General features: G+C 51.5%; 4 protein-coding genes across 9 annotated transcripts in view; 2 read left to right on the forward strand and 2 right to left on the reverse strand.

The window, feature by feature from the left end:
- Nucleotides 1-19,468: 19,468 nt before the first annotated feature.
- On the forward strand, nt 19,469-25,634 carry CLDND1 (claudin domain containing 1). The gene is made up of 5 exons (XM_075842281.1): nt 19,469-19,546; nt 20,069-20,372; nt 21,688-21,795; nt 22,410-22,547; nt 22,648-25,634. Exons 2-5 carry the CDS (start codon nt 20,093-20,095, stop codon nt 22,866-22,868), a joined length of 747 nt encoding a protein of 248 aa, XP_075698396.1. The 5' UTR covers nt 19,469-19,546; nt 20,069-20,092; the 3' UTR covers nt 22,869-25,634.
- Nucleotides 25,635-26,940: 1,306 nt separating this feature from the next.
- On the reverse strand, nt 26,941-44,138 carry ERCC1 (ERCC excision repair 1, endonuclease non-catalytic subunit). Of its 3 annotated transcripts, none has more exons than XM_075842283.1 (11): nt 44,077-44,138; nt 41,220-41,342; nt 39,987-40,096; nt 37,005-37,265; nt 33,272-33,375; nt 32,896-32,995; nt 32,742-32,818; nt 29,023-29,122; nt 28,712-28,783; nt 27,595-27,663; nt 26,941-27,132 (listed from the first exon to the last, which is right to left on the reverse strand). In XM_075842283.1, exons 3-11 carry the CDS (start codon nt 40,062-40,064, stop codon nt 27,079-27,081), a joined length of 915 nt encoding a protein of 304 aa, XP_075698398.1. In that variant the 5' UTR covers nt 40,065-40,096; nt 41,220-41,342; nt 44,077-44,138; the 3' UTR covers nt 26,941-27,078. The 3 variants fall into 3 exon arrangements, with proteins under 3 accessions (XP_075698398.1, XP_075698397.1, XP_075698399.1); XM_075842282.1 differs by having other exon boundaries at nt 37,005-37,349; XM_075842284.1 differs by lacking the exon at nt 44,077-44,138 and adding an exon at nt 43,932-43,982 and having other exon boundaries at nt 37,005-37,349.
- On the forward strand, nt 41,943-45,396 carry LOC142663106 (uncharacterized). Its single transcript, XM_075841406.1, has 2 exons — nt 41,943-42,942; nt 45,125-45,396. The coding sequence occupies exons 1-2, from the start codon at nt 41,943-41,945 to the stop codon at nt 45,394-45,396; spliced, it is 1,272 nt and encodes a 423-aa protein (XP_075697521.1).
- A 15,586-nt stretch (nt 45,397-60,982) lies between these two features.
- ALDOB (aldolase, fructose-bisphosphate B) overlaps nt 60,983-71,249 on the reverse strand; it is a 146,273-nt gene continuing 136,006 nt past the window's right edge. For 3 of the 4 annotated variants that reach the window (XM_075842293.1, XM_075842291.1, XM_075842292.1), the window contains exons 2-9: nt 68,878-68,999; nt 68,142-68,353; nt 68,008-68,062; nt 67,755-67,915; nt 65,443-65,526; nt 63,034-63,208; nt 61,987-62,186; nt 60,983-61,444 (exon numbers count right to left, since the gene is read on the reverse strand). In XM_075842293.1, the coding sequence (XP_075698408.1) occupies nt 61,349-61,444; nt 61,987-62,186; nt 63,034-63,208; nt 65,443-65,526; nt 67,755-67,915; nt 68,008-68,062; nt 68,142-68,353; nt 68,878-68,989 (1,095 nt within the window). In that variant the 5' untranslated portion in view covers nt 68,990-68,999 and the 3' untranslated portion in view covers nt 60,983-61,348. Of the gene's footprint in view, nt 61,445-61,986; nt 62,187-63,033; nt 63,209-65,442; nt 65,527-67,754; nt 67,916-68,007; nt 68,063-68,141; nt 68,354-68,877; nt 69,000-70,048; nt 70,157-71,249 lie in introns of those variants that run through there. The other variant, XM_075842290.1, reaches the window with a different exon arrangement.

Here is a 71,249-nt window from a genome sequence, read left to right on the forward strand (position 1 = left end):
CGCCATATCTGGAGAAACTGACAATATACCGGAGTCTACAGCGAGAATATAAACTGGTGCCATATCTGGAGAAACTGACAATATACCGGAGTCTACAGCGGGAATATAAACTGCCGCCATATCTGGAGAAACTGACAATATACCGGAGTCTACAGCGGGAATATAAACTGCCGCCATATCTGGAGAGACTGACAATATACCGGAGTCTACAGAGACAATATAAACTGGCGCCATATCTGGAGAGACTGACAATATACCGGAGTCTACAGAGAGAATATAAACTGCCGCCATATCTGGAGAAACTGACAATATACCGGAGTCTACAGAGACAATATAAACTGGCGCCATATCTGGAGAGACTGACAATATACCGGAGTCTACAGAGAGAATATAAACTGCCGCCATATCTGGAGAGACTGACAATATACCGGAGTCTACAGAGAGAATATAAACTGGCACCATATCTGGAGAAACTGACAATATACCGGAGTCTACAGAGAGAATGTAAACTGCCGCCATATCTGGAGAAACTGCCAAACCCCAGAGACAGACAGATCCTGAGCCGCTACAGACTGAGCGCCCACAACCTGCTCATCGAATCCGGGCGCCACAGACAGAACTACAAGCCCAGGGAGAGCCGACTGTGCCAACAGTGCGACCAGGAGGCCGTGGAGGATGAGGCCCACTTCCTGCTACACTGCTCCAAATACTCAGCAGTGAGGGACACTCACTTCAGGAGACTCTCCGATCTCTTACCGGACTTCAGCTCCATGGAAGAGGAAGAGAAACTCTACATCCTGCTGGGTGAAGAGGAAACCACAGTGGGCACAGCGGCACAATATGTCACTGCATGCCATAGACTGAGAGAGACATGATATGCCATGGACTTGTATAACCCCGACCCTAGATGTGTCCCTATCCCCAAGCCCTCAGTCCCTATCCCTCATTCCCTTACTTCTTACTTGCTTTGGCAATGCTAATATGTATTTGGTCCTGCCAATAAAGCTTCTTTGAATTTGAATTTGAATTTGATATGAGATAGATAGATAGATAGATAGATAGATATGAGATAGATAGATATGAGATAGATAGATATGAGATAGATAGATATGAGATAGATAGATGTGAGATAGATAGATAGATAGATAGATAGATAGATAGATAGATGGATAGATAGATGAAGTGGGGACGAAGTGGGCTCAAGTGGGGTGAAGTTTGCCCCCTCTATATAATCAAGCAGCAATCAAGTGGCAAAGAGGAGGCAGTGCCCAGAAGGGAAGAGTCAGTAAGCCCAACGTAATGTAGGCGCAGCCGTAATGAAGGGAGCGCATGACTAGGTGTTTGGGGTTTTAGGCTACCACGTTTGAGGCTATTTGTGTAGGGATTAGAGGGTAAAGTGAAAGGGGCATGGGGCAAATGTATCTATATGTGGTGGGTGGAGTGTAATGTATATAAGTCCATGCGGGGAAGAGGCAGCCCTCTTTCCCGCTGGAGAACAGGAGAAAATAATTGTCCTGTTACTAGAACTGTTTAAAAAAAACAAAAAAAACAAAAAACAGTTTTAAACTTACCTGTAATGGATGCGGCGATGGAGCTCACGATGGCCAGGATCCGGGATGCGGCGATGCAGCACGGTGCTGGCTGGCTTGATCAGCTGTTTGCCGGGGCTCTTCCTCCGGTTCCAACGGCTGGAGTGGAGAGCGTGGAGGGATGCAGCAGCGGGCGTTCCAGGCCTCCGGAGAGGCCTTCCCCAGAGGTAACGCCTCAGTCTCGTCGGCGCCGAGGGAGCCCCTCCAGGAACCCTCCTCCTCCTGCTGGTCCGGAGCTGCACCCTGGCGACGGTCTGCGGAGGTCTGGGAGGAATCCCATTAGGTGGGCGAGACTGGAGGTGACAGGAGGGGGGGGGGGCCGCGGCGGCCATCTTTCCCCCCTCCTGTCTTCAACGACAAGACCGGAAGTGGAGGCGGGACCGGATGCGCGCGCAGGACCGGATGCGCGCGCAGGACCGGATGTGCGGGCTGGACCGGATACGCGCGCAGGACCGGAAGTGACGGCTTTCTCCGGCGCCGATGTTCCAGGTGCCGGAGGAGCTCTGCATAAGGACGTACGGACACCAGGCCCGACCCGCAGGAAGAGGCGGGCGGGCTCCAGATGGGGAGCGAGATCGCCTCCTGCTGGAACAGGGAGGTGTGCGGCGGCAGCGACCGGAAGTACCCGGGCAGCTTCTGGGAGTAACGCCGGGCCCCATCCGGACGGGGGGGGGGGGGTGCAGCGGTCAGCTGTCCATTCTGCACCAGGAAGGAGGTTCATTTTTTTACAGCCCTGCCGTCCCAGTCCTTCTGCAGGGCTGTCAAAAAATTAACCTCCTTCCTGGTGCTGAATTTACAGCTGACCGCTGCACCCCCCCCCCCCGTCCGGATGGGGCCCGGCGTTACTCCCAGAAGCTGCCCGGGTACTTCCGGTCGCTGCTGGAATCATTCTGATTATGCCACGCCAGCAGCGGGTGGCAGGACCGTGGACGGGCCGCGTTCCGCTGGGCCTAGGACGGGGAGCTACGGGGAGCGTGGGGTGCAGGAGCACCACTCCCCAGGACCGTCAAGATCGATGCCGTGCTCATCCGGAGTGGTGGACGCGTCCGCTGGGAGGTCACCTCAGGGACGGCCGGGTGAGTCTACCATGGATGTGGTGCCGGGGATGTGTGGGGGGGATGCTGTCTATGTCACAAATGCATTTGTTGTTTAGAGGGATGCAGGAATATTTTACGAGAGTTTTACCAGGTGTAGAGCAGTCGCCAGCGAGGGTATGGGGCGCTGCTAGCGAGGCGAGTGCTAGTGCGGCAGGGAGTGCGGTTGCTAGTGAGGCGAGTTCTAGTGCGGCTGCGGCAGGGATTGCGGGTGTTAGTGAAGTGGTGCCGGTGGTGGGTGCCGTAGTGGCGGTGGAAAAAGCGGTTGATGCGGCGGCTAGTACGGCTAAGAAAGTGGTGGAGGACGTGCGTTTGGCTGACGCGGCTAAAGGCGAGGTTTATGTGTGTTTTGAGGGCCCGCTGGGGGCGCACTTGAAGGCTGAGATTAGGGAAAAGATCTGGAAAGATGAATATGTGGAGATTTTTTCTTTGCTGCCTTTAGAGAAGTTTCATTTGGACCGGTGGAAACCGGATGAAAGTAAGAAGGAGGAGGAGGAGCGGCGGCGGTATCGCTTGATTCCTCGGACTTTTGCGAATTGGCTGTAGGCCTTCGCTATTTTGGCTTGCGTGGTGGGTGAGAAGGCGCCGGAGAATTGTTCGGCGCTATTCTGTTATATGGATTCAGTAGCGGAGGCGTATCGTGTATACGGTGGTACTGCGTGGTTGCGGTATGACGAACAGTTTCATCAGCGGAAGTCGGTGCGCCCGTCGTTGCGATGGGATCACAAGGATATCAGTTTGTGGATGCGTCTGATGTCTGCTCCAAAACAGGGGCAGCAGCCCTTTCGGGAGGCGGCCGGCGGTCAGGGGTCAGCAGCGGGTCGGTCAGGTTCCTCGGGAAAGGGGTGTTGCTGGCAGTACAATGAGGGGCATTGTAAGTTTGGCCCAGACTGCAGGTATAAGCACGAGTGCTCCGGTTGCGGAGGCGCCCATGGTTTGTCCAGATGCTTCAAGAAGCATAAGGGCAGGCAGGGAGATGCTGAGGAGAAGAGGGGCGACGCCGGTGAGGGTGGAAAGGATGCTCCCGTTTTTAAGGGAGTATCCAAATAAGAAAGTGGCAGAGTTGCTGTTTTTAGGTTTTTCAGATGGTTTTCGGATTCCTTGTACGTCGGTTGGACGTGATGGGGTAGTCCGTAATTTGTCGTCTGCTTTGGCGCGGCCTGATCTGGTTACGGATAAGCTGCTGAAGGAGATGGCGTTGGGCCGCATGGCGGGTCCGTTTTCCTCCCCGCCTGTTCCTGGTTTGCGGGTTTCCCCGTTGGGTTTGGTTCCTAAAAAGGAGGTGAATAAATTCTGCCTTATTCATCACTTGTCTTATCCGGAAGGCGAGTCGGTGAATGACGGCATTGATCCGGCATTGTGCGCGGTCAGTTACACTTCCTTTGATGCGGCGGTTGTTTGGGTTCGGAAATACGGGAAGGGCTCTCTGTTAGCGAAAACGGACATTGAGGCCGCTTTTCGTTTATTGCCGGTGCATCCGGATAGTTTTTGTTTGCTGGGATGTTATTGGCAGGAGGAATATTTTGTGGATTGTTGCCTCCCGATGGGCTGCTCCATTTCATGCGCTTATTTTGAGATGTTTAGCACGTTTTTGGAGTGGGTGGTCCGTCGGGAGGCGCAGGTGCAATCAGCGCTGCATTATCTGGATGATTTCCTGTTTATCGGTCCGCCGGGTACCTATGTGTGTGCAGGATTGCTACATACTATGGAGCGAGTGGCAAAGGATTTTGGGGTACCTCTGGCGCCTGACAAAACTGAGGGACCCACGACGGTCATCAAGTTTTTGGGGATCATGTTTGATTCAGATAACATGGAGTGTCGCTTGCCTGATGATAAGTTGCTGGAGTTGAGAGAGTTGGTAGCGAGTGCGCTGCGCAGGAAGAAGATCCAGTTGCGGGACTTGCAGTCGTTGTTGGGTCATTTGCATTTTGCTTGTAGGATTATGCCCATGGGGCGGGTGTTCTGTCGGCGGTTGGCTGGTGCTACCGCAGGGGTGCATTCCCCTCATCATTTTATTAGGTTGTCGGCGGAGTTGAAAGCTGATTTGTTGGTGTGGGGGGAGTTTTTGCAGAGCTACAATGGGCGGTCGGTGCTCATGTATCAGCCGGTGTCTAGTGTGGACTTGGAGCTGTATACTGATGCGTCAGGTGCATGTGGATTTGGGGCTTATTTCCAGGGGCAGTGGTGTGTGGGTTGGTGTGCGGGTTGGTGTGCGGGTTGGTGCGCGGGTTGATGCGCGGGTTGGTGCGCGGGTTGGTGCGCGGGTTGGTGCGCGGGTTGGTGTGCAGGGGTTTGGCCACGTGCATGGCATGAATGTGGTTTCGTCAGAAACTTGGCTCTGCTGGAACTGTTCCCGATTGTGGTGGCTGCGGAGTTGTGGGGGGATTGTCTGCGGGACCGGAGAGTGCGTTTCGTATGTGACAATCTGGGTGTGGTTCAGGCAGTTAATGCACAGACGGCTAATTCTCCGCCAGTCGTGCGACTATTGCGACATTTAGTTTTGAGAGGTTTGATGTTGAATGCGCATTATGTGGCAGTGCATATTCCGGGGGTGCTTAATGCTGTGGCTGATTCCCTTTCTCGTCAACAGTGGGACAGGTTTCGTCTGCTGGCACCGGGGGCGGAGTCTCATGGCCTGGCTTGTCCAGAGCATCTGTGGAAGGTGGTGTGACAATGGCGATGTCGCTCGTGGAAAGGTCTGTTAGTGCGGTTACGTGGCAGAGGTACAGTGCGGTGTGGCAGGTATGGGAGGCTTTGTTGGATAATGCGCAGGCAGGTATTGCAGATCGGCCGGCGTGTTTGTTGTATTATATAGGAAATGCGTACAGTGAAGGGGCGTCTGCAGCAACGGTCGCTCGGAGTTAGTCGGCCTTGGCGTTTTGGTTCAAGAAAAAAGGTGAAGAGGACGTGACTAAGTCCTTTCTGGTCCGGCAGGCAATGAAGGGTTTCCGGAGGGGTTCCGCAGTTAGGGACCACAGGAAGCCGGTGTCATTTGAGATTTTGGTAGCAATTTGTGATTTATTGGGGGATGTTTGTGTTTCGGCGTTTGAAGCGCGGTTATTTACACTGGCCTTTTCTTTGGCGTTCTTTGGGGCGTTCTGGATATCGGGGTTGGTGTCGGGCAGTAAGAGTGTGGCAGGGGGTTTATTGTACGCGGATGTGGATTTGGATGGCTCCTGCTTATCTTGTTTGCTTCATAGATCTAAGACAGATCAGGAGGGGAGAGGTTTTGTGGTGCGCTTGTATGAGTTACCAGGGTCGAGGGTGTGCCCGATTCACTGTTTTCGGGAGTTTGTTGCAGTGAGGCCGGAGGGGCCGGAGTCCTTGTTGGTTCATTCAGATGGTTTGTCTCTGTCAAAATTCCAGTTTTCACAGGTGTTCAAAAAATGTATCCTGTTGTCTGGCAGAGGTGGAGCAGGTTTGGCTCTCACTCTTTTAGAATTGGCGCAGCTACGGAAGCAGCTCGGTGGGGTTTATCCCCGGCAATGGTTAAGAAGATCGGTAGGTGGGAGTCAGACCGATATAGGTTGTATGTGCGGCCTCACTTGCTTTGAGGCGGTGGTGATAAGATGTGCTGGAGGTGGATATGGAGTTGTTACATTGCTGTCTTGTGTTGTTTTAGTTGCAGGTCCCTGCTTGGTCTTTATCATTGGGCACTCCTACGTGTACTGGGGAGGTGTGCGTGCTGATGTTCGTCCGGCTGGACGGCAGTTGGGCCTGGATCATTCAGAAGTTCAGGTCAGATGGTTGGGTCTGCGGGGCATGCTGTGGTGCAGGTTGTTGTCAGAGCTCCAGTTTTACGCAGGTTTGGACAGGCCGCCTGATATTCTGGTAGTGCACCTTGGTGGCAACGACTTAGGTATACGGTCGTCCAGGGATTTGGTGCGGGATGTGAAGATAGATCTGTTGCGGTTGTGGTCGTCTTTTCCTGGATTGCTGATCGTCTGGTCGGATATTGTGGCTCGCAAGGTGTGGCGGCAGGCCCGTTCAGTCCACAGTTTAAATAAAGCAAGAGCGAAGGTGAACAAGGTGCTTGGCAGATTTGTGGCACGCAATGGTGGTGTTGTGGTGCGGCATAAGGAGTTGGAGGGCAGAGAGGTTGGTTTCCTGAGAGCGGATGGCGTCCATTTGAACGAGGTGGGTCTGGATATGTGGACTCTGGACATCAAGGAAGGCATGGAGAAAGCCCTGCAGTTGTGGAGGGACAATCATGTGTAAGGGGTCACACATGATTGTCGTGGCGGCAGGAGGAGGGGTCACACATGATTGTCGTGGCGGCAGGAGGAGGGGTCACACATGATTGTCGTGGCGGTAGGAGGAGGGGTCTTTGAAGGCACGTAATGGCAAGAAGGAGAAGCAACAATGGAGATTGTTGAATGAGAACTCGGGGCGTTTAACCCTGGATAGTATTGGAGGGGCTGGGGAGGGGTTACCCAGCTGATATGGCATATATTCCTGATGGGCAGGGTCCCCAGGAAGGGAGAGAGAGGTCTTGGAGATGGTTGGTGCACTCGGGTCAGGTGGAGCACGGCTGTAGGGCAAGAAGTCCAGACCTAACAAGGAAAGGATGGAGTTTGTTATTTAATGACTGAAGTGCCTTCAAGGATCCTTTATCTGGAGAATGTGGGAAATAGAGCAGGATGTTATTATGGGGTGTTTATAATGTTATTATGGAGTGTTTATGATGTGTTTTATGGTTATGCTATTTTATCGCATAAAAAGGTGTGTGTTTAATAAATGGGGTGGAAGGTCATAGATAGCGAAAGTCATCAAACATACCTTAAGTCATAAACACAGAAATAGTGATAAGCTCCTTACACTGATTAGTAAGAATGGGCCATCAGTCAGGATTTGGCCCAGGAGCTGATATCCAGCATGCCATGGCGAACTACAGAAGTCAAGAAGAAGAAGAAGGGTCAACACTGGAAATATTGGGTCTTTACATAAATTTGATGTATTTGTCGATAAAAGTTTAAAAACTTCTGAAATGTTTATATTTGGACTTCAGTTACCATAGAAACATCCGACTAAAATATCGAAAAACACTGAAGCGTCAAACTGAAAACTAAAATGTGTGTCCGTCTGAAAACTGTGCTGAGATGTGACCCTAACCCTAACCCGGCTCCCACCAGCGCTCCAGAAAGTTGGTTTCGATGTGATCCAGTAATGAACGACTCGTCTTCTCTAGATGTCACTGACACCGTTCTCCTGTATAATATTTCTACAATATCTTCAGTAAGAGGAGGAAATATAAACCACGGTACAGTGCGGAGAAGAACGATTAATAACTGAAGGTGATGGGGGAGGGGAACTATATGCACTTTATATGAGATTTACCGCTCCGAGTTGTGCCTAAAATGATCATCGCGCCTCCTGTTGTTTCGCTTTCTTTCCATGTAATATAATAAAAATGTTCTTGTTTTATAATCACTGCCTCAAAATCGTCTTCAAAAAGGAAAATAAATATCACATCTTTGTCATTTGATTGTCTCATTTATTTCTCTACTTGATTTATATTGAGAATCCTCCACCCTATAAAGAAGCGCTCCTGCGGAGACATGATTCTCCCCCTTGAGATACTTTAAGAAAAAATATATATTTTAAATAAAGCCCGTCAGTCCAGCGAATATGTTTCCCAGCTGCCGGGATAAAGCGCTTTACTAATAAGGCGTGAGTGGCGTTTACTGTTGAGTGTCGGAACACACAAGCTGCGAGACGACGGCTCCACCAGATCACGTTTTCACCTCATAAAAAAAGCACGGTAGTCAGAATTTCAAAAGAAGTCCCTTTAGATCACATCAGGGCATGAGAGTGCGGTGACTGGGGGGCTCGGGGCTTAAGTACTGGGTTCAGGGACACTTTGTAGTCAGTCCACGTTCCTGGGTTCGAGTCTTGCTGCATGCCACTTGTGTGGTAGATAACATTCTCCTCACTTATACAACCTTGCTGCCTGTGCTTATGGCCCCGTTTACAAAAAACGGCCGAAAACGCCTTGCGTTGATTTCAAAGGGAGGTGGAGGTGTTTTTTTCCCACGAGCGAAAAAAAACACTCTCGGGAAAATGCGTCATGACCTTTCTTCAGGCATTTCCGTCTCTGACACTCATTGACATCAATGGAAGGCATAGAAAGTGGTTTTCGCTCCGTTTTTTGCCCGCAGCACTCAATGGCCGTGGCTGAAAAACACCTTGTGAACAGGGCCTAAAGGTGACAATGGTTTTTCAACAATTTTGTCGATCAGCTGATGCTCAATATTGCAATGCATTTGTCTTTTAAAAGAATCCCTCGCCTTGTGAACCTGCACTGGCAAAAGCCTGGAGACATGAGGAGAAAACAGAAGGAGGAGACCCTGGGGATAGAACCCAAATGTTCCTGACTCTAATTTATCAGCAGAGAACATTACCAGTGTGCTACCTCTGCTGTCAAGAGCTAGCCACCAATTCTTCCAAAGATGACCTGTTCTTATTCCTGCTGGAAGTGACATTTATGGGGACATTAAGAAAGCTGAGATATTATCCAGAGCTGGTGGTCTGGTGCTTAAGCAGTGTGTAATTCTGTGTAGGCCTTGGTTCAAAACCTGATGTGTTGCCCTCTCCAAAATGAAATGTGGCTGGTAGGGGCACTACTCCAAAGGTGTGCCTTACTGGGTTGCCCTTATAGTGGTGTGGAGGCAGTGCAATAAGTATGTTGCTGCATAGGAAAGATGCTTATATGAAGAAAGATACTTATGCAGTGGTCTCATTTTCAAGACAGCTGCATTTATATAGTAGATTATGGTACTATTCTCATCACTCAAACAGGTATCATAATCCATTGTTCCATAGGTGGCACTTTGGGAAAGGACCTGAAGTTCACCAGGAGGACAACATGGGGATTAGAACCCACATTGTTCAGAAGAAATTCCTGTGCTCAACTCAGATCATGTTAAACACCACACATTTTTCACCGCTTTTAAAAAAAAAAGGGCTAATCGGACCTTCAACAAGAGAAACTTTAGGTCACATTGGGGGCATGATTGCGCTGTGACTGCAGTGGTTTGGGGCTTAAGTGCTGAGTTCAAGAACACTAGAGTGTTTGTGGCATGTCACTTGTTTGGTAAATGTCATTCTTTTTACTTATACAATCTTGCAGCCTGTGCCAAAATTCAAAAAATATGTTGTCAAGTGCTTGACACTCAACAGGGCAATGGATTTATCCTTTATAATAATCCCTCGCCTTGTGAAACTGCACTGGAGTAAGGCTGGAGACACAAGAAGGAGATCCTGGGAATCAAACCTGTGTGTTCCCAACTCCTCCAATTTATCAGCAGTGAACATACCCAGTGTGCTACCTCTGCTGTCAAGAGCCAGGTGCAAGTTCTTCCATAGATGACATGTTCTTATTCCTGCCGGAAGTGACATTTACATTTGGTCTTATGGGGACAATAAGAAAGACTAGAGATCAACCTGAGCTGGTGGTCTGAAACTTAAGCAGTGTGGAAACATTGAACGCCTGCAGTGCAGACCCTGGTTCAAATCCTGATGTGTGGCCTTATCTAAAATGTACATTAATGGGAGGTGTATATAGTGGTGTGGAGGCAGAGAAATAAGTACATTGTGGTGTGGAGGCAGAACAAGAAGTACATTGCTGCATAAGAACATTACTTATACAGCTGTCTCTTTTTCGAGAAAGCTTTACTTAGCCAAAAATTCATCAACATTCTCATCACTCAACCAGGTATCATAACCCATTACTCCATAGGTGGCACCTTGGGAAAGGGGGAAGCACCCCAAGGACAACATGGTGATTAGAACCCACATTGTATAGCAGTGATTCCTGCACCCAACTCAGATCACACAAGCAGTGAGCCAGCTGGACAGCAGATACACAACAACACATTTATCACCTCTTTAATATAATAAAAAGGGGTTTTCTAATTTTCAACAAGAGAAACTTTAGATCACATTGAGGTGTGACAGCGCCGTGGCTTGGGGCTTAAGTGCTCAGATCAGGTTTGCTATGGAGTTATCCCACGTTCCTGGGTTAAAGTCTTGCCTCATGCCACTTGTGAGATAGATGGCATGCTCACTTATGCGATCTTGCTGCCTGTGATTAAAGGTGATAACGTTTTTCCAATAATTTTGTCAAGCAGCTGACGCTCAACAGGGCAATGCATTTCTCTTGTAAAAGAATCCCTCACCTTGTGAACCTGCACTGATGAAAGGCTGGAGACACGCAGAGGAGACCCTGGGGATAGAACCCATATGTTCATGACTCTGATTTATCAGCAGTGAACTTTACCAGTGCGCTACCTCTGCTATCAAGAGCTGGCCAAAAACTCTTCCAAGGATGACCTGTTCTTATTTCTGCTGTAAGTGACATTGACATTTGGTCTCATGGGGATGGTAAGAAATCTCAGAGATCAACCTGAGCTGCTGGTCTGGGGCTTAAGTAGTGTCTAAACAGTGAGAGTCTTCTGTGTAGACCCTGGTTCAAATCCTGATGTGTGACCTTCTCCCAAAGGGTATGTGGCTGTGTTGTTGCAGGTGGATCACTACTCCAAAAGTGGTCCTTACAGTGGTGTGGAGGCAGTGCAATAAGAACATAGCTGCATAAGAGAGTTACTTATATGAAGAATGTTAGTTGTACAGCTGTATTTTTTTGGGGAAAGCTGTACTTAGCCGAAAAATTCATTAATTTTCTCATCACTCAACCAGGTATCATAACCATTACTCCATAGGTGGCACCTTGGGAAAGGGGGAAGCACCCCAAGGTCACCAGGAGGACAACATGGGGATTAGAACCCACATTGTATAGCAGTGATCCCTGCACCCAACTCAGATCACACAAGCTGTGAGCCAGCTGGACAGCAGATACACAACAACACATTTATCACCTCTTTAAAATTAAAACAAAACATAATAAAAAGGGTAATCGGACTTTCATTAAGAAAAACTTTAGATCACTTTAAGGTCTGACAGCGCCGTGGCTTGGTGATTAAATGCTTAGCCATGGTTTGTTTTAGAGTTATCCCACGTACCTGGGTTCAAAGCTTCCTGCGTGCCGCTTGTGTGATAGATGGCAATCTCCTCACTTATACAATCTTGCTGCCTGTGATAAAGGCGACAATGTTTTTACAACAATTTTGTCAAGGGAAACGAATTTCTCTTTTAAAATAATTCCTCGCCATGTGAACCTACATTGGTGAAAGGCTTTCATGGAAGAGATCCTGGGATACAACTAAGGGACTATTTGCAAGACAAATGTAGAGAAGACACAACATCGTTCAGGCAAGGTGGAAGTGGGCAGGGTCCTTTTTGAAGTCCCGGGTGTGTAGGGATTGGACAGGGACTAAGTTGTAGGAGTAACAGTGAAGAGCGGAGAACAGTGTGTGCCGAAGTCTCTGGCGGAGGAGACGCCGGCAAATCCTGAGACGCCTGCAGTCGCCGGTAAGTGGGGAATGCTGGCAGTAAGCGACCACGGACATTACAGTACCCCCCCCCCCCCTCTTCTTAGGTCCAGAGCATAGGAGAAACTTCCTGATGAGAGCTGGGGCATCCACATTTTCTTCAGTCTCCCAAGACCTCTCCTCAGGACCAAACCCTTTCCGGTTCCACCAGGTAAAATATTTTCCCTCCTACCTTCTTCTAGTTCAGGATCTCTTTTACCTCAAAGACATCAGAAAAACCGCAGAGAGCAACTGCAGAGTGTCAAGATTCTAGGGTTTGTGGACCCACTAGGCAGCTCCTCCATAGCCGAGTGGCAGCTGGCCAAACAACAGTCAATTAAAGGTCTTAGCATAAGAGTACCTGTGTGAGAGTCTAGACAGACATGAGATGTAGCAGACGCTTTGGCACTGATGATTCGTGGCACAAATGATGATTGGCGTTGCAGGTGACGCTTGGCGTGCCAGATGACCCTGGACGTGGCAAATGACACTGGACATGGTAGATGACACTGGACGTGGCATATGGCACTTAGCATGGCAGATGGAACAAACACGACTCCAGCACTAGACTTCAGCTCAGGAACAAACACAGTTACAGGATACAGGAAGCAGGATACGGGTACAGTGGGAACGGGATACAACTAAGGGACGATTTGCTAAACTAACATGGGAAGACAAATAACGTTCAGGCAAGGAGAGGAAGGGCAGAGCCCTTTTTATAGTCCAGGGTGAAAAGGGATTGGTTAGGGAACATTTGACATGTGCGCAGGCTGGCCAATTTCACATGCGTGCCCCTTAGTGGAGACAGAAAAGCGTTGCAGCCGCTTGTGCTGGTGTCTCCAAGGAGGGAAACACCGGCAAGCTCTCAGGGTCCCGTGATCACGTCTGCTGGTCTGTATAACATGCCGGCGGTCCCCGACAGTGGGCACAACACAGAGCCAAAGGAGTTGCTGTATCGGTTCAGGACCACAGGCTTTAGGAGGGACACATGGAACGAGTTGGGAATTCTGAGGGTAGAAGGTAGCTTAAAAGACACAGGGTTAATCTGTTGCAAAATCTCAAAAGGACTTAGGAATCTGGGAGCGAATTTGTAGGATGGGATTTTCAGACAAATATTTTTTGAGAACAACCAGACATTGAATCTTGGAGGAAACTGAGGAGAAAAAGATCGATTACTTACCGGTAATCTGTTTTCCAAGAACCTATGACAGCACCCCTGGAGAGACGTCCCATCCGCTGGACCGAAAACCTGAGGATATAAAATGGACACTCCTCTACACACACCCAGTCTTTAGGAAGAACTCAGGATGAGAAGTAGTTTAGTTTATATGTGTGTTTTTTTGGGGGTTTTTTTGGTGAAAGTTTCTCACACCTTAATATGTACAATATTTACAGGGACGCTCAAATTAAGGGTAGCGATCCAGTTTATGAGGGTCATGTACTACAGACATGGGAGGGTAACAGCGGGGTGCTGTCATAGGTTCTTGAAAAACAGATTACCGGTAAGTAATCGATCTTTTACCTATTCACCTATGACAGCACCCCTGGAGATGTAAAATATAAGTTATTTCTAGGGTGGGACCACAGCTTGTAGTACCTTCCTACCGAAGGCCAAGTCAGAGGCTGTATGTAGTTGTAATCTGTAGTGTTTAAAGAAGGTGTGAGGAGAACTCCATGTGGCCGCCTTACATATTTGGTCTAAGGATGCATCTGCTCTTTCTGCCCATGAAGTGGATACGGCCCTAGTGGAGTGTGCCCCGAAGAATTCTGGGGGTTTGAGTTTTTGGTTTATGTAGGCTAGCCGTATGGCCTGCTTGATCCACCTTGCTATGGTAGCTCTGCTGGCTGCTGAGCCCTTATTGTGACCCTGAAATTGGATAAACAAATTTTGTGATGATCTCAGATCTTGGGTAAACTTTAGGTACTGGACTAGACATCTTCTTACGTCTAGGCAGTTAAACTGTTGTTCCCTCTGATTCTTTGGGGAGTCACAAAAGGAGGGAAGGACAATGCCTTGGTTTAGGTGAAAGGGTGAAACCACTTTAGGAAGGAATTCTGGCAGGGTTTTTAAGATGACTCTATCGTCTAGCAGTAGGGTATGTGGAGGAAAGGCAGAGAGGGCCTGGATCTCGCTCACTCTACGGGCTGATGTAATGGCTAATAGAAAGGTCATTTTGAGTGTTAGCATCTTCCAGGAAAGAGTGTCTATGGGTTCAAAGGGTGGTTTTATAAAAGCCTGGAGAACGAGGTTTAAGTCCCAGGGGGGAACAGGGGACCTTATCTGGGGTTTAAGTCTGCAGGCGGCCGCTAGGAATCTTTTGATCCAGGGGTGTTCTGCTAATTTAAAATTGAAAAAGGAACTTAAAGCTGAAATCTGAACCTTTAATGTAGTAGGCCTAAGGTTCTTTTTTAGTCCCGCCTGGAGAAAATCCAATATTAGGGGAATATCTGGATTGGTTAAACCTCCCTGCCTGCGAAGTTTAAGAATGCGTTCCATGACCTCAGGTATATCTTTGAGGTAATCGGTTTCCTACTAGCTAGTAGGGTGGAGATGACGGATTCTGAAAATCCTCTCTGCCTAAGGATTATCCTTTCAGTTTCCATGCTGTCAAGTGGAGCTTCTGAATATCTGGGTGTAATACTGGGCCCTGATATAGAAGATCTGGCCTGTCTGGAAGAACCCATGGTTGGTGTGACGACATTTTTCTTAGCCACGTGAACCATGGTCTCTTTGGCCAGAAGGGGGCTATCAGTATCACGCTGGCCCTGTCTTCTCTGATCTTTTTTAAGACTCTTGGGACTAGGTTCAGGGGGGGGGGGGGAAGGCGTAGCCTCTCTCTAGACTCCAGCACTGGGAGAGTGCGTCTATTGCTGTTGGGTGATCTGAGGGATTTAGAGAGAAGAACCTCTGGGCTTTTCTGTTTCTTTTGGATGCGAACAGATCTATGGATGGGGTTCCCCATCTGAGAATGATCTCCTGAAATGCTGTGGTGTTCAGGCACCATTCTGATTGGTGAAGCCTTTCCCGACTTAGGAAATCTGCCACCAGGTTGTCCTTCCCTCTGAGATGAACAGCTGATAGAGTCAACAGGTGGTGTTCTGCTAGAGAAAATATCTGTGTGGCTAGGCCCATCAGTGAGGCCGATCTCGTACCCCCTTGTCGGTTTATATAGGATACTGTAGTTGTGTTGTCCGAATAGATCTTTAGGTGCTGACCTGAGATTGCCTGTATGGATCCCTTCAGGGCCTGAAGAACTGCTGCTAGTTCCCTGAAGTTGGAGGATCTGAGAGCGGTCTGCTGGTCCCACTGACCCTGAAGAAAAGATGAGTCGTAATGGGCTCCCCACCCCCAGGGACTCGCATCTGTGGTCATATTGAGAGTAGGGGTTAACCTCCATAGAATACCCCTTGTGAGATTTGCCCTGTTTAACTGTCAGGGATCATTACTATGTATATTGTTTGAAAAATATTATCCTCACACATATGTATATACATTTCAGTTCTTTGTGTAATATACTGATATATATAATAAGTTCTTTGTTCATGTCGGACACACCTATGGAAGACACCGCCCCCTGGAATGCAAGAAGAGTGAGTCTGAGAAACTGGTGGGGGCTTGGGCACTCCCACATCTCTGGGGAGGAGGCATGTGTCTCTTTCTGTGTTTCTTTGTTCTGAATAAAAGTTTCAGTCTTCCTCCTGGCTGACTGAGGGAAGCAGTGTACCAAACATCTTTGGCTGGTTTACTTCTTTCCAGGCATGCCTTCAGCTTTCAATTTACAGAGGTGGTTATTCGGTGTGAAATACGGACCTGACATAACCACCATCTGAGGGACAGTCTTGCTGTGGAAGAGATGTGAAAGGGTTGGTCCAGGGAGAAACTGCTCCTGTCCCATTGGTCTAGGATGTCCCACTGCAGTGGTCTGGACCTGAAGTGAGCCCATAGTACGGCTGGGATGCATGATGTCATGAGGCCCAAGACTGACATAGCTTCCCTGAAAGATGTCGTATGGTTCAGGTAGATCTCTGATATCCTGTTCATCAGGGGCCCGATTTTTTCTTCTGGGAGGAAGGTCATCTGTTTGGAGGAATCCAGCAGGGTTCCTAAGAATATACATCTTTTCGATGGATTTAAACCCGGCAGCCTGGTACCCGCTGACCCTGACAGCCATGACCTGCCAATAACAACTCGGCACCCGCTGACCCTGACAGCCATGACCTGCCAATAACAACCCGGCAGCCCGGTACCCGCTGACCCTGACAGCCATAACCTGCCAATAACAACCCGGCAGCCCAGTAACCGCTGACCCTGACAGCCATAACCTGCCAATAACAACCCGGCAGCCCGGGACCAGCTGACCCTGACAGCCATGACCTGCTAATAACAACCCGACAGCCCGGTACCCGCTGACCCTGACAGCCATGACCTGCTATTAACAACCTGGCAGCCCGGTTCCCGCTGACCCTGACAGCCATGATCTGCTAATAACAACCCGGCAGCCCGGGACCAGCTGACCCTGACAGCCATGACCTGCTAATAACAACCCGGCAGCCCGGTACCCGCTGGCCCTGACAGCCATGACCTGCTAATAACAACCCGGCAGCCCGGTACCCGCTGACCCTGACAGCCATGACCTGCTAATAACAACCCGGCACCCACTGACCCTGACAGCCATGACCTGCTAATAATAACCCGGCAGCCGCTGACCCTGACAGCCATGACCTGCCAATAACAACCCGGCAGCCCGGTACCCGCTGACCCTGACAGCCATGACCTGCTAATAACAACCCGGCAGCCGCTGACCCTGACAGCCATGACCTGCTAATAACAACCCGGCAGCCCGGTACCCGCTGACCATGACAGCCATGACCTGCCAATAACAACCCGGCAGCCCGGTACCCGCTGACCCTGACAGCCATGACCTGCTAATAACAACCCGGCAGCCCGGTACCCGCTGACCCTGACAGCCACGACCTGCCAATAACAACCTGGCAGCCCGGCAGCCGCTGACCCTGACAGCCATGATCTGCCAATAACAACCCGGCAGCCGCTGACCCTGACAGCCATGACCTGCTAATAACAACCCGGCAGCATGGTAACCGATGACCCTGACAGCCATAACCTGCCAATAACAACCTGGCAGCCCGGTACGCGCTGACCCTGACAGCCATGATCTGCTAATAACAACCCGGCAGCCCGGTAACCGATGACCCTGACAGCCATGACCTGCCAATAACAACCTGGCAGCCCGGTACTCGCTGACCCTGACAGCCATGACCAGCTAATAACAACCCGGCAGCATGGTAACCGATGACCCTGACAGCCATGATCTGCCAATAACAACCCGGCAGCCGCTGACCCTGACAGCCATGACCTGCTAATAACAACCCAGCAGCCCGGTACCCGCTGACCCTGACAGCCATGATCTGCCAATAACAACCCGGCAGCATGGTAACCGATGACCCTGACAGCCATGACCAGCTAATAACAACCTGGCAGCCCGGTACCCGCTGACCCTGACAGCCATGACCTGCTAATAACAACCCGGCAGCCCGGTACCCGCTGACCCTGACAGCCATGATCTGCCAATAACAACCCGGCAGCATGGTAACCGATGACCCTGACAGCCATGACCTGCCAATAACAACCTGGCAGCCAGGTACCCGCTGACCCTGACAGCCATGACCTGCTAATAACAACCCGGCAGCCGCTGACCCTGACAGCCATGACCTGCTAATAACAACCCGGCAGCATGGTAACCGATGACCCTGACAGCCATGACCTGCCAATAACAACCTGGCAGTCCGGTACCCGCTGACCCTGACAGCCATGATCTGCCAATAACAACCCGGCAGCCCGGCAGCCGCTGACCCTGACAGCCATGACCTGCCAATAACAACCTGGCAGCCCGGTACCCGCTGACCCTGACAGCCATGACCTGCTAATAACAACCCGGCAGCCTGGTACCCGCTGACCCTGACAGCCATGATCTGCTAATAACAACCCGGCAGCCCGGGACCAGCTGACCCTGACAGCCATGACCTGATAATAACAACCCGGCAGCCCGGTACCCGCTGACCCTGACAGCCATGACCTGCTAACAACAACCCGGCAGCCCGGTACCCGCTGACCCTGACAGCCATGACCTGCTAATAACAACCCGGCAGCATGGTAACCGATGACCCTGACAGCCATGACCTGCCAATAACAACCCGGCAGCCAGGTACCCGCTGACCCTGACAGCCATGACCTGCTAATAACAACCCGGCAGCCCGGTACCCGCTGACCCTGACAGCCATGATCTGCCAATAACAACCCGGCAGCATGGTAACCGATGACCCTGACAGCCATAACCTGCCAATAACAACCTGGCAGCCCGGTACCCGCTGACCCTGACAGCCATGACCTGCTAATAACAACCCGGCAGCCGCTGACCCTGACAGCCATGACCTGCTAATAACAACCTGGCAGCCCGGTACCCGCTGATCCTGACAGCCATGATCTGCCAATAACAACCCGGCAGCCGCTGACCCTGACAGCCATGACCTGCCAATAACAACCTGGCAGCCCGGTACCCGCTGACCCTGACAGCCATGATCTGCCAATAACAACCCGGCAGCCGCTGACCCTGACAGCCATGACCTGCCAATAACAACCTGGCAGCCCGGTACCCGCTGACCCTGACAGCCATGACCTGCTAATAACAACCCGGCAGCCTGGTACCCGCTGACCCTGACAGCCATGATCTGCTAATAACAACCCGGCAGCCCGGGACCAGCTGACCCTGACAGCCATGACCTGCTAATAACAACCCGGCAGCCCGGTACCCGCTGACCCTGACAGCCATGACCTGCTAATAACAACCCGGCACCCACTGACCCTGACAGCCATGATCTGCTAATAACAACCCGGCAGCCCGGGACCAGCTGACCCTGACAGCCATGACCTGCTAATAACAACCCGGCAGCCCGGTACCCGCTGGCCCTGACAGCCATGACCTGCTAATAACAACCCGGCACCCACTGACCCTGACAGCCATGACCTGCTAATAATAACCCGGCAGCCGCTGACCCTGACAGCCATGACCTGCCAATAACAACCCGGCAGCCCGGTACCCGCAGACCCTGACAGCCATGACCTGCTAATAACAACCCGGCAGCCGCTGACCCTGACAGCCATGACCTGCTAATAACAACCCGGCAGCCCGGTACCCGCTGACCCTGACAGCCATGACAGCCATGACCTGCTAATAATTGTAACCAGCCGTCATAACCCGGGATTTTCCGTCTCCCACCAGTAGGTGGCGCTGAATACGCAACTTGTGGCTATTCCTGTATGTAGTGCGCATGCGGCTGCTGAGTAGTGCGAGAACTACCATTCCCAAAATGCATTGGGCAAGACGACCCGGAAACAGCGTACCGACAAGCGGATTGCGAGGTGAGGCTGTTGTGGGGAAGTATCTGTAGAATTGTATTTATCCGTCGTGGTCTGTCAGCGATCATGTCGTGCTGACGTCATGTATACATCAGTACGAGTTATCCGAGCAGCTAGGGGCTCTGCAGACTTTTGGGAGACTACAAATCCCAGCATGACTGCAGCTGATTTGTGCCGACAGATTCATACCGAGTTATAAGTGCACGTGACCTGGTTCCGCATAGTAACCAATCACAGCTCAGCTTTCATGTCTTAAACTTCTCTGGGAAATCGAAAGCTGCGTTTTGATTGGTTGCTATGGGTTTCCATAAACGAGGCCCATGATGTGCACCTTAAAGGGGTTTTGTGTTCTTAACTCTTTACCACTTTCAAGACCACTGCTTGCAATCAGTGAATGAAAACATTCTAGATTACATGCAAGTGCGCCCTGATCGCTGTTTCCGTTCACTGACTGCAAGCATAGATCTGGAAAATGGTGAAGAATTGACGCTGCCAGTAACATGTCCCCCTCTTGTTCTCTGACAGATGTTCTCTCCGTCCCGTTGAGCCATGGATAACCGCTTTGCCACGGCGCTGGTGATCGGCAGCGTCTTATCTCTGCTGTCGGTGATTTACCTGTGTGCCGCAGTGGGGACCGTCTCCTGGTACCAGTATTTCACCTCCCCCGTCCTCGCCAACGTCAGCGAGACCGCTGCAAATGAATTCTTAAATGAACTAGAAAAGGCGAATGAGAAGGCGTACACGGACGCGCTGTACCACTGTAACGGAAGCCAGGGGCTGTGGCAGCAATGTATCACCGTCTCCCTGCAGCAGCACCACGACACGGACGGTGGGTATCTGTGGGGGGCCAGAAGAGCGTTCTAGACGACACCCCCCCCCCGCGCTGCTAGAAAACGTATACCGCGCGATACAGCCTCCATTAACATGGGAGTCCCCAGGAAGGGCACCAGGGGGCGCTCAGCCCGGGGTTTCCATATATGGACAGTGATGTCAGGGGCGCCTCCAGTCCCGGGGACTACATTACTGTCCATATATAGGCAGGGGCTTCACGTAGCGCCGGGGAATGTGGCGCCGTATGACACTGCCTATCTGCCGCCCCTCCAGACAAGTCTGCACGTGGCCTTCCACCCTCAGGCCGGGCTCACGAGGTGGTGAGATCGCTTGTTCTTATCTGTGCTCGGCTATTGAACCTGACGAGGCTTTATAGGAGATGACAGAAGGGAGACCTGGGGGCGCAGATGCTGCGGTCACTGAGGGGTTAACCAGCTGGAGTCCCGGTCCTCGCAGGCGGGTGTCGGGTATGAACCGGCCGGCGCCCACCAGGTATAGCGCTGGCTCCCGATCCTGGACCGTATCGTGATAGCGCAAAAAGCTGCAGCGTCTCTGACCCAGAAACCACAGCGCAAATGACAAGCTGCCGTTTTATAATCCGCGCTGCCGGTTCGTTTACGCACGTGTTCTTCCCGCAAATCCCGATGACAATTGGGCTGTGGTTTTGGTGCAGTGTGATAACGCAGCCACAGGGTAAATCTAGAGGTTGAGGTGAGAACCGCCTGCGTTTTTACCTGATTTTTAGTTCTGCCCCGACTGTCTGACACTAGGGTGGGGATGTATTCACACAGTGCAGTTTTGGTGCAGTTTTTTTGAAATCACAACAAAGAGGGGATTGAAAAGAAGAGGAGTAGAATCTTACCTTTATACTTTCCTGGTCACGGTCTCAAAAACTGCACTGTGTGAATAAGGCCTAAGGGTGGACTCCGACGTCGAGGCGCAGTCCTGCTGACCATGGATATTCCACCCAAGATTAAGGGGACTCCCTCCTGAACGGGACTCACTGACGGTCCTACTAAACAGCCCCTTAAAGGGATTGTCCGGGACCGGAAAACAATGGCCACTTTCTTCCAGAAACAGCGCCACACCTGTCCACGGGTTGTGTCTGGTATTGCAGTTTAGCTTAAGTGAATAGAATAGGGCTGAGCTGCAGTACCAGACACTACCTGTGGACTTGTGTGGCGCTGTTTTTAGAACGCGGCCATGTTTTTGTACTCCCCTGTTAGTTACTCTACTAGATCTTTGAGGGCTGTGTCCTGGACGCTCCGCAGACCTTCCTGTGACCATGTCGTGTACTCTCCGTTCTTTAACAGATCTCTCGTCCGACTCGCGATGCGTCTCGCTGTCTTTTTCGGATCAGTTCTTAGAAAAATACACGCAGCCCGGAAATCACAACACGGAGATTGACCTGATCCGGACATGTAAGTAACCCCCGCGGGCCACGCTCACCCCTCCCTCCGGCAGACCCGCCTCTCAGGTAACATCTACATGGGGTCTGTATGGTTCTCTAGCGTCCTGCAGGATCGGGCGACGCTCCCCAGATATCAGCCATGTTACACCACCATTAAAGGGGTATTCCCAGAATGGACAGTTATCCCACCGATCACGACAACGGGGGTCCCTGAATGTAGCGGCGGTCGAGCACTGCTGTTCCATTCAAAGTCTATGGGAATGACGGAAACAGCCGAGCGCTCTACTCTGCTGTTTCTATCAGTCCCATAGACATTGAGTGGAGCAGCGGGAGAATTGTTGACCGCTGCTCCTCTGGACCCCCATTTTTGCGATCAGCGGGGCCTCCAACAATCGGACACTTATTGACTATCCCTCCGGGAGGGCCGAAAACAAAAAAAAAAAGCCTCAGAGAAATAAATAAGTTACGGCTCTTGGAATGCGGGGAGGAAATATTAAAAATGGCTGACGGGAAGGGGTTAAATTTGTTATCGAGAAAAAAAAAATGAAATGCTATACCGGGTGGGGGTCCCATCAGCGGGGTCTCCTGGACTCTGCCCGCCCTTCATACATCTTCTCCTTTCAGATCTGTGGCGCTGTCAGTTCCTGCTCCCGTTGGTGGCGCTCGGACTTATATTTTTTGGCGCCATTGTCGGTCTGGCGGGCTGCGTGTGCCGCAATCTGTATCCAGCTCTGGGGACCGGGGCCCTGCATCTCCTGGCAGGTATGTCACGTGGCTCCTCTGTCTACGGTCTCTGTGCGCTCTCTTACTGATCACCGGGTGCCTCACTGTCTCTTTCCTTCCACCTCCCGATCCCTTACAGGTGTGTGCACGTTGGGAGCGGTTCTGTGTTTCTCCAGTGGGGTGTATATGCTGCAGAAGAGCCTGCCCCCTCCAGCGGGGGTCCGGGGGGAATATGGTTGGTCCTTCTGCTTGGCCTGTGTCTCCTCACCCCTGCAGATCATGGCCGGAGCGCTGTTTCTATGGGCGTCTCGCGCCAGTCGTAAGGAGTATTCCCTGATGAAGGCCTATCGTGTGGCATGAAGGACCGTGAACAGGACTACGCACACTGGCACAGGTCGTGGTGCCAGGATTCAATGCAGGTCATAAGAGTCCATCTCAAATCTGTCCTGACGGTCAGCATTTTTTTTACATTTTTACCTAAACCCCAGATCAGATCCGTAGCACCAGGATTAAAGTTAGAGCTCCACAAAACCACTCACCATTATCCAGCGAGTTCAACCAATCTTGTCCCCCGTATGGAGATGTCGTCCAGTGTGAAGCCTCCTTGTTGTATGCCACGGCAATCAATCCAAAGACTCTCACTAGGGACCCTTGTAGGCTTAGACGTAGGGACCTTTGTAGGCTTAGACGTAGGGACCCTTGTAGGCTTAGACGTAGGGACCCTTGTAGGCTTAGACGTAGGGACCCTTGTAGGCTTAGACGTAGGGACCCTTGTAGGCTTAGACGTAGGGACCCTTGGAATTCCCAGGAAGAGCATCAGGTAACGCTCGGCCCCGGGATTCCAGCCCTGGGGAAGCCCCTGACATCACTGTCCATATATGGACAGTGATGTCAGGGGCTTTTTACTACGGAGTCCCCGCCCAGAGCATCTGTAGCTCTCTGGCCGAGGACTTCATGACTTGGCGTTGTTGTCCATATAAGGACAGTGACATCAAAGGCTTCTCCGGGCTCAAAGCTTAAAGTATCGCTGTGGTGTGAACATAGCCTTAGTCTGATTGATCCCTTATTAAAGGAACAGTAAAATGTCTTACCCCTACTGCGGGGCTTGGAGTGGCGGTGCGCTGTCTTTGATGTTACTGGGGTGTCTGTGTCATGCTCCACCCACTCAGGCCTTGCACTAGGTAGAACACCAGTGTCATCATTCTTTCTGGAGTGTTCCTCTAAGTCTTTCTTGTCCGACACATGGTCATCTTGACCAGGACAAGTAAATCTCAGACTCCAGGGAGATGTTGAGGAGGTGTCTATACCAGATTTAGAGGGACTGTCTGGTGCTCTGCCGCCCGGTTATTATCCTGCCCTATAGGTCACTCCTCACATAATAGTATTGGATATTTAGCGTTTCTATTACGGGGATAAAGCTGGACACACTCGGTCATTAGTAGATCGAAAGATGAGCATTTTCTTAGGCGGGTAGCATATCCAAAACACCAGCTTAAAGGGGTTGTCCAGTTTAGAAAACCCATTCTCATACACCCGATTAGGGAATTTTGGGTTTCTATAGGGGGAGGGGGGTCCTGGGTTCAGGATCCTCATCTCTCGATCAGGAGTGTCTCTGGAGGACATGTCCTGTATTACATTGATATGAATGGGCACCGTTTTTCCTGTGGTGGCGCTGCAGGAAAACGGAACACTTACTGCCAGTTGTTCCCACAGATTAGAGATGATCGCTGGGGGCCACTTTGTGATTTTGTCAGGGGACCTTTCTAACAATCGGTCTAAAGTGGAGGCCCCTTTTAAAGTCGGTTTACTCCAAGATAGGAGTCAGTGTAGGTCCTCGAGTCATTCTGGGTGACAACCCTCGCAATACGCCGCCCAGCTTTACTAGACTTTATAACCAGGCGGATGTGCAACACTAGATGGTCAGTGCCACGGCAGCCATGCTGGACACTCAGGGACACTTCTCGGGCAGGGACTTGTATTTTAGTACTGATTCTGGCTATTATACCACGTGCTGGGTTGTAGCGATGGAGGAGAGATCTTCGGTATGACACTCCCCCCTCATCAACGACTCTTATTATCACCTTTTTTATTGGCTATTTTAACTTGTATTGTTTGTATGTGCGATTTTCTGTTGTTATTATTGTATATCCTTGTGGTTAGCGTGGACAGTCAGTGAACTGCAGCTAAGAATTATTGTGCCATGTCTGCTCGATAGCTCACAGGGGGCGTCACCCATTTCCATACACCTTATTAGGGAATTCTGGGTAAATAGAGGGGGTCTGCTGTTCAGGGTCCTCTTCTCTTGGTCAGAGTGGACTCTATGGAGGACTGGTCCTGTATTACACAGACAACACATTGATATGAATGGACACTGTGTAATACTTTATTTCTCCTGTGGTGGCGCTGCTGGGAAACTGAACACTTACTGCCAGATTTCCCCACACTGATCGCTGGGGGTCCTAAAAACAGCACCACTCTTAAATGGGGCAGGGCTGAGCTGCAATACCACACACAGCCCATATGCCAGAGTGGCGCTGTTTCTGTTTAGCCCTTTCAATTTTAGTACCCGGCTGCGACCGTTAACAATTGCGCACCACGTTTAGATGTTCACCATAGAGAAATGACCCCACCCCATATCACTAAGCTGAACCGCTGGTGAACGGGAATAGAGCAGAAGACGTAGCGTAAGAGCAAAGCGTGTGAAAATGGAACGAACGCAAGACGGCGCCAACAGCAGAAATACATCGTAACCCGTAGCAACCAATGGCACCCGCGTTGTACACAGTAGTGTCTGCTGATAATTTGTGCGTGGTAGTCACTGCCCCTCCCCCAACAGTTTGCGTTACATTGGACCGCGCTCTATGCCAGAAGATAATGATAACCCTGTATACGGAAGTCACGAGGAGCTACTAGCTGTGTATATAGGAACATCAAGATAAAGGGACCGGGGCTACGTTATAAAGAACCATGGATCTATAAAGACGCTGCAGCGGATGACGGCTAACGAGACCACTCCGGTATGTGTCTCTGGGGTGACAACAACTTTACAATACATCGACCACCAGGGGCACTGTTTCAATGTGGTATTAATAATGTTGTACAATTACATCTAGTTCTTACTTATAACGTATCATCTGTTATATATGTGAAATGGCTTTTGGTGTGACACTAAAATAACGTCATGAAGGTGACTCGCTTTAAGAGAAACGTACAAATGAAAGTCTTTCATTTTGTGTCTACAGTTCCTATACAGACCTATGTGTCTCCATGGTAACAGACTACAACAAACCCTGTGTAGTCTGATCCTGCAGTCCTACTCCACAGAATGTATTCTAGTAAGACATGGGGGCAAAGTGGACTGCAGGATCAGACTACACAGGGTTTGTTGTAGTCTGTTACCATGGAGACACATAGGTCTGTATAGGAACTGTAGACACAAAACGGTAGGAGATTTCTAATGAAGACTGTTCTCATGGTGGTTTCACTTTTATATATAGACAATACATACAAGGAAGGCTTGTAAACGATGCGCAGTACCAGCCCGTGCCTTCTCTATGTATTGTCTTACCACGCTGCTCGGCTTTCACTGCGGATGAACGGGAACGGGGCTGCCAGACAAAGCGGAAACTTGTGCAGGTTCCTTCAAACACTTCCACTCTCCATTGTATTTTATTTGGGTGGAGTTCCCCTTTAATGGAGAAGTGGGGTTTAGTGCTGTCATGTCATATAAGCCATGTGTATATATGTTCAGGTTTACAGCGGTTGCAGTAAAGCCGCCCCATTACCACCCTATGCAAACACCCTCTCCCGCCTCCCTCGTCCTGTGACGGGTCATCCAGCTCTGTGTCCAGTAATGTCCTCATCACGTAAACCAAGCAATACCTGGGACCGGCGGTGAGGCTCGGGGTGAGGAGCGGGGCTCGGGGGTGATGAGCGGGGCGAGGAGCGGAGCTCGGGGGTGAGGAGCGGGGCTCTGGGTGAGGAGCGGGGCTCGGGGGTGAGGAGCGAGGAGCGGAGCTCGGGGGTGAGGAGCGGGGTGAGGAGCGGGGTGAGGAGCGGAGCTCGGGGTGAGGAGCGGAGCTCGGGGTGAGGCTCGGGCTCGGGGGTGAGGAGCGGGGCTCGGGGGTGAGGAGCGGGGCTCGGGGGTGAGGAGCGGGGCTCGGGGGTGAGGAGCGGGGCTCGGGGGTGAGGAGCGGAGCTCGGGGGTGAGGAGCGGGGCTCGGGGGTGAGGAGCGGAGCTCGGGGGTGAGGAGCGGGTTCGGGGGTGAGGAGTGGGGCTCGGGGGTGAGGAGCGGGGCTCGGGGGTGAGGAGCGGGGCCTCGCACGTCTACCCTGTGCTGTAAAGTATATGTGTATGTATATATTAGTGTATGTTCATTGCTGCACCGGCAGCGTTCTCCGTTTCCTGTCTACACACTCCGAACTACTGTGATTAAACCTCCTGCAGTAATAGAACATTTATTATACAATCCATATCCCATTTATATTTACTACACAATAAAAAATATCTGAGAAAGTGTCCAGTCCATATTGTCTGTCTGACCAGCCGGGCCGTCCTTCTCCGGACTGGTCACTTTTTGGCTTTTAAGAACGGTTCATGGAGGGCGTCAAACAGTCTCTTAGCCTAAAGGATACAAAGAAAGCTTCATGAAGAACATCAGCAGCATGGAAACCCTGTCACTCTTCCTAATCTGTATTCATGGCGTCCTGGAGAGTTCATCTCATCAGCGATAATAAGAGAGCAGCAGCGATCACGTGATCGCCGCAGGTTCCACAACTCCAGCAAACTGCCGATTTGGCCGGGACTTGCTGTTGATTTCCTCTGCAGTGGCCACTACAGGGGAACTGTTGTATTACATTCGACTATTCAATGGCCATCCGAGTACTACCTGGTGGGATCCGGTGTGGCTCGGGGTGGTGTGGCTGAAAACACCGGTGGAGTTTATTACTAGACCTGGAGGAGGCGCTGGTTTCTTTTACGTTTCCCAAACCTTTTCTCTGCTGTCCCATATTGAAGATGCAGGGATCTCGGGGGAGGGGAAGGGACATACTACAGTGATTTAGCCGTATACAAAACTGGACTTACTTTTTGGGGTCCAAGTCCTGGACAAAGAGACAGATCTTCTCGAGATGCATGTGCAAGGTCCGCCAGCGTCTGCAGGGACAAGGTACATAGCGTCAGGGGTGAGGACATCAGCTTGTAGAGTCCTGGGCTTTAAACAGGTTTGTTTTGTGGGGTCCGACCCCCGCTGATCATCGGAATCATCAGAAACCCTTCAATGTTTATTATTGGTTATTAGCGGGCGTCGGGATCAAAGCAAAGCCAAAAACACTCCTGGGCGACATACCACGTAACGTAAAGACAGCCGCCAAGGGGGAGTATGGAGCGGGCGCAGCGACTGAGACACATACAGCAAACACATCACGGCCAGGATCAGAGGTTACTCATTAACCACTTAGATGCTGTGGTCAATACCGACCACGACATCTAGGCCGTAAAAAAAAATAAAAATAGGGGGGCGGCCGACCTGCGATTGCAGGGTGCCAATGGTGGTCGTGGCAGCCTGGGGGCGTAATGTGAGCCCAGCCAGAGGCAGTAAATGGCACAATACGCTGCAAAACACAAGTATTGCCGTACGTCGTACAAGCGATCCAATCATCTCTTTATCAAGTCCCTAGGGGGTCTAGTAAAACAACACAACGTAATTAGTATCGCTGCGTCCGTAAAAGTCCAGACTGTTCTAATATAACGTTATTTGACCCGCACGGTGAACGCTGGAAAAAATCCAATGAAAAAATACAGAATTGCTGTTCTTTTGGTCACTTTATCTCCCAAATATGGAAAAAGTGATCACAAAAAGTCACATGTACCCAAAACGGTATAAACTTCAGCTCAGCGCGCAAAAAAGAAGCCCTCCCACCGAGGAATCCACGGAAAAATAATAACGTTCTGGCTCCGAATACGACACAACTTTTTTTTAACAAATTGTTTTCTCTTTGCAAAACTGGTAAAATATATAAAAAAACGTCTATAAATTTGGTGTTTTCGGAACGGTATCGACCCGCAGAATTAAGTAACACGACGTTTTTACTGCACGGTGGATGTTGTAAAGACGAAAACCCAGAAACGGATGAGATCTCCTTATGATAAAGGTCGATGATCCGGATGTACAAACAAAGAGACGGAAAAGTCACAAACTGACCCCAAATGTGGTGAATAAGGTGACGCTGTCGGTCTTGTTGACGGACTTCACGGTGGTGACGCAGTCTGTGATCTGTAATAAACCAGAGAGAAAGTGAGTGACCGGAGCGCAGCGATCCAGCGCTGCCCCTCCCTGCCGGCTCCTCCCTCACTGCCGGCCCCTCCCTGCCGGCTCCTCCCGCGCTGCCCCTCACTGCCGGCTCCTCCCACGCTACCCCTCCCTGCCGGCTCTTCACTGCCAGCACCTCCCGCGCTGCCCCTCACTGCCGGCTCCTCCCTGCCGGCCCCTCACTGCCGACTCCCCCGTCTCACCCTGGATATCAGGTCACTTTCCAGCCTTTCCTTGAGGGCGTCCGCCGGCTTCTGTTCGTAGCATTTATACGTCTCCAGGTATCGTGCGGCCTCCTCTGGACTAGAAGAAACCAATATACAAAGGTCAGACCACGAGATCTCTGAAGGTTCCTGTCCCGTCTGGCACAAGACGTCGTTAGCAGCAGATCCTAATCACCGATCCTCGTGATAAGGGTCTGATCGCTGGGGGCCCCACTCCTCATTACTGTGGTTGTGAACGCAGCGGCAGTCCATCTTTCAATGTCTAGGATGGAGTCCGCCAAGCACTCCCGTTCCTTCTCACTGGGGGGTGCAGTTAGGAGAAAGGGGGGTTGGGACCACTGTTCTAGTGATGATTGGGGTTCCTGTGAGGTGTGGACTCCAGAGATCGGATTGGTTTTTCCAGCACCTCCCACAGATGATCGATCAGATTGAGATCTGGGAATTTTGAGACAAGTCATCACCTTGAACACTTTGCCACGTTGAACAATGTCTGCAGCGTGACGGGGGCTCTATCCTGCAGCGTGGCGGGGGCACTATCCTGCAGCGTGACGGGGGCACTATCGTGCAGCGTGGCGGGGGCACTATCCTGCAGCGTGGCGGGGGCACTATCCTGCAGCGTGGCGGGGGCACTATCCTGCAGCGTGGCGGGGGCACTATCCTGCAGCGTGGCGGGGGCACTATCCTGCAGCGTGGCGGGGGCACTATCCTGCAGCGTGACGGGGGCACTATCCTGCAGCGTGACGGGGGCACTATCCTGCAGTGTGGCGGGGGCACTATCCTGCAGCGTGGCGGGGGCACTATCCTGCAGCGTGGCGGGGGCATTATGATGCTGACAGAGGGCACTGCCATTAGGGAATAGCGCTGCCATGAAGGGGGGGGTCTGCAGCAATGTTTAGGTCGGGGGTACGTCTCACAGCCACATGAACGTCAGGACACAAGGTTTCCCGCAGAACATTGTCCAGATCAGCCTCCTGCCCCCGCTGGCTTGTCTTCCCATAATGCATCCTGCTGCCACCCCTTCCCAGATAAGTGACGCACACGTTGATTGATCAGACCCAGCGTCTTCCATTGCTCTCTCTGTTTACTTCTCCGCCATATTGGGTGCTCACCCGGACGACACCAGAGAAAACCCTGACACAGTTTACATTAAAATACTGAATCAAATCCTATAAACTGACGTGCCCCCCCCCCCCGTATTCTCCGCTGCCCCGGGGTAACATGTGACCGGACAGACTAGTGGCGCTCCCTCCTACCTCCAGCTCCGCCCCCCCCTCCCCCCGTATCCTCCGCTGCCCCGGGGTAACAGGAGACCGGACAGACTAGTGGCGCCCTCTCCTACCTCCAGCTCAGGATCAGCGCCCCCCCCGGATCCTCCGCTGCCCCGGGGTAACATGTGACCTGACAGGCTAGTGGCGCTCTCTCCTACCTCCAGCTCCGTGTCGTCCCCCCCGTATCCTCCGCTGCCCCAGGGTAACATGAGACCGGACAGACTAGTGGCGCTCTCTCCTACCTCCAGCTCCGTGTCGTCGTCCCCGTATCCTCCGCTGCCCCGGGGTAACATGTGACCGGACAGGCTAGTGGCGCTCTCTCCTACCTCCAGCTCCGTGTCGTCGTCCCCCGTATCCTCCGCTGCCCCGGGGTAACATGTGACCTGACAGGCTAGTGGCGCTCCCTCCTACCTCCAGCTCCGTCCCCCCCGTATCCTCCGCTGCCCCGGGGTAACATGTGACCGGACAGGCTAGTGGCACTCTCTCCTACCTCCAGCTCCGTGTCGTCGTCCCCCCCGTATCCTCCGCTGCCCCGGGGTAACATGTGACCTGACAGGCTAGTGGCACTCTCTCCTACCTCCAGCTCAGTGTCGTCGTCCCCCCCGTATCCTCCGCTGCCCCGGGGTAACATGTGACCTGACAGGCTAGTGGCGCTCTCTCCTACCTCCAGCTCCGTGTCATCGTCCCCCGTATCCTCCGCTGCCCCGGGGTAACATGTGACCTGACAGGCTAGTGGCGCTCCCTCCTACCTCCAGCTCCGTCCCCCCCGTATCCTCCGCTGCCCCGGGGTAACATGTGACCGGACAGGCTAGTGTCGCTCTCTCCTACCTCCAGCTCCGTGTCGTCGCCCCCCCCGTATCCTCCGCTGCCCCGGGGTAACATGTGACCTGACAGGCTAGTGGCGCTCTCTCCTACCTCCAGCTCAGTGTCGTCGTCCCCCCCGTATCCTCCGCTGCCCCGGGGTAACATGTGACCTGACAGGCTAGTGGCGCTCTCTCCTATCTCCAGCTCAGTGTCGTCGTCGTCCCCGTATCCTCCGCTGCCCCGGGGTAACATGTGACCTGACAGGCTAGTGGCGCTCTCTCCTACCTCCAGCTCAGTGTCCCCGACCCCGTATCCTCCGCTGCCCCGGGGTAACATGTGACCTGACAGGCTAGTGGCGCTCTCTCCTACCTCCAGCTCAGTGTCGTCGTCCCCCGTATCCTCCGCTGCCCCGGGGTAACATGAGACCGGACAGACTAGTGGCGCTCCCTCCTACCTCCAGCTCAGTGTCCGTTCCCCCCTGTATCCTCCGCTGCCCCGGGGTAATATGTGACCGGACAGGCTAGTGGTGCTCCCTCCTACCTCCAGCTCCGTCCCCCCCGTATCCTCCGCTGCCCCGGGGTAACATGTGACCGGACAGACTAGTGGCGCTCTCTCCTACCTCCAGCTCCGTCCCCCCCGTATCCTCCGCTGCCCCGGGGTAACATGAGACGGGACAGGCTAGTGGCGCTCTCTCCTGCTCCGCCCCCCCCCGTATCCTCCGCTGCCCCGGGGTAACATGTGACCGGACAGGCTAGTGGCACTCTCTCCTACATCCAGCGCCCCCCTCCCCCGTATCCTCCGCTGCTCCGGGGTAACATGTGACCGGACAGGCTAGTGGCGCTCTCTCCCACCTCCAGCTCCGTCCCCCCCGTATCCTCCGCTGCCCCGGGGTAACATGAGACCGGACAGGCTAGTGGCGCTCCCTCCTACCTCCAGCTCCGCCCCCCCGTATCCTCCGCTGCCCCGGGGTAACATGTGACCGGACAGGCTAGTGGCGCTCCCTCCTACCTCCAGCTCCGTCCCCCCCGTATCCTCCGCTGCCCCGGGGTAACATGAGACCGGACAGACTAGTGGCACTCTCTCCTGCTCCGCCCCCCCGTATCCTCCGCTGCCCCAGGGTAACATGAGACCGGACAGACTAGTGGCACTCTCTCCTGCTCCACCCCCCCCATATCCTCCGCTGCCCCGGGGTAACATGTGACCAGACAGGCTAGTGGCGCTCTCTCCTACATCCAGCGCCCCCTCCCCCGTATCCTCCGCTGCTCCGGGGTAACATGTGACCGGACAGGCTAGTGGCGCTCTCTCCCACCTCCAGCTCCGTCCCCCCCGTATCCTCCGCTGCCCCGGGGTAACATGTGACCGGACAGGCTAGTGGCGCTCTCTCCCACCTCCAGCTCCGTCCCCCCCCGTATCCTCCGCTGCCCCAGGGTAACATGAGACCAGACAGACTAGTGGCGCTCCCTCCTACCTCCAGCTCCGTCCCCCCCGTATCCTCCGCTGCCCTGGGGTAACATGAGACCGGACAGACTAGTGGCGCTTCCTCCTACCTACAGCTCCGTCCCCCCCGTATCCTCCGCTGCCCGGGGGTAACATGTGACCAGACAGACTAGTGGCGCTCCCTCCTACCTCCAGCTCAGGATCAGCGTGACGTCTGACAGGATACAGATCTTGGCCAACTCTTTCAGTGTAAAATGTGGGTCCTTCTGCAAAAATAAAGAGGGAACAAAATAATGTAAATGTGCCCCCTGCCCCCGAGTAACGGCGCGAACGTGTGTCTTACCACATCCACCAGCACCAGAAGAACGCGGAGAGCGTAGGACTGACCCAAAGATCGCAGCCGCGTGTGCACGTACTCCGGATTCAGGTTGTGATATCGCAAACTAGAAAAAGAAGAGAACATCGGACAACGGAACGGACGGTCAATAAATCCACAGACCGTAAATGACAACAACTCACACTGATCCGAGTATAAGAAGGGAACATCTATAGGCGGCAGCTCCGTTCTATACACTATATACAGGCTGTGGGAAACAATCATCTGCTGCCTGCAGTGGTGAAGAGCGGTATTGCAATTGACAGGCAGCGCTATGAGAACCTCATTTTACAAAGTGACTCAAACTTGGCAAAAAAAAGATTATACTTTATATGTTACTCACCTAAGAAAGAGGGCGCAACACGTCTCCCCCAGTAAATAATCCGGCACAATCTCTCCAAACTCCCAAGGTATATTCCGAACATGCTTAAGAAGTGGGTTCCCCCTCTGCAATAAAACGGGGCAGCGAGGTCAGAACAGAGAAGACGGACCTTTCATGGACTCAGCAACTTATTAATAGTGGAACAACTTCATCATTTACTGCCACTAGGTGTCGCCCTTCCTGTAATCTGCCATCCACCCCCGGCTGTCAAACAAAAGCTGACCCGATTATTACTGAAATCACTATGTGGGATCCTCAAAGATACAAGTGTCACAGAGCGGGAACTCCTCATAAACCAGGACCTGTACACTACCATTATAATATTATAATACTGCGGGTGTCACCACGTGATCGATGATCGGGTCACTCCCATTATAATACTGCAGGTGTCACCACGTGATCGATGATTGGGTCACTCCCATTATAATACTGCAGGTGTCGCCACGTGATCTATGATCGGGTCACTCACATTATAATACTGCAGGTGTCACCACGTGATCGATGATCGGGTCACTCCCATTATAATACTGCAGGTGTCGCCACGTGATCGATGATCGGGTCACTCACATTATAATACTGCAGGTGTCACCACGTGATCGATGATCGGGTCACTCCCATTATAATACTGCATGTGTCACCACGTGATCGATGATCGGGTCACTCCCATTATAATACTGCAGGTGTCACCACGTGATCGATGATCGGGTCACTCCCATTATAGTACTGCAGGTGTCACCACGTGATCGATGATCGGGTCACTCCCATTATAATACTGCAGGTTTCACCACGTGATCGATGATCGGGTCACTCCCATTATAATACTGCAGGTGTCGCCACGTGATCGATGATCGGGTCACTCACATTATAATACTGCAGGTGTCACCACGTGATCGATGATCGGGTCACTCCCATTATAATACTGCAGGTGTCGCCACGTGATCGATGATCGGGTCACTCACATTATAATACTGCAGGTGTCACCACGTGATCGATGATCGGGTCACTCCCATTATAATACTGCAGGTGTCACCACGTGATCGATGATAGGGTCACTCCCATTATAATACTGCAGGTGTCACCACGTGATCGATGATCGGGTCACTCCCATTATAATACTGCAGGTGTCACCACGTGATCGATGATCGGGTCACTCCCATTATAATACTGCAGGTGTCGCCACGTGATCGATGATCGGGTCACTCACATTATAATACTGCAGGTGTCACCACGTGATCGATGATCGGGTCACTCCCATTATAATACTGCAGGTGTCACCACGTGATCGATGATAGGGTCACTCCCATTATAATACTGCAGGTGTCACCACGTGATCGATGATCGGGTCACTCCCATTATAATACTGCAGGTGTCACCACGTGATCGATGATAGGGTCACTCCCATTATAATACTGCAGGTGTCACCACGTGATCGATGATCGGGTCACTCACATTATAATACTGCAGGTGTCACCACGTGATCGATGATCGGGTCACTCACATTATAATACTGCAGGTGTCACCACGTGATCGATGATCGGGTCACTCACATTATAATACTGCAGGTCAAACACCCCTCATTTGTGTCATCATGTGATTGATGATCGGGCTACCTGTAGTTGTGTCATCACGTAACCACGCCCCCCAGTGTTCCTAGTGATCGTGTCATCACGTAACCAAGCCCCCCCAGTGTTCCTAGTGATCATGTGTCATTACATAACCACGCCCCCCAGTGTTCCTAGTGATCATGTGTCATCACGTAACCACGCCCTCAAGCGTTCCTAGTGATCGTGTCATTACATAACCACGCCCCCCAGTGTTCCTAGTGATCATGTGTCATTACATAACCACGCCCCCAGTGTTCCAAGTGATCATGTGTCATCACGTAACCACGCACTCAAGCGTTCCTAGTGATCGTGTCATTACATAACCACGCCCCCCAGTGATAATGTGTCATCACGTAACCACGCCCCCAAGCATTCCTAGTGATCATGTCATCACGTAACCACGCCCCCAAGCGTTCCTAGTGCTCATGTGTCATGTAACCACGCCCCCCCCAGTGTTCCTAGTGATCATGTGTCATTAGATAACCATACCCAGTGTTCCTAGTGATCATGTGTCATTACATAACCACGCCCCCAGTGTTCCTAGTGATCGTGTCATTACATAACCACACCCCCAGTGTTCCTAGTGATCATGTGTCATTACATAACCACGCCCCCAGTGTTCCTAGTGATCATGTGCCATTACATAACCACGCCCCCAGTGTTCCTAGTGATCATGTGTCATTACATAACCACGCCCCCCAGTGTTCCTAGTGATCGTGTCATTACATAACCACGCCCCCCAGTGTTCCTAGTGATCGTGTCATTACATAACCACGCCCCCCAGTGTTCCTAGTGATCGTGTCATTACATAACCATGCCCCCCAGTGTTCCTAGTGATCATGTGTCAGAACATAACCACACCCCCAGTGATCATGTGTCATTACATAACCACGCCCCTCCAGTGTTCCTAGTGATCTTGTGTCATTACATAACCACGCCCCCATGCCTTCTTAGTGATCATGTGTCATTACATAACCACGCCCCCCAGTGTTCCTAGTGATCGTGTCATTACATAACCACGCCCCCCAGTGTTCCTAGTGATCGTGTCATTACATAACCATGCCCCCCAGTGTTCCTAGTGATCGTGTCATTACATAACCATGCCCCCCAGTGTTCCTAGTGATCATGTGTCAGAACATAACCACACCCCCAGTGATCATGTGTCATTACATAACCACGCCCCTCCAGTGTTCCTAGTGATCTTGTGTCATTACATAACCACGCCCCCATGCCTTCTTAGTGATCATGTGTCATCACGTAACCACACCCCCAGTGTTCCTAGTGATCATGTGTCATTACATAACCACGCCCCCCAGTGATCATGTGGCATTACATAACCACGCCCCCCAGTGATCATGTGGCATTACATAACCACGCCCCCAGTGTTCCTAGTGATCATGTGTCATTACATAACCACGCCCCCCAGTGTTCCTAGTGATCATGTGTCATCACGTAACCACGCCCTCAAGCGTTCCTAGTGATCGTGTCATTACATAACCACGCCCCCCAGTGTTCCTAGTGATCATGTGTCATTACATAACCACGCCCCCAGTGTTCCAAGTGATCATGTGTCATCACGTAACCACGCACTCAAGCGTTCCTAGTGATCGTGTCATTACATAACCACGCCCCCCAGTGATAATGTGTCATCACGTAACCACGCCCCCAAGCATTCCTAGTGATCATGTCATCACGTAACCACGCCCCTCCAGTGTTCCTAGTGATCATGTGTCATTACATAACCACGCCCCCCCCAGTGTTCCTAGTGATCATGTGTCACCGGGGGAGGAGTGTATAATATTTTTTTGTTTCAAGGTGCAAAGTTGTTTTTTCCCCTTTTAGTTGCCATTTTTGCTGTGGAACTGCAGAAAAAAAACCGTGGCATTTACCATTTGTTTCTAATTTTTTTCTTCCTATTAAAGTCAATGGGGAAAATCTGCAACAAATGCGCAACTATTCCGCAGCCTAAATTGACACGTTCCGAATGAAAAATTCTTCAGCGCAAGTCAATTCCTGCCCCACGTGGAGGAGAATCCGCAGCAAATATCTAGAGGAAGGAAAATGCTGATACACTGCGTTCTCTACGTCACCTGTCGAGGGCTGACCACAATGCCGCTCCTCCCGCCTCCAGGCCGAACACCTGGGATGGATGAAGCGGCCACATTCTGCGGGTTCTCCTTTTCATCGTGAGTCCTCAGTTTCAGGCCGGGGGATGGGCTCTCACATTGGGATTTTGATTCTGGGTCTAAATCGGTCGCGAGTTTTAAGCCCAAATGCAACTTTTCACACGGAGGTTTCTGTCCTGAGTCCGGACCCGACTTCTGCCCTGGAGGTCTCCGCTCAGGAGCTTTCTGAAAAATGTAATCTGCATAACTCCCAGATGACCCCACAGCGGACGGCTGAATGGCTGCCGGGGCCTGAAACAGGGAACGTACCTATAAAAGAACAACTGAAACCTCGTAAAAACATAGTGGACAAGTCATATCATGAATGGCCCCACAAAAGATGACAACTACGTGGAGGTAGAGGACGGGGTCATACCGTTACAAGGAAAAGGACGGGGTCATACCGTTACAAGGAAAAGGACGGGGTCATACCGTTACAAGGAAAAGGACGGGGTCATACCGTTACAAGGAAAAGGACGGGGTCATACCGTTACAAGGAAAAGGACGGGGTCATACCGTTACAAGGAAAAGGACGGGGTCATACCGTTACAAGGAAAAGGACGGGTCATACCGTTACAAGGAAAAGGACGGGGTCATACCGTTACAAGGAAAAGGACGGGGTCATACCGTTACAAGGAAAAGGACGGGGTCATACCGTTACAAGGAAAAGGACGGGGTCATACCGTTACAAGGAAAAGGACGGGGTCATACCGTTACAAGGAAAAGGACGGGGTCATACCGTTACAAGGAAAAGGACGGGTCATACCGTTACAAGGAAAAGGACGGGGTCATACCGTTACAAGGAAAAGGACGGGGTCATACCGTTACAAGGAAAAGGACGGGGTCATACCGTTACAAGGAAAAGGACGGGGTCATACCGTTACAAGGAAAAGGACGGGTCATACCGTTACAAGGAAAAGGACGGGGTCATACCGTTACAAGGAAAAGGACGGGGTCATACCGTTACAAGGAAAAGGACGGGGTCATACCGTTACAAGGAAAAGGACGGGTCATACCGTTACAAGGAAAAGGACGGGGTCATACCGTTACAAGGAAAAGGACGGGGTCATACCGTTACAAGGAAAAGGACGGGGTCATACCGTTACAAGGAAAAGGACGGGGTCATACCGTTACAAGGAAAAGGACGGGGTCATACCGTTACAAGGAAAAGGACGGGGTCATACCGTTACAAGGAAAAGGACGGGGTCATACCGTTACAAGGAAAAGGACGGGGTCATACCGTTACAAGGAAAAGGACGGGGTCATACCGTTACAAGGAAAAGGACGGGGTCATACCGTTACAAGGAAAAGGAAGGGAATGACCGGATTACTTATAAAATGTGGTGTGATTGGAGTCACAGTTATAGACAAACACAATGTAACTAAACTAACACCTGGACCGGGAGATTGGGTTTCACAGGTGCTTTGCCCAACAAATAAAGGCACACACAGCCTGGTTACTGACCAATCGGTTCTTCTCAATAAAGATTGGTTAGTGTGAACTATGCCGCAATCAGATTTGATCAGGACACAGAGTTACTCCGACCCCAGCAGTGGCGGCAGGCGTGTGGCCGTGTATTACAGCCGTCCACCACATAGTGGCAGCGTGGCACTGCAATCACCTTGACTTAATAGGGGCCTCAACTATCCGTTGATGTATTATTAAGTCAACATGCGGTAAGGGGTTACGCCTACGCCTGCGCTCACCCTGTCTTTTTGCCCTTGATACAAATGGGGAAAAAAACAAAAACTCAAAAAACCCTTGAGAAAAAAAATAAAATGGCGCACCACCACGAGTCCGGATCCCCCTTAGGATCAATTTCCAAACATTTTTCTGGTCCGAATGGTCCAAAGGAAATGGTGAAGGACCTTCAAAGATCAGCTACCAAAGTGTCTACATCCACCATTAAGAGAGTCCCACATTGCCATGCCCTGAAAGAAGCCCAGGACCTCCAGGACCGGAATAAAACAGCCAGACGGACGTCCGCAGGTGGTGCAAGTCTCGGGGGTGCTGGATCTCACTGAAGAGTCACTGCTCACGTGTCATAAAGACAAGCCAGTTGTGATCAGTGGGAATACGGGTCCACGGGCCACTGCTGGGAAGGGGCACACCATGATTCGGCCCATCTTCATCTCTCCACATGCCCCAAGTGTTGCAGAGTAAAGAATAACGCCTCCGCACCTTGTACCCCTTTGTTCTAGCAAACGTTGGAGGTCTCGGCACCCGAACTCCCACCGATCACAACTTCATGTCTATAATGGTCAGAAGTTTCTTTATATTAAAGGGCCACATTAGAGTATAAAGTCTCCGTGACAAGGGAGAAGAGACATCGTCCGGCGTCATGTAGAACAATCTGAGGGCCGGGCCAGAGGAACCACTGACTGGAGAACTCCACAATCAAGATAGGAGTCTGCGGGCTGAGGAGACGGGGAGAGGGGCCGCAAGATGGGCCACGCCTGCTCATGGGTCGGCTTGTCTGACTGGAGATGTTACCAGCGAGCGGGAGAGATCGAGGAGCGGGAGGCTGTCATGGTAAGCCACATGGCTCTCCTCGTCATGGTTATAGGGCCCAAGGCCCGGGGCATTTCTTCTCCCGTTTCTCGTCTGAGCTTGAATATCTGCCCGTGTAAAAGGGCTCTCATGTTGTCTTACTCGGGGGGCACCGATAATCAACGCAGGTATAACATTAATAACATTGTCCCAGCATGCATGTGTTATTAATAGGGGGCGGGACCTGCCGGAACAAAGGATCGGCATGATGATCCCAACACCCCGAAACATCTAACATCGGGGAACCGGCTGACCACACCCGACTAATAACCACATGTACACGTCAGTCGTGACCCTGGCACCCGGCGGGCACTGTATATGGGCGGCTGTAGATTATAGCGATCACGTTTCCTCACCGGGACCCCCGCAGGTTCCTCAGAGGGAATGATGAAGCGCTTGTTCTCGCCTTCGGCTGGTCCTCTCGGGATCTCCATCTTCAGGCTGATTAAGGAGAACTCGTCGGGATCTAGAAAAGTGAAGATAGTGACGGAGTGTTCCCCATAAAACAACAACTCTACAGAATCCTCTCTTATAACTCTACATTGTGCCGTTCCTCTGTTATTCCTCCTAGAAATTTATGAATAAATTGCCAACTTGGTGTTACCAGTTAGGGGTGTCTCTAACATTGTCCAATCAGGGCTGACAGTGAGACTGTAGGGACACGCCCCTTTGACAAGGGGAATGCTCTGTGTACCTGGCAGGATGAGAGTCCTGACCGGGGAGTCCCCATTATTAACTCTGAATTTGTACCACTTCAAGGACCGGTCCACTCTCCTGACACGTCTGTTTCGGTAAATACTTCAGAATATAACAATTTTGGAACATATTTTCTTAGAGCTCTGAGTTGGGCTGTCCCTCTGTTATTCCTCCTAAAAATGTGAGAATATATAGACAACTGAGTGTTCGCCTTTCTCTTGACAAAGGGGCGTGTCCTACAGCCTATGTCAGCACTGATTGGTCAGTGTCAGTCTGTGTAGGGACACACCCCCAACCGGTAACACCCAGTTGTCAATTTATTCATATATTTCTAGGAGGAATAACAGAGGAATGGCACAATGTAGAGTTCTAAGAACAGTTGCTCCAGAATTATTATTTCATGGGGAATAGAAGTATTTAGTAAAACGGACGTGTCAGGAGAGGGACCGCTCCTCTTTAAAGAGATATTCCCATCTGAAGTTGCGAGCTTTCTACAATGTAGAGCGCAGCACGCGCGGGGGCCCCCTCGTTACCAGGCTGTATAAGGAATCACGAGGACCGCCATATGAAGATCCTATAAATAGTATCCCCGCTGATCATGAAGTAGCGGGTGTCCAGGGGATCGGTCACTAGTGCGCCTCTTTATACAAACACTCCGGAAAGCTGGACGTTTTTTTTTTTGCAGCGCATGTTCAAAGCCTACAAGTCCCAGCATCCTCCTCTTCCCCCTCCAGCCAATGAGACCACGCCTTTCACACACGTGACCTGAGATGCGCCTAAACCCCTCCCCTTTTCCCACGCATCACCGGTGACTCCCCGACACGCCCGCCCCATTCCAACACATGACCAAAGACGCGCCGGCATAAACACAGACTATACATGGATAATCTTACCATCGCCGTGGTGACATCCGATCCTGGCAACGCTCCCGCGCCTCCTCTCATGGGTGCCGCCTCCTTGCTCCGCGGCCGTCCCACAAGCGGAAGGAGTCAGTTTCCCTCTTGGTGTAATATTCCCTGCAACAAAAATACTGAGCAACGTCAAACGTGTGGTGGAGGCCCGATCCGCTACACCGCACCGATCCGCTACACCGCACCGATCCGCTACACCGCACCGATCCGCTACACCGCACCGATCCGCTACACCGCACCGATCCGCTACACCGCACCGATCCGCTACACCGCACCGATCCGCTACACCGGCCCGATCCGTTACACCGACCCGATCCGCTACACCGGCCCGATCCGCTACACCGGCCCGATCCGTTACACCGGCCCGATCCGCTACACCGGCCCGATCCGCTACACCGGCCCGATCCGCTACACCGGCCCGATCCGCTACACCGGCCCGATCCGCTACACCGGCCCGATCCGCTACACCGGACCGATCCGCTACACCGGACCGATCCGCGACACGGGACCGATCCGCGACACCGGACCGATCCGCGACACCGGACCGATCCGCTACACCGGACCGATCCGCTACACCGGACCGATCCCCTACACCGGACCGATCCACGACACCGGCCCGATCCACGACACCGGCCCGATCCGAAGGAGTCAGTTTCCCTCTTGGTGTAATATTCCCTGCAACAAAAATACTGAGCAACGTCAAACATGTGGTGGAGGCCCGATCCGCTACACCGGCCCGATCCGCTACACCGGCCCGATCCGCTACACCGCACCGATCCGCTACACCGCACAGATCCGCTACACCGCACAGATCCGCTACACCGCACAGATCCGCTACACCGCACCGATCCGCTACACCGCACCGATCCGCTACACCGCACAGATCCGCTACACCGCACCGATCCGCTACACCGGCCCGATCCGCTACACCGGCCCGATCCGCTACACCGCACCGATCCGCTACACCGGCCCGATCCGCTACACCGGCCCGATCCGCTACACCGGCCCGATCCGCTACACCGCACCGATCCGCTACACCGCACAGATCCGCTACACCGCACAGATCCGCTACACCGCACAGATCCGCTACACCGCACCGATCCGCTACACCGCACCGATCCGCTACACCGCACAGATCCGCTACACCGCACCGATCCGCTACACCGGCCCGATCCGCTACACCGGCCCGATCCGCTACACCGCACCGATCCGCTACACCGCACCGATCCGCTACACCGCACAGATCCGCTACACCGCACCGATCCGCTACACCGCACCGATCCGCTACACCGCACCGATCCGCTACACCGGCCCGATCCGCTACACCGCACCGATCCGCTACACCGCACAGATCCGCTACACCGCACCGATCCGCTACACCGGCCCGATCCGCTACACCGCACCGATCCGCTACACCGCACCGATCCGCTACACCGCACCGATCCGCTACACCGCACCGATCCGTTACACCGCCCCGCTACACCGCACCGATCCGCTACACCGCACCGATCCGCTACACCGCACCGATCCGCTACACCGCACCGATCCGCTACACCGCACCGATCCGCTACACCGCACCGATCCGTTACACCGCCCCGCTACACCGCACCAATCCGCTACACCGCACCGATCCGCTACACCGCACCGATCCGCTACACCGCACCGATCCGCTACACCGCACCGATCCGCTACACCGCACCGATCCGTTACACCGCCCCGCTACACCGCACCAATCCGCTACACCGCACCGATCCGCTACACCGCACCGATCCGCTACACCGCACCGATCCGCTACACCGCACCGATCCGCTACACCGCACCGATCCGCTACACCGCACCGATCCGCTACACCGCACCGATCCGCTACACCGCACCGATCCGCTACACCGCACCGATCCGCTACACCGCACAGATCCGCTACACCGCACAGAACCGCTACACCGCACCGATCCGCTACACCGCACCGATCCGTTACACCGCACCGATCCGCTACACCGCACCGATCCGCTACACTGCACCGGTCCGCTACACCGCACCGATCCGCTACACCGCACCGATCCGCTACACCGCACCGATCCGCTACACCGGCCCGATCCACGACACAGGACCGATCCACGACACAGGACCGATCCACGACACAGGACCGATCTACCGCGTTTCACCCCTTAGATGCCACGGTCAATAGCGACCATAACATCTAAGTGGTTTAACCGGGAGGGAGCTCTGTCACACACACGGCGCTATTGTGGGGTGACGATGGTTTCCATAGCAACCGGGAGTCTAATAAAAAAAAAACCCCGGGTCTGCCATCAGTGTATGACTATTAGGTCCTACAGAAGTGCGGCCGGCCGTGTGTTATAAAAGCCACAAAACGATCGCATCGTGGAAAAAGATCAAGACATTTTATAATAAATCATGAAAAATTCCACGTAAAAAAACATGAAAAACTCACTTTATCCGCTTTATTATGAAAAGGTTTCAAAAATAATCGACATGTATTTGGTATGATCGCCTCCGCAACGACCCGAACCATAAAACCGCTACGTTATTTGACCCACACGGCGAACGCCATAAAAAACATGGCTGTCATTAAGGCCCAAAATATGCCGGTCAGTTAAGGGTTAAACACCCCCCCCATATACTACTGGGCCCTGACTTGGGCTGGGAAAGGGATAATAGATATCGCATTAATACCCAGCCTCTTTGCATTCTGGGACTTGTAGTCCCGCTCCCCCTCGCGTGCAGCACAATAAATATAATAATACTGTCAATAATAATGACCCCAGTAGAGCCCCTCCCCCCATGTTATATAATAACAATATTACAGTTCATTTCTCACCTCACTCTGTCAATTCCCCGGCAGCCGCACACAACTACATCCGGGTAAACAGGAAGTCGGGTTACAGCGCATGCTGGGAAGCGTAGTCGTATGTTTACTAGCGACGGCCATGTTTGTACACGCAAAACGCCTTAAGTCGGCCATGTTGGTACACCTCCGGGAATCGATTGAAACCAGGTCCAGGGAAGAGTCATTCTCGGAGGATTGTTATATAAGTAGCAACATGGAACATACAATGAGTTTGAGTGGTGTCCATTACTGAAACTACGTCCTTCATGTTCATAGATAGTTATACAGCAATAATGCCCAGAGCAACCAATCAGACTCCAGCTTTCATAGTGTCAAAGCAGGTAAACAAATGAAAGCTGAAATCTGATTGGTTACTTTTGCTAACGCTGCCATTGTACGCCAGAGCAAAATAATTGAAATCTTTTATTCCATTAAGCTTATTTTTTGTATCTCCCTGTCCTGAATACCGGTCCGTTACGAGGACGTTACGAGCGCTAATGTATTTAATACCTTTTATTCATTGTTTTAGGGGCATAATGGGAAAAAAAAATGACGCCATTCTTTGCTAATGGTTTTTATAGTTTTCCTGTGCGCTATAAATATGTTCGCTACGATTACAAAAGAATACAAATGTATAGCAATAAAATAATGCCAGAATAACCGTTTTCTGTTCGTCCCTCCCACAAAACGTAATAAAAAGGAATCAAAAAGTCCAATGTGCCCAAAATGGTACCAGGCAGCGGCGATAAAAGGAACACGTGGCGGCTCAAAGAGTGCGTTTCTGCTGCGTCAACCATTGATTACAGAGAAGTACACGCCTCCTGCAGATTTCCAGCGTTTTTTGCTGCGTTTCCGCTCCGTAAACGCTGTACAAGCCGCAACACAAATCTCTTGTGGAATTTCTGCTCCGCATTGAAGTCTATGAGCCAAACACGCGGCGTCTCCGCACCGGACGTGCAGCATAAACCGTCAGGCTGCGGGATTGAAAGTCGCCCAGCAGAACGCTTTCCACTCGACTTTTCTGCGGTTTTTTTCGCAGCGCGGGCCGGAGATTTTCTGAACCTCATTCACTTTACTGCTACTGGAAACGCTGCGGAAATTCTGGAACGTTCACGCAATGTGGGAACTCGGACGTTAAAGAAACGGCTGTCACGCGGACGCATGTATCTCAGCGGAGCCGCCGTCTCAGTGGACCGTGTGAGGGGCCGTTGTAAACATGTCCTGTTTGCTTCCGTTTTCACGGATCCCTCAACAGACTCAACTCTATCCGTGAAAACGGATCCCGCGCGGGTGCAACTCGGACGTGAGTAGAGCAACGGAGATCTTACAGGATCGTTCACACACATGAAGTAGCGCATGTGAAGGACGGTTTATTCGCTTATATTCTCTGTATTACATGACATTCTGGATTATCAAGCAGGAGGCCGGATTATAAGATCTGTATTCTCCATATCGTAATGACCTTTCCTCTTCATACATCCATGCTAGCGGGAGGACTTCATACATCCATGGTGGCGGGTTGGCTTCATGCATCCATGGTAGTGGGTGGGCTTCATACATCCATGGTAACGGGTGGGCTTCATGCATCCATGGTGGCGGGTTGGCTTCATGCATCCATGGTAGCGGGTGGGCTTCATACATCTATGGTAGCGGGTGGGCTTCATGCATCCATGGTAGCGGGTGGTCTTCATACATCCATGGTAGCGGGTAGGCTTCATACATCCATGGCAGCGGGAGGGCTTCATGCATCCATGGTAGCGGGTGGGCTTCATACATCCATGGCAGCGGGAGGGCTTCATGCATCCATGGTAGCGGGTGGGCTTCATACATCCATGGCAGCGGGTAGGCTTCATACATCCATGGTAGCGGGTGGTCTTCATACATCCATGGTAGCGGGTGGTCTTCATACATCCATGGCAGCGGGAGGGCTTCATGCATCCATGGTAGCGGGTGGGCTTCATACATCCATGGCAGCGGGAGGGCTTCATGCATCCATGGTAGCGGGTGGTCTTCATACATCCATGGTAGCGGGTAGGCTTCATACATCCATGGTAGCGGGTGGTCTTCATACATCCATGGTAGCGGGTGGGCTTCATACATCCATGGTAGCGGGTGGTCTTCATACATCCATGGTAGCGGGTGGGCTTCATACATCCATGGTAGCGGGTAGGCTTCATACATCCATGGCAGCGGGAGGGCTTCATGCATCCATGGTAGCGGGTGGGCTTCATACATCCATGGCAGCGGGAGGGCTTCATACATCCATGGTAGCGGGTGGTCTTCATACATCCATGGTAGCGGGTAGGCTTCATACATCCATGGCAGCGGGAGGGCTTCATACATCCATGGTAGCAGGTGGGCTTCATACATCCATGGTAGCGGGTGGTCTTCATACATCCATGGTAGCGTGTGGGCTTCATACATCCATGGTGGCGGGTTGGCTTCATGCATCCATGGTAGTGGGTGGGCTTCATACATCCATGGTAGCGGGTGAGCTTCATGCATCCATGGTAGCGGGTGGTCTTCATACATCCATGGTAGCGGGTAGGCTTCATACATCCATGGCAGCGGTAGGGCTTCATACATCCATGGTAGCGGGTGGTCTTCATACATCCATGGTAGCGGGTGGGCTTCATACATCCATGGTAGCGGGTAGGCTTCATACATCCATGGCAGCGGGAGGGCTTCATGCATCCATGGTAGCGGGTGGGCTTCATACATCCATGGTAGCGGGTGGTCTTCATACATCCATGGTAGCGGGTGGGCTTCATACATCCATGGTAGCGGGTAGGCTTCATACATCCATGGCAGCGGGAGGGCTTCATGCATCCATGGTAGCGGGTGGGCTTCATACATCCATGGCAGCGGGAGGGCTTCATACATCCATGGTAGCGGGTGGTCTTCATACATCCATGGTAGCGGGTAGGCTTCATACATCCATGGCAGCGGGAGGGCTTCATACATCCATGGTAGCAGGTGGGCTTCATACATCCATGGTAGCGGGTGGTCTTCATACATCCATGGTAGCGTGTGGGCTTCATACATCCATGGTGGCGGGTTGGCTTCATGCATCCATGGTAGTGGGTGGGCTTCATACATCCATGGTAGCGGGTGAGCTTCATGCATCCATGGTAGCGGGTGGTCTTCATACATCCATGGTAGCGGGTAGGCTTCATACATCCATGGCAGCGGTAGGGCTTCATACATCCATGGTAGCGGGTGGTCTTCATACATCCATGGTAGCGGGTGGGCTTCATACATCCATGGTAGCGGGTAGGCTTCATACATCCATGGCAGCGGGAGGGCTTCATGCATCCATGGTAGCGGGTGGGCTTCATACATCCATGGTAGCGGGTGGTCTTCATACATCCATGGTAGCGGGTAGGCTTCATACATCCATGGCAGCGGGAGGGCTTCATACATCCATGGTAGCGGGTGGGCTTCATACATCCATGGCAGCGGGTGGTCTTCATACATCCATGGTAGCGGGTGGTCTTCATACATCCATAGTAGCGGGTGGGCTTCATACATCCATGGCAGCGGGAGGGCTTCATACATCCATGGTAGCGGGTGGGCTTCATGCATCCATGGTAGCGGGTGGGCTTCATACATCCATGCTAGCGGGTGGGCTTCATACATCCATGCTAGCGGGTGGGCTTCATACATCCATGGTAGCGGGTGGGCTTCATACATCCATGCTAGCGGGTGGGCTTCATACATCCATGGTAGCGGGTGGGCTTCATACATCCATATTAGCGGGTGGGCTTCATACATCCATGGTAGCGGGTAGGCTTCATACATCTATGCTAGCGGGGGGGCTTCATACATCCATGGTAGCAGGTGGGCTTCATACATCCATGCTAGTGGGTGGGCTTCATACATCCATGCTAGCGGGTTGGCTTCATACATCCATGGTAGCGGGTGGGCTTCATACATCCATGCTAGTGGGTGGGCTTCATACATCCATGCTAGCGGGTGGGCTTCATTCATCCATGGTAGTGGGTGTGCTTCATACATCCATGGTAGCTGGTGGGCTTCATACATCCATGGTAGCGGGTGGGCTTCATACATCCATGGTAGCGGGTAGGCTTCATACATCCATGGCAGCGGGAGGGCTTCATGCATCCATGGTAGCGGGTGGGCTTCATACATCCATGGCAGCGGGAGGGCTTCATACATCCATGGTAGCGGGTGGTCTTCATACATCCATGGTAGCGGGTAGGCTTCATACATCCATGGCAGCAAGAGGGCTTCATACATCCATGGTAGCGGGTGGGCTTCATACATCCATGGCAGCGGGTGGTCTTCATACATCCATGGTAGTGGGTGGTCTTCATACATCCATGGTAGCGGGTGGGCTTCGTACATCCATGGCAGCGTGAGGGCTTCATACATCCATGGTAGCGGGTGGGCTTCATGCATCCATGGCAGCGGGTGGTCTTCATACATTCATGGTAGCGGGTTGGCTTCATACATCCATGGTAGTGGGTGGGCTTCATGCATCCATGGTAGCGGGTGGGCTTCATACATCCATGGTAGCGGGCGGGCTTCATACATCCATGACAGCCGGAGGGCTTCATACATCCATGGTAGCGGGTGGGCTTCATGCATCCATGGTAGCGGGTGGGCTTCATACATCCATGGTAGTGGGTGGGCTTCATACATCCATGGTAGCGGGTGGGCTTCATACATCCATGGTAGCGGGTGGGCTTCATGCATCCATGGTAGCGGGTGGGCTTCATGCATCCATGGCTAGCGGGTGGGCTTCATACATCTATGGTAGCGGGTGGGCTTCATACATCCATGCTAGTGGGTGGGCTTCATACATCCATGCTAGCGGGTGGGCTTCATACATCCATGGTAGCGGGTGGGCTTCATACATCCATGCTAGCGGGTGGGCTTCATACATCCATGGTAGCGGGTGGGCTTCATACATCCATAGTAGCGGGTGGGCTTCATACATCCATGGTAGCGGGTAGGCTTCATACATCTATTCTAGCGGGTGGGCTTCATACATCCATGGTAGCGGGTGGGCTTCATACATCCATGCTAGTGGGGGGGCTTCATACATCCATGCTAGCGGGTTGGCTTCATACATCCATGGTAGCGGGTGGGCTTCATACATCCATGCTAGTGGGTGGGCTTCATACATCCATGCTAGCGGGTGGGCTTCATTCATCCATGGTAGTGGGTGGGCTTCATACATCCATGGTAGCTGGTGGGCTTCATACATCCATGGTAGCGGGTGGGATTCATAAATCCATGGCAGCGGGTTGTCTTCATACATCCATGGTAGTGTGTGGGCTTCATACATCCATGGTGGGGGGTTGGCTTCATGCATCCATGGTAGTGGGTGGGCTTCATACATCCATGGTAGCGGGTGGGCTTCATGCATCCATGGTAGCGGGTGGGCTTCATACATCCATGGTAGCGGGTGGGCTTCATACATCCATGGCAGCGGGTTGGCTTCATGCATCCATGGCAAGCGGGTGGGCTTCATACATCCATGGTAGTGGGGGGGGCTTCATACATCTATGCTAACGGGTGGGCTGCATACATCCATGGCAGCATTTTGGCTTCATGCATCCATGGAAAGCGGGTGGGCTTCATACATCCATGGTAGCGGGTGGGCTTCATGCATCCATGGTAGCGGGTGGGCTTCATACATCTATGCTAGCGGGTGGTCTTCATGCATCCATGGCTAGCCGGTGGGCTTCATACATCCATGGTAGCGGGTGGGCTTCATACATCCATGGTAGCGGGTTGGCTTCATGCATCCATGGTAGCGGGTGGGCTTCATGCAACCATGGCTAGCGGGTGGTCTTCATACATCCATGGTAGCGGGTGGGCTTCATACATCGATGGTAGCGGGTGGGCTTCATGCATCCATGGTAGCGGGTGGGCTTCATGCATCCATGGCTAGCAGGTGGGCTTCATACATCCATGGTAGCGGGTAAGCTTCATACATCCATGCTAGCGGGTGGGCTTCATACATCCATGGTAGCGGGTCGGCTTCATACATCCATGGTAGCGGGTGGGCTTCATACATACATGGTAGTGGGTGGGCTTCATACACCTATGCTAGCGGGTGGGCTTCATATATCCATGCTAGCAGATGAGCTTCATACATCAATGGCAGCGGGTTGGCTTCATGCATCCATGGCTAGCGGGTGGGCTTCATACATCCATGGTAGCGGGTGGGCTTCATACATCCATGGTAGCGGGTGGGCTTCATACCTCCATGGTAGCGGGTGGGCTTCATACATCCATGGTAGCGGGTGGGCTTCATACATCTATGCTAGCGGGTGAGCTTCATGCATCCATGGCTAGCGGGTGGGCTTCATACATCCATGGCAGCGGGTTGGCTTCATGCATCCATGGCTAGCGGGTGGGCTTCATACATCCATGGTAGCAGGTGGGCTTCATACATCCATGGTAGCGGGTGGGCTTCATACATCTATGCTAGCGGGTGGGTTTCATACATCCATGGCTAGCAGGTGGGCTTCATACATCCATGGTAGCGGGTAAGCTTCATACATCCATGCTAGCGGGTGGGCTTCATACATCCATGGTAGCGGGTTGGCTTCATACATCCATGGTAGCGGGTGGGCTTCATACATACATGGTAGTGGGTGGGCTTCATACACCTATGCTAGCGGGTGGGCTTCATATATCCATGCTAGCAGATGAGCTTCATACATCAATGGCAGCGGGTTGGCTTCATGCATCCATGGCTAGCGGGTGGGCTTCATACATCCATGGTAGCGGGTGGGCTTCATACATCCATGGTAGCGGGTGGGCTTCATACCTCCATGGTAGCGGGTGGGCTTCATACATCCATGGTAGCGGGTGGGCTTCATACATCTATGCTAGCGGGTGAGCTTCATGCATCCATGGCTAGCGGGTGGGCTTCATACATCCATGGCAGCGGGTTGGCTTCATGCATCCATGGCTAGCGGGTGGGCTTCATACATCCATGGTAGCAGGTGGGCTTCATACATCCATGGTAGCGGGTGGGCTTCATACATCTATGCTAGCGGGTGGGCTTCATACATCCATGGCAGCGGGTGGGCTTCATACATCCATGGTAGTGTGTGGGCTTCATACATCCATGGTAGCGGGTTGGCTTCATGCATCCATGGTAGTGTGTGGGCTTCATACATCCATGGTGGCGGGTTGGCTTCATGCATCCATGGTAGTGGGTGGGCTTCATACATCCATGGTAGCGGGTGGGCTTCATGCATCCATGGTAGCGGGTGGGCTTCATACATCCATGGTAGCGGGTGGGCTTCATACATCCATGCTAGCGGGTGGGCTTCATACATCCATGGTAGCGGGTGGGCTTCATACATCCATAGTAGCGGGTGGGCTTCATACATCCATGGTAGCGGGTAGGCTTCATACATCTATGCTAGCGGGTGGGCTTCATACATCCATGGTAGCGGGTGGGCTTCATACATCCATGCTAGTGGGTGGGCTTCATACATCCATGCTAGCGGGTGGGCTTCATACATGCATGGTAGCGGGTGGGCTTCATACATCCATGCTAGTGGATGGGCTTCATACATCCATGCTAGCGGGTCGGCTTCATTCATCCATGGTAGTGGGTGGGCTTCATACATCCATGGTAGCTGGTGGGCTTCATACATCCATGGTAGCGGGTAGGCTTCATACATCTATGCTAGCGGGTGGGCTTCATAAATCCATGGCAGCGGGTTGTCTTCATACATCCATGGTAGTGTGTGGGCTTCATACATTCATGGTGGCGGGTTGGCTTCATGCATCCATGGTAGTGGGTGGGCTTCATACATCCATGGTAGCGGGTGGGCTTCATGCATCCATGGTAGCGGGTGGGCTTCATACATCCATGGCAGCGGGTTGGCTTCATGCATCAATGGCAAGCGGGTGGGCTTCATACATCCATGGTAGTGGGGGGGCTTCATACATCTATGCTAGCGGGTGGGCTGCATACATCCATGGCAGCATTTTGGCTTCATGCAACCATGGCAAGCGGGTGGGCTTCATACATCCATGGTAACGGGTGGGCTTCATGCATCCATGGTAGCGGGTGGGCTTCATACATCTATGCTAGCGGGTGGTCTTCATGCATCCATGGCTAGCGGGTGGGCTTCATACATCCATGGTAGCGGGTGGGCTTCATACATCCATGGTAGCGGGTTGGCTTCATGCATCCATGGTAGCGGGTGGGCTTCATGCAACCATGGCTAGCGGGTGGTCTTCATACATCCATGGTAGCGGGTGGGCTTCATACATCCATGGTAGCGGGTGGGCTTCATGCATCCATGGTAGCGGGTGGGCTTCATGCATCCATGGCTAGCGGGTGGGCTTCATACATCTATGGTAGCGGGTGGGCTTCATACATCCATGCTAGCGGGTGGGCTTCATACATCCATGGTAGCGGGTTGGCTTCATACATCCATGGTAGCGGGTGGGCTTCATACATCCATGCTAGTGGATGGGCTTCATACATCCATGCTAGCGGGTGGGCTTCATTCATCCATGGTAGTGGGTGGGCTTCATACATCCATGGTAGCTGGTGGGCTTCATACATCCATGGTAGCGGGTAGGCTTCATACATCTATGCTAGCGGGTGGGCTTCATAAATCCATGGCAGCGGGTTGTCTTCATACATCCATGGTAGTGTGTGGGCTTCATACATCCATGGTAGCGGGTGGGCTTCATGCATCCATGGTAGCGGGTGGGCTTCATACATCCATGGCAGCGGGTTGGCTTCATGCATCAATGGCAAGCGGGTGGGCTTCATACATCCATGGTAGTGGGGGGGCTTCATACATCTATGCTAGCGGGTGGGCTGCATACATCCATGGCAGCATTTTGGCTTCATGCATCCATGGCAAGCGGGTTGGCTTCATACATCCATGGTAGCGGGTGGGCTTCATGCATCCATGGTAGCGGGTGGGCTTCATACATCTATGCTAGCGGGTGGTCTTCATGCATCCATGGCTAGCGGGTGGGCTTCATACATCCATGGTAGCGGGTGGGCTTCATACATCCATGGTAGCGGGTTGGCTTCATGCATCCATGGTAGCGGTAGGGCTTCATGCAACCATGGCTAGCGGGTGGTCTTCATACATCCATGGTAGCGGGTGGGCTTCATACATCCATGTTAGCGGGTGGGCTTCATGCATCCATGGTAGCGGGTGGGCTTCATGCATCCATGGCTAGCGGGTGGGCTTCATACATCTATGGTAGCGGGTGGGCTTCATACATCCATGCTAGCGGGTGGGCTTCATACATCCATGGTAGCGGGTTGGCTTCATACATCCATGGTAGCGGGTGGGCTTCATACATACATGGTAGTGGGTGGGCTTCATACACCTATGCTAGCGGGTGGGCTTCATATATCCATGCTAGCGGATGAGCTTCATACATCAATGGCAGCGGGTTGGCTTCATGCATTCATGGCTAGCGGGTGGTCTTCATACATCCATGGTAGCGGGTGGGCTTCATACATCCATGGTAGCGGGTGGGCTTCATACATCCATGGTAGCGGGTGGGCTTCATACATCCATGGTAGCGGGTGGGCTTCATACATCTATACTAGCGGGTGGGCTTCATGCATCCATGGCTAGCGGGTGGGCTTCATACATCCATGGCAGCGGGTTGGCTTCATGCATCCATGGCTAGCGGGTGGGCTTCATACATCCATGGTAGCAGGTGGGCTTCATACATCCATGGTAGCGGGTGGGCTTAATACATCTATGCTAGCGGGTGGGCTTCATACATCCATGGCAGCGGGTGGGCTTCATACATCCATGGTAGTGTGTGGGCTTCATACATCCATGGTAGCGGGTTGGCTTCATGCATCCATGGTAGCGGGTGGGCTTCATACATCCATGGTAGTGTGTGGGCTTCATACATACATGGTGGCGGGTTGGCTTCATGCATCCATGGTAGTGGGTGGGCTTCATACATCCGTGGTAGCGGGTGGGCTTCATGCATCCATGGTGGCGGGTTGGCTTCATGCATCCATGGCAAGCGGGTGGGCTTCATACATCCATGGTAGCGGGTGGGCTTCATGCATCCATGGTAGCGGGTGGGCTTCATACATCTATGCTAGCGGGTGGTCTTCATGCATCCATGGCTAGCGGGTGGGCTTCATACATCCATGGTAGCGGGTGGGCTTCATACATCCATGGTAGCGGGTTGGCTTCATGCACCCATGGTAGCGGGTGGGCTTCATGCAACCATGGCTAGCGGGTGGTCTTCATACATCCATGGTAGCGGGTGGGCTTCATACATCCATGGTAGCGGGTGGGCTTCATGCATCCATGGTAGCGGGTGGGCTTCATGCATCCATGGCTAGCGGGTGGGCTTCATACATCTATGGTAGCGGGTGGGCTTCATACATCCATGCTAGCGGGTGGGCTTCATACATCCATGGTAGCGGGTTGGCTTCATACATCCATGGTAGCGGGTGGGCTTCATACATACATGGTAGTGGGTGGGCTTCATACACCTATGCTAGCGGGTGGGCTTCACATATCCATGCTAGCGGATGAGCTTCATACATCAATGGCAGCGGGTTGGCTTCATGCATTCATGGCTAGCGGGTGGGCTTCATACATCCATGGTAGCGGGTGGGCTTCATAAATCCATGATAGCGGGTGGGCTTCATACATCCATGGTAGCGGGTGGGCTTCATACATCCATGGTAGCGGGTGGGCTTCATACATCTATACTAGCGGGTGGGCTTCATGCATCCATGGCTAGCGGGTGGGCTTCATACATCCATGGCAGCGGGTTGGCTTCATGCATCCATGGCTAGCGGGTGGGCTTCATACAACCATGGTAGCAGGTGGGCTTCATACATCCATGGTAGCGGGTGGGCTTAATACATCTATGCTAGCGGGTGGGCTTCATACATCCATGGCAGCGGGTGGGCTTCATACATCCATGGTAGTGTGTGGGCTTCATACATCCATGGTAGCGGGTTGGCTTCATGCATCCATGGTAGCGGGTGGGCTTCATACATCCATGGTAGTGTGTGGGCTTCATACATACATGGTGGCAGGTTGGCTTCATGCATCCATGGTAGTGGGTGGGCTTCATACATCCATGGCAGCGGGTGGGCTTCATGCATCCATGGTAGTGTGTGGGCTTCATGCATCCATGGTAGCAGGTGGGCTTCATACATCTATGCTAGCGGGTGGGCTTCATGCATCCATGGCTAGCGGGTGGGCTTCATACATCCGTGGCATCGGGTGGGCTTCATACATTATGTTGTAAAGGATCTGCCAGGCACAGCTTCTGTGTCTACGCCCATAGGTAATCAGTCTGCACCTCCTTCTATGTCTGTGAGACTGACTCCATCTTCCACCACTCAGGCTGGCAGGCTTAGGAGTGGGAGAGCCTATCACAGCCTGGCCAGACTCCGCTAGCTCCCGCCCTCTGTCTATTTATACCTGCCTTTCCTGTTCCTCCTTGCTTGTGATTCTTCTCGTGTGGTTTCCTGGCCCTGCTGCAGCTTTTGAACTATTTGACCCTGCTTCATACTGACCCTGGCTTACTGACTACTCTCCTGCTCTGCGTTTGGTACCTCGTACACTCCTGGTTTGACTCGGCTTGTTCACTACTCTCCTGCTCTGCGTTTGGTACCTCGTACACTCCTGGTTTGACTCGGCTTGTTCATCCCTTTTGTTGCTCACGGTGTTGCCGTGGGCAACTGCCCCATTTCCCTTAGCTTTGTGTACCCTTGTCTGTTTGTCTGTCGTGCACTTACTGAGCGAAGGGATCGTCGCCCAGTTGTACCCCGTCGCCTAGGGCGGGTCGTTGCAAGTAGGCAGGGACTGAGTGGCGGGCAGATTAGGGCTCACTTGTCTGTTTCCCTACCCCCATCATTACATATGTACTTGAAATATTCTCATGTTCTGCTATTGGCTGAATAAGAAATATTGTCACATTGCCTCTGATTGGTTAACCTCACGCCGACACCCCTTCTGAATGATATTATTGTAATTGAGTTTGGCAATAAACCCCCAGAGGAGTATTTTGAGCTCCCAGCAGCGTCTGTGTGTTATTTCTCCTCTCTCAATATATATCGGTATGAAATCTCCTGATTAGGATGCTGGATAAAGTTCCTGGCGTGAGTGTTTGTTGGACTTGGCTCAAAATATATTAGACTGAATTTTAGACATTGACTTCCGTGACACGTTTTTGTATCGCTACCATCGGGAAGGCAGGATCGGGATTTTGGAGCAGGAACGAGCGGCTTTATAAGGGATTGTCCAGGCCCGGACAACTAATAAGAGGATAGGTCATCAGTATATGATGGATGGGGATCGACGCCCGGACCCCGCACCAATTAGCTGCTCCGGATGTTATGCAGTATACAGAGCCGGAAGCAGATGGCGCCCGTCACAGAATAGGGGCCGTGCGGCAGAACAGCAACTCTGCTCCTATTGACGTGAAGTTCTTCAGCTCGGCTGCTATTCTGTGACCGATACCATCTTCTTCCGGCTCCGTATACTGCATAACATCCGGAGGCAGCCGCAGCATCTGATCGGTGCGGGGCCCAGGTGTCGGACCCTCACCGATCATATACTGATGACCTATCCTGTGGATTTACGTGGACAGCCCCTTTAAGGAGAGTTTTATCCTCTAACAGCACAGTTAGTAAATATGATTAGATAACGTCTTCCGGCCTAGTGCGTCTCTCCTCCGATGCGCTCCCACCTAATGTGTAAATTGCGGATGTTTTTGTCTGCGATTGTCGTAGTTGACTTCTATACTTCTCTAGTCGATACTAAACCTCCCATATTTTGTGTGATTGGCGTAGTTGGCGAAACGTTTGGTATCATCCTGCCAAGATCTACAGAGGCCTTCAGGTTATAGACACCGAGGAGTCTGGAAAGAGATCGCCAATCAGACATCGATCACTCCACTTCCCGGAGGATTATCTACCAGTGCAGGAGATTTCATACACCCCGTGACTCGCCCGGCTACGGCCCTCTTAAAGGAAAGGTGGCATGAATTATTTTTTTATTAATAGGTGTTTTTATTTAATACCATTTTCTATGGACTTCATTTTTTCACACACAATGTTTTTTTTTTTATGAACACTTTCTTACTGTACTGGGGGCCGCCATGTTTTCTGTCATCTGTGCAGGAGTCTCTTAACGACACACGTTGAGATGGAATATGGGAGATACAGGGCATAGGACACAATGAACGGGAGCTGTCCATTACATCCTCTGCCGTCTCGCTCTGTACTGCGCACGCGCACCACAGAGCGACCCAGCATAAAAGCTGCTTTGTAGGGGGAAAAGCCGACGCCATTTTGGAGAAGACTGGATGCAGGTAAGGTGTGTGTGAGCGCGTGCGGGCAGGGTGTTTGTTTGTGTGTGTGTGTGTGTAGCGCGGTTGCATGTTTGTGGAGGTTTGTGTGTGGGGGGACGACGCTTTAGGCGAGTCAACAGAGCACGTTTGGGGGGGTGCTTGTGTGTGTGCGGTCGGTTTGTGTGTGGCGGGGTTGCATGTTTGTGTGTGGGGGGGGGGAGGCCCTTTTGGCAGGCCGCTGGAGCACGTTTGGGGTGGTTTGTGTGTGTGTGTGGGGGGGGGGGCGCTTGACAGAGCAGCAGTACTCGCCGCTGTTCCTTCAAAACAGCTGATTGGCGGCTGTAACGTCTATGGCCACGGTCCGTCGTTCAGCCGTTAACCTCGACCGCGGTGGCCTTGGACATCTTACTTCGCCGCAGCGTCGTCCTCCTGTGAGGCGCTGGCACTCACTTCCAGACTTAGAGTGTCTCCGGCGGGCGCGCGCGCATGCATGGTCTTAAAGGGCCAGTACGGGCATTTTTGCAGGAAGTCTGCAATCTAGCCCAGGATGCCCTGGGCTATAAAAAGGGCTCTGCCCTCTAGCTGTTTGCCAGAGCGTTGTTTGTTTCCCATCATTTGTCGTGCCTATGGTCTCCCAGTGTACCTTGTTCATCCCGCCGCCTGGTCCTGGACGTGCCTGCCCCGTTACTGCCTACGATTGAACTATTTGAACTCTGTACTTACCTGTTTGGCCAGCTGCCATCCCGCTACGCGGTACGGCCCAGTGGGTCCACACCCCGTATCGTGACCGCGGCTATGAAGGATCAGCCCCGCTGCTCCGCCATTCCTTGTTCATTCTGTGAACCGCTCTGTAACTACATTGCGATTCACAGCAGGGGCAGGAGATGAAGAGGTGGTGGCACATTACGAACTCTATTTTTGTTGGTTTTGCAGGTTCCACTGGACCGTTTGGACTACAGGGATTAGTGTTAGGCCGTAAAAAAAGCTGCAACTAACCCACCGCCACCAGGGCTATCGGGAAGAGCCGGGTATGATCCAGTACCTGACCATCTGTAGTGATGGTCGGGCACTGGCAGGCTGGGAAGGGCCAAACACAGTGACCCACCCTCCCTGGTCATGCCAGGCTGCGGCTGCTGTGTTGTATCTGGCTGGTTATGAAAATGGGGACGGGACCCCACATAGTTTTTTTTATTTTATTTAATACCCCTGGTGGTGGTGGGTACCGGGGTAATAATAGGGGGTTAGTTGCAGCCTTTCTACTAGCTAACACGAAGACCTGGGCTGCTCACCATGAAATCTTCATTGTACCAGAGGAGCTTGTGAGACCATCTGTCAGAAGATTGAAACTCAACTGAGAAGACGACCTCACAACATGACAACGACCCTAAACATTCCCGTAACTCCACCAAGGAATGGCGGTAAAATAAGAAATGGAAGGTTCTCGAATGGTTCTGTAGACCTTGGGAAGTGGAGAGCTTTAAAACCAAGGACCGTCATCTCCTCAAGTCACTGCACACAAGGACCAGTATCTTGATTGACGTTAATGTCGGACAGGTGAGACGGGGGCCGTGTTGAATTGGTCTTAGTTACATAGTTACATAGTTAGTACGGCTGAAAAAAGACACATGTCCATCAAGTTCAACCAAGGGAAGGGAAAAGGGAAGGAAAAATTTCTACACATAGGAGCTAATATTTTTTTGTTCTAGGAAATTATCTAACCCTTTTTTAAAGCCATCTACTGTCCCTGCTGTGACCAGCTCCTGCGGTGTCTACTGTCCCTGCTGTGACGGCTCCTGCGGTGTCTACTGTCCCTGCTGTGACGGCTCCTGCGGTGTCTACTGTCCCTGCTGTGACGGCTCCTGTGGTGTCTACTGTCCCTACTGTGACGGCTCCTGCGGTGTCTCCTGTCCCTGCTGTGACGGCTCCTGTGGTGTCTACTGTCCCTGCTGTGACGGCTCCTGCGGTGTCTACTGTCCCTGCTGTGACGGCTCCTGCGGTGTCTACTGTCCCTGCTGTGACCAGCTCCTGCGGTGTCTACTGTCCCTGCTGTGACGGCTCCTGCGGTGTCTACTGTCCCTGCTGTGACGGCTCCTGCGGTGTCTACTGTCCCTGCTGTGACGGCTCCTGCGGTAGGCTATTCCATAAATTCACAGTTCTCACTGTAAAGAAGCCTTGTCGCCTCTGCAGCTTGAACCTTTTTTTCTCCAGACGGAGGGAGTGCCCCCTTGTTTTTTGAGGGGGTTTTACAAGGAACAGGATTTCACCATATTTTTTGTATGTGCCATTAATATATTTATATAAGTTAATCATGTCCCCCCTTAGTCTTCTTTTTTCAAGGCTAAATAGGTTTAATTCTTTCAATCTTTCCTCATAACTTAAATTCTCCATGCCCCTTATTAGCTTCGTTGCTCTTCTTTGTATTTTTTCCAACTCCAGGGCATCCTTTCTATGAACTGGAGCCCAGAACTGAACTGCATATTCTAGATGAGGCCTCACTAATGCTTTGTAAAGTGGCAATATTACATCCCTGTCCCGCGAGTCCATGCCTCTTTTAATACACGACAATATCCTGCTGGCCTTTGAAGCAGCTGATTGACACTGCATGCTGTTATTGAGTTTATGATTTACAAGTACACCCAGATCCTTCTCAACAAGTGAATCCGCCAGTGTAGCGCCCCCTAGGACATATGATGCATGCAGGTTGTTGGTACCAAGATGCATAACTTTACATTTATCTACATTAAACTTCATTTGCCAAGTGGACGCCCAAACACTTAGTTTGTTTAAATCTGCCTGCAATTCATGAACATCTTCCATAGTCTGAACTATATTACATAGCTTGGTGTCATCTGCAAAAATAGAAATAGTGCTATTAATCCCTTCCTCTATATCATTAATAAATAAGTTGAATAATAGTGGTCCCAGCACTGAACCCTGGGGTACACCACTTATAACCGGGGACCATTCAGAGAAGGAATCATTGACCACAACCCTCTGGATACGGTCCTTGAGCCAATTCTCAATCCAATTACAAACTATATTTTCTAAACCTATAGTCCTTAATTTACCCATTAGGCGTCTATGGGGGACAGTGTCAAATGCCTTTGCAAAGTCTAAAAACACTAAATCCACAGCGGCCCCTCTGTCTAGGCTTCTCCTCACCTCTTCATAAAAACAGATTAGGTTAGTTTGACAACTTCTGTCCTTAGTAAAACCGTGCTGGCTGTCACTTATAATGCTATTTATTGTCACATAATCCTGTATATAGTCCCTCAATAGCCCCTCAAACATTTTCCCCACGATGGATGTTAAGCTTACTGGTCTATAATTACCCGGGGAAGACCTAGAGCCCTTTTTGAAAATAGGCACCACATTTGCCCTGCGCCAGTCCCTTGGCACTATACCAGTCACTAGAGATTCTCTGAATATTATGAAAAGGGGGACAGAAATAACTGAACTAAGCTCTTTAAGAATTCTAGGGTGTAACCCATCTGGTCTGTATGTAAATATTTGCCTACTGGCACCGCCAGTCGTAGATGTCCCTGTAAATCACACTATGAAAACGACAGACAAGAGCTTTTAAGGAAAGTATTTAATGACGTCACGTTCCCCATTCCTTTTGGTCATTCTTCAAATAGCAGCAAGGCAAAAGTCTAATGGTTTAATATACAATATCTTTGGGTCCTGGCCAGACACATTGCCTTTTATACACCCCGCTCACCCATGGAGGTGCTAGATTGTCTTCTAGCATTCAATCACTAGATGACAGCACCAGACACCATTACCACATGGAATTTTTTGGACATACCACCAGAAAGATATTTCTACATTAAAGGATGTGATTGAGCTTGGGACAACCTTTATTAACGGCTCAGAGTACGGGAAGAAGCCCCTCCAGATAAAGAAAGCTTGTCAGGGCAGTGCAGAGAAGCCGGAGGGCAGATCAATAGGTGTAGCTTGGTTGGAAGAGAGACTCCGAGGAGGCCGTGTCAGAAGATCCAGATGGAACATACTTTCCAATAGATGCCAAGCCATTAATCTGCAACACACACAACAAGTAGTCAACCACTGGTGAAAGCCAAAATCTGTAGGTCGTGAAACAGGTGTAAAATGATGCCGGACTACAACTACTACGATCAGGGGATGCATCAGAACTATGCAGTTTGTGGAGGACACTTTTGGTCCAGTCTGAAACGACCACACGTATTGGGATCTCCTGACCACTGGCAATGATAAGGTCAGGAGATGGCATGGAGCGGTGGTCGAGCCGGTCTCTGGGACAGACAAACAGCCGAGTGCTGTACTGTTTCCGTCAGTCCCATAGGCTTTGAATGGAGCAGCAGCGCACGTGCTCGACCACCGCTCCAGTCAATGTCTTCGATTGCAGAGGAGGAACAGGGTGTTCTGGACCCATCTTCTCACCATCGGTGAGTGTCCCATTTGGCAATTATAATTGTCGATTCTGGGAATACTCCTCGAGTTCCATGAAGATCCTATAGTTTTATGGGATTATTGATGTGAAGCAGAGCTTTTTCTATGTAAATGAATGAGACCATCTATAGGAGAAGGACCAATACTAACCTTAGCTCTCTTGAGAAAAGCCTCCTGAGATGCCTTCACATTTTCCACCTTCCCGAGCCAGGCGGAGAGTGCTGAAGCCTGCAAAGCACGGCCGTACGAGAACGACACACGCCAGGGGCGTTGGAGATTGCAGCGGTTCATGGCATTCAGGTTGAGAGATGCCTCTTCTTCACTCTGACCTCCAGATAAGAAGCAAATACCTAGAAGAACCCATCGTAAAAATAAAAAAATGTACCAATGGCTTTCCCGGGGAGGCAAAAAGAAAAAGGACAGAAATTTTTTGAAAGAAAGCGAAATGTGAAAGAATAAGGGAAGGAGCTGAAGGCAGAGTCCTGTATGAGGTTTCCTTTAGAAGCCCCTATGTATCGTGCTGCTCTGGACCCCTCTATTGTCTCAAGCCGAGACCTAACTCGAGAGCGTCTCTTGGCTCTGGAGGACTACCGGCATCCGCTAAGAAGAAAAACGGAAGGCCACTGATTTTATGGCTTTGTTTTCCCTGCAGGCCACAATATGAACTTAAAAAGTACTACACAAATATCCTATTGGGGATCCTGAGTAAATAAAGCGGGCTTCCCCATTCAGGACCCTCCTCTATTACCTAGAGAGGCTACAAAGAGGACCCGGCGTTTCCATGTATTACACGGACAGACCGTTGATTTCAATGAGAACGGTGTAATGCTTCATTGCTCCTGTGGGGGTGCTGTAGGGCATTACTACACTTGCTGCCAAATTCCTCCAGTGATTACAGCGGATTGCTGGAGGTCACAGCAGCGGGACAACCTGCCATCCACTTATGGTCGGCAAACGCTTCTGTTCAAAGCATCCAGACAGATGATAGACCTCCATCCAGACGGGTCTACGTATGGCAGCCTGTACTCGTGCTTCCCTGCTATATGACTGGAACCCGAAGCAATTCCTATAAAAGGTCCCTCAATTCCTGAATATATTTAAGAATTAACCCCTTGTTACCGGACTAACGTGCTTTATAGAGAAAAAGATGGAAATTGGAAAAGTAGTCCACCAGTATATTCCACGTAGCTGCGTTACCGGGCACTGCGGCGGGTACGGTGCGTCTCAGAGCTGTCACAGTTGCCATAGCGACCTGCTCTGGCGTGAATTTTTGGGGACAGGACTGTCCGCCTGTAACCATATTTGGTTTTAAGAGCGTTCCTTCAAGATATACGTGATGTTGGATGAGCGCAGCGTACACCGCAGAGAGGACCTGTGTCAAGAGACGGACATGCAACAATTACACCTCAATATCACCAGGGTGCTAAAACTCAATTCTTCACCATTTTCAAGATCCCTGCTTACTGTCGGTGAATGTGACCCCTTCCTGATCTAGTCCTGTTCACACAGCTGCTGTTTGTTACAATGAAAGGATGTGGGCGGAGCTCTGCCTGGAGTCAAGGACATGAGAGAGATTTGTGCTGTGCGGAGCAAACTGCAGCTGTGTGAGCAGGACTAGGTCAGGACCAGCTTTCAGTCTCTGAATGTAATCAGAAAGGTTTCTCATCACTGACAGCAAACAGAGGTCTTAACAAACAGATCATCATATAATGATTAACCACTTAAGGACTGGGCATATTTCTGTAATTATCGATTGCTTTTGGAACACACATAACTTATTGATTATCTTTTATTACATTTCTATTTGGGGGGGGGGGGGGGGGGAGCAATTCCGCTATAGTCCTTGCATATTAAAGAGGAGCGGTCCCTCCTGACGTGTCCGTTTTAGTAAATTCTTGTATTCCCATGAGAACACAATTCTGAAGCAACTTTTCTTAGAACTCGGCGATGTGAAGTTCCTCTGTTATTCCTCCTAGAAATGAATAAATTGACAACTGGCTGTTACCATTCTCCTTGTCAAAGGGGCGTGTCCTACAGTCTCACCGTGTCAGCACTGATTGGACAGATTGTGTAGTGACACACCCCCAACTGGTAACACCCAGCTGTCAATTTATTCATACATTTATAGGAAGAATAACAGAGGAACGGGGGGCCATGCAGAGCTCTAAGAAAATATGCTCCAGAATCGATATTTTATGGGGAATACAAGTATTTAGTGACGGGTCCGCTAGAATTTTACGCTCACCGTGCGGAAATAATTTGTAAATTAGTAACTCTGTATACCAAAGCCTTACTGCTTGCCCATCTGGAATGATCTAGTAGACATATAGCCGTGCCAGGCCTGGGGGTCTAACAGCCATGGCATTCCTGAGGGCCCAAGTTGCCATGGCAAACGATAGTCACTCCACAATTGCATCACAATACTTCTATCCAGCCACCTAGCTGTCGCGGTCGCTATTGACTGCGGCATCAAAGAGGTTAAACGGACAGGATCAGAGGTCAATCAGCACCACGCTTATCCTGTCGATCGCACAGGCATAGCAGAAAGACACTACAGTCAAAGTTCCAAACAAAACGGTTACGGTGTAATGGCTAGTGCAGTCCTGAGGGGGCAGTGCAGGCCAGTAAAGATTGTGCACCATCGTGAGATTTAATGGCTTAAATGGTTGTCTGCCTAAGACAAGGCTTGTTCATCCGTACATTTAGGGCATGTGAATGTAGAGGCGGCTGGGTTACCCGCTTGGTTCCACCTCTAGAAGCCAGTTTGGAGAGAGTGGCTGAAAAGAGTGTCTCTTAGTCTGGAGGACCCGGCACCTCCATGCATTACACAGACAGCCCATTGATTTTAATGAACCCTGTGTAACACTTAGACTGCTGGGACCCCCAGAAATCCATGGTAATCTATCATCAGAGACCCCGATGTAAAAAGCGGACGACTCCTTTGTTGCCATGAGGTGGCGCTCTACTGTACAAATATTGCAGCCTGATAATATGTTTGGATTGAATAGGATTGGACCAATGGCGCTGTAATACTTCATACCAGTGCTCTACTGACTGTACGTGTTGGAGAAGGTCCTTTTACACCGGCCATAACAGCGAGCGCCGATCATCAAGACAGCTCAATGATCGGCGCTTCTATGATCAGTATTGTATGGGGATGGTCATTAGGTCCAAGGTCCACTTGGCGTCATTCCCAGATTTTTCCTATAATAAGAAGCTTTGATATGTCAAATACACAAATGTTAATGTTTAACGAGGATGTAGGCTGTTCACCAACTACAACACCCATCATGGTGTAAAGAGAGCACATAAAGGGGTTTACTGTAATACGGATGGTCGGTCCTTAGGACGCCAGTATGTGATCGGCAGGGGTCTAACTCCGAGCACTCTTGACAATTAGCGGAGTGAAGGGCCCTCTTTGATGTTTATCCCAGCACAGTGCCATACATTTGGTTGTGGCAGTGCCTGGTACTGCAGCTCAAGTGAATTAATTCAGCTGATCGACAGGGGTGCTTTGTCGGACCCCCACCAATCAGATATTATACTAAGGACCGGCCATGAATATTACAGTCTCAGAAATCCCTTTTAACACTCGCTTGGACTTACCTTTTCTGTCTCGTATTGGCACCTCTGGAGATCATGTGACCCATCGGACAAAATTTCTGGTTCGACAATTGGCACCAAACCATTCTGAAAGACACAGATTTATAGAATAAGGAACCAACCAAGTTATCTAAACTGCTCGCTGTAGCTTGGGAACGGCAGAAATCTTGTAAGGCTCCTTTACTCCAAAAATTGAGGATCGGGAGTGACGACAGATTAGCGGAAAGCAATCACTGAACGATTTCAAGATCTTAATGAAAACACAGGACTACATTACCCAATATCCAGACCCTATAAGTTTCACATTTGAGTAGCAGATTCGGCAGCCGCTTATCTCCAACTATGGCAAACATGCATGTTAATGAGGGGGGGGGGGGGGCAAGTGTCTGAAATGGACTAGTGTAGTCTCTCTGGCGGTGGTACTAGTGTAGTCTCTCTGGCGGTGGGACTTGTGTAGTCTCTCTGGCGGTGGGACTTGTGTAGTCTCTCTGGCGGTGGGACTAGTGTAGTCTCTCTGGCGGTGGGACTAGTGTAGTCTCTCTGGCGGTGGGACTAGTGTAGTCTCTCTGGCGGTGGGACTAGTGTAGTCTCTCTGGCGGTGGGACTTGTGTAGTCTCTCTGGCGGTGGGACTTGTGTAGTCTCTCTGGCGGTGGGACTTGTGTAGTCTCTCTGGCGGTGGGACTTGTGTAGTCTCTCTGGCGGTGGGACTTGTGTAGTCTCTCTGGCGGTGGGACTTGTGTAGTCTCTCTGGCGGTGGGACTTGTGTAGTCTCTCTGGCGGTGGGACTTGTGTAGTCTCTCTGGCGGTGGGACTTGTGTAGTCTCTCTGGCGGTGGGACTTGTGTAGTCTCTCTGGTGGTGCGTTGGAGGTCTCGAGGGCTGTGTGGATTGGTATAAATCTCGTGTACTAGGGAGAGATCTTTGAGTTTATGACCTTCTCAACATCCCAATAAACATGCCGGTTTCCGTAGGAGATAAGTGGCTGCCGGTTACCTTAGTCAACACTAAATCCAACTTGTCAGATGTTTCTTTCCCCAACGGGAGATGTCCGGGAACGCTGCCTGTACCGTTTTTGAAGTGCTCTATTAGGGAACTTTTTGTTTAAAGAGGACCTGTCACTGGGTCATATAAGTTGAACTGGTTAACTGACCTGAATAGCGCTGCCTCCCCGATTCCAGCGCCGTTTTTCCTATTTTCCTGGACCCCCCCCGTTCCAGAGATATGGCCCATTGTTGTGTTGGCTAATTTTCTGTAGTTAGCTTCCCTGCCTCTGATGCTGACCAATCAGCGCGAGGCAGCTTGAGGCTAGTTCACACCCTTTTGGCTAACTACAGCAAATTAGCATAGAGGGATCCAACACAACAGTGGGCCATATCTCTGGAACCAGGAGGTCCAGGAAAAAAAGAAAAACAGCACTGGAATCAGGGAGACATCGCTAGTCAGGTCAGATAACCAGTTTAACTTGTATGACCTAGTGACATGTCCTCTCTAAAGAGAATAGGGTGCCCCATTCAGGACCCTGAACTATTAGCCGGAGTGGAGAGTGACTTCAAGGAGGACCTGGCTCACCACATGGCATCATAGTGGCCCTGATGGGGAAAGAACACTTGCTGCCTGGTTCATCTACAGATTGTTGGGGCTTCTAGCAGCGAGACACCATGCGATTACCATTGGGGTATCATTTTAACAAAAAGGGATTGCTGAAAGCCTAAAAAGCCCTGTAAGATCGACATGGTGACAACATGGCTGCACATTGTCTACACAACCTCCATTGCTTACAATACAAAAAAATATTATTTTGAAAAAGAAATACAATATACGGGAGGAGTCCTTCCAACAGTCCCAGTAAGCACAACTTTATATTTTTCATTCAAGGTCTACTGGGGTTAATCACGGCTCCGAGGTTGTTCACGTCTACGTTGGAGGCTCCGTCACAGATTGCGCTATTTTTGCCAGATAAAACAGTGTAGCCTGCTGTGTTTTTATGTCCGGCAAAATGTCGAAAACCGAAAGGCAGACCCGATGGACGGGATCAGTGCCGTCAGGAGCCTTTGGTTTCCGTTACAGAGCGTATACCGAGTTTCCGGTACTCTCGTGGTTCGGCACCTATGACGGAGCAGAACGGACCCCTCCACGCAGATGTGAAGGAGCCCTTAGTCAGCCCTTAGTCAGCTCTTTCCCTTGGGTATGGATCATGTGTGATAGAGTTCAAGAGTGATCTTTTGAAATTGTGCCAGGATAGACACAGACATGACCCTAAGCCAAGATAAAGTGCAGCCACAAAACAGACACACATTATAGAAGGAGAAGGCTACCTGTTGGCAGATGCTTGCATATCGGGCCAACACATTGGCATTCTCGTAAATGGAGAGGCTTGAGGGGGCATGGTCGGAGATCTTCAGCACACAACGCCACTTGGCAAAGTCCACTCCGTCCTTTTTATACTGAGCGCATCTCTCTCCAAGTCCATCCAGACCTGCAATTGTAACAAGCAGGGATGTGGAAGGAATACAAGGAGAAGTTGGGATTGTGGATGAGGACCAGTTCCGGGGAGATGTAGGTACTGACCTTGAGTGGTGTTCTCTCCATCAGTCCCAGCAAGAGCAGCCGTGCCTTTATCCACCTATCGAAGACAAGAGATTAATAAGGGACATGACGTGACTGATCGCTCTGCAGAAGACATGAGATGATGGATGACGGACCTTGATTCCTACTACAATGCCAAGATCCTTCAGGACCTTGGGGAAGGGGACACCAGTGTTGGACTTTTGGTACAGTGTTTCGTGGAAAAGAATGACTCCACCAATGCTGTCATTAAGTTTGGGGTCAGATGAAAAGAGAAGATTACGGAATTGGCGTCTGTTTTCTTCGGTGTTCTCCACGTTGATGCGCTTCAAGCGGCTTCCCATGGTCCCTGAGAGGAAAACTTGGTTACCAACCATGTCGGAAAATATGTGCGTGTGATAACAAGTATCATCGCTCTCCTACAAGATGAGATTCTCCCCCAGAACATGTGTGGCCAGAACTACTAACGTAATGGAAACAAAGATGGATTCCATATGGCGTCCACCGGAAATGCACCACAGAGAAGCAGGTGGACAGATACGGGAACGTTCATTATGATAATGCCGATAAAGAAGTAGAATTAAAAGGCACAAGGGCAACGGCTACTCTGTGGCCCTCGGAGAGAGGGGACCCAGCCCTGGTTAATCCAATCTCCTTTATAACCTGTGCAGGACTCCAGTGGAGATGTAGAGTTCGCAAACAAGGGGAAGGGACAATTCACAAGGGTCTAGGATGGGGACAATTATGCAGCCCTTCTGTCCTGGGTGGCAAAAGCTGGCACCATATTGGTGGCCCAGTTGGATGGTTGCCATGAAGCCTCGTCTCGTCTATATACCCCACTGCTCCAGTAAGACAGAAATCATATATACTTACCCACAGACTCATCTGCCGCCAGAATTCCTCTGCCATCTTTAACAATACACTGAGCAATCTCCGAGAGCTCCTTCTTCTGTTCAGAGGTGAGTGCCGGGAACTGGTGGGCCATTCTGGACGGTCTGATGATGTAGAATCAATATTAGAGGGGAGCTCAATACAAAGGAGGAAATCGACTACCAGCATCGTAGTACTCAACGTCCGGACCACCTATGCGGGAACTCCAACAGAGTGTTAGTATATTATGTCTGCGGGATGCAGACCGCCATAAACAGCAGCGTGCAGTCTACGGATGAAACGGAACTTTCCTAGTTGCAAAAACTACAACTCCCAACATCAGTGTTTCTAAAACGGGGGCTGCGATGAAGTGAAGGGATTTTCGGGCAGTGATCCCGGGGGTCCTGATCAGTAATTTCATTGAATAACACAATAGTCGATCTCTCCCTAGCTTGAAATGGGTGATACCAGGGAACAATAGATTGCATTCAACAGCACAGCAAATGTAATTACAGATAATATGGACATTGGAGCAGCGTCCAGTTATATCATTATTATTATAGTTGCATGTATCCTCTTCTTTCTGCAGACACAGCGCCCCTCTTATCCATGGGCTGGTCCCGGTATTGTAACTCAGCCCTATTCAAAAAAATGAAGCTGAGCTGCAGTACCAGACGCAGCCTATAGACTAGAGTGGCGCTGTTTCTGGAAAAGAAGCCCTTTCATTCATGTGCTCGTCGAGGGTCCCGGAGATCAGACCTCCCCCAGTGATGGTTGATGCTAACGTTATGAATGCCCCTTTAATTGTAGAAGTCCCCGAGGAGGATATGGCAGTCATTTTCTTTTAGATTGTAAGCGCTGCAACGACGGACTCTGCGGCTCAATCTTACGTTACGGTCCAGTCAATAACGCAACGTCTTTATGAGGAGACAAACAGGACGCAATCCAACTCCACAGAAAGACGTAAGCATGGTCTACCAGGAACCCCCTCCCCCAAAACAAGAGATTCCTGCAGAGCATTGCACCAGGCACTTCTACATAGTGGAAACTCAATCTGCAGAGCATGATCCCTGCAGCGATTACACATCACAAGCAGCCAGCAATTATAGCTGCAGAGCATTACTCCCTTCCCCTAGAGATACAGCAAATATTCATTGTAACACATTGCACTTACTGGTGTGGTGGCTGTAGGGCGGCTCGCAGACTGGTGAGGGGTGGGACGGGGACAGCCACATCACAGCATTATATGTAGTGTCACCTATAGGACTGGGGGGCGGTGCCTATGTGCCCTGCTCACCCATAGGCTCCTCGCCTTCACACTCCTTCACATGCAGCCATTCACTGACAACTAGGCTGGTCTTGGCCGGGAGGGGGGTGGGGGCAATGTGGACAAAGGTCACGCCTCAGGGGGGGGGGGGGCTGCACATCATGCCCTCAATGCCGGAACACAAGAAAAACGTTCCGCACCCACAACAGACGAGTGACTATTTGCAGCCGTACGGGGGAGGGTGAACGCGCCGCCATCTCCGCAGTCATACGATCGTGCCATCGTGGTTTACCTACTGCCATTTCCCATCTCGGTCAGAAGCCTCCACCGAGCCCCTCCGTTCTTGGGATAGGGTGGGGGTCCCGGAGGTCAGAATACACTGATCAGACTTTTACGTAGTCAACATGTCATAACAACCCTACGGCCTGCGATAGACGGAGAACACGCCATATAACTGGACAACCGGGTTAACACGAGCTACATCAAAGTTACATGACGGATACTTTAGATACAGGACCCCCCCCCCCCCATACAGGCGCGTGCGGTGGTCAGGTGAGCGCGCACCACCTATCTCCCACGGGAACGGAAGATCAAGGATATTGAAATCCAACATGCCGGATCCCTTTTTCCCCCGACATTCGGGGAGATTTGATACACCCCCGTACACATCATATAGTCGGTACACACCCGTACACATTATACAGTCGGTACACACCCGTACACATTATACAGTCGGTACACCCCCGGACACATTATACAGTCGGTACACACCCGTACACATTATACAGTCGGTACACACCCGTACACATTATACAGTCGGTACACACCCGTACACATTATACAGTCGGTACACCCCCGTACACATTATATAGTCGGTACACACCCGTACACATTATACAGTCGGTACACACCCGTACACATTATACAGTCGGTACACCCCCGGACACATTATATAGTCGGTACACACCCGTACACATTATACAGTCGGTACACCCCCGTACACATCATATAGTCGGTACACACCCGTACACATTATACAGTCGGTACACCCCCGTACACATTATATAGCCGGTACACCCCCGTACACATTATATAGTCGGTACACCCC

Source organism: Rhinoderma darwinii, chromosome 11 (assembly GCF_050947455.1).
Source record: "Rhinoderma darwinii isolate aRhiDar2 chromosome 11, aRhiDar2.hap1, whole genome shotgun sequence".
Lineage (NCBI taxonomy): Eukaryota > Metazoa > Chordata > Amphibia > Anura > Rhinodermatidae > Rhinoderma > Rhinoderma darwinii.

Coding starts and splice junctions, on each gene's coding strand:
- LOC142663106 (XM_075841406.1), top strand. CDS start 41,943: ATGTGGTGGAGGCCCGATCCGCTACACCGGCCCGATCCGCTACACCGG. Junction 42,943..45,124: donor CCGCTACACCGCACCGATCC/GTTACACCGCCC, acceptor TTTTTTTCGCAG/CGCGGGCCGGAGATTTTCTG.
- CLDND1 (XM_075842281.1), top strand. CDS start 20,093: ATGGATAACCGCTTTGCCACGGCGCTGGTGATCGGCAGCGTCTTATCT. Junction 21,796..22,409: donor GATTGACCTGATCCGGACAT/GTAAGTAACCCC, acceptor TTCTCCTTTCAG/ATCTGTGGCGCTGTCAGTTC. Junction 22,548..22,647: donor GGCCCTGCATCTCCTGGCAG/GTATGTCACGTG, acceptor GATCCCTTACAG/GTGTGTGCACGTTGGGAGCG.
- ERCC1 (XM_075842282.1), bottom strand. CDS start 40,064: ATGGAGATCCCGAGAGGACCAGCCGAAGGCGAGAACAAGCGCTTCATC. Junction 33,376..37,004: donor TTGTGGTCAGCCCTCGACAG/GTGACGTAGAGA, acceptor GTTTTATTGCAG/AGGGGGAACCCACTTCTTAA. Junction 32,996..33,271: donor TGTTGCGCCCTCTTTCTTAG/GTGAGTAACATA, acceptor TTCTTTTTCTAG/TTTGCGATATCACAACCTGA.